Genomic DNA, 51,579 nt, shown 5'->3' with positions numbered 1-51,579 from the left:
TAAACAATTGATACCACAAGGTCAGGCTAAATAGAATATTAACTGAAGACAAGCTCTTTATCATGCGTAAAGAAAGTTCTCCTTTATGCATCACTTGTGGAATTATAAAGGATTTCGAGCATCTTTTAATAACGTTGCTACATTACTTAAGAAGCTGCATCCGTAACTTTAAAACATTATGGACTTCCAGTTTCCTAGGAATTTTCAAGGAGTAATTTTTGTTTTAAAGTGTATATTTAAGAATAAAATTCGTTGCATGAAAAAAAATTAAGTCTAGAATAAAATTCAGGGTACATAATGGACATAGATGGAACCTAAAAAATGCCCGAAAGAGAACATCTCTGGGGAACACAATATTTAAAAGCACAAATCGAGAAAATCTCGTAAACAAAGAGGTATTTAACACCATGTCTGTCTGGTATATTGCATGTAAAGAGCTATTTGTAATTTACTACCTTTGAGCTAAAAAGCAAATCTTTTCATTACCAACCTCTTTTCTTTTTGCATTTAAAAATAAGTTCCTTGCAACCCCAAAGCACGTGTGCCTGCATTTTTTTTTTTTTTTTTTTGCAAATTAGTGTGTTTATAATGCTGTTTTATTTGGGTTATTTTTCAGAAAATATAACTTTTGAAGCAAATATTTTTCAGTTTCGAAACATTTTTTTTTTTTTCATTCTTACATGAAAGTGTTACCTACTAGAAGAAACCATAAACAATGCCCCAGCTAAATTCCAATTATTTTACTCATAAATAAAAATGATTAAAAAAAATGCCTTGTTCACGGAAACAGTAAAAAAGAAAAAAAAATTAATGTTAAAAAATCAAGGCCAATTTAATACCCAAGTAGTAATTTTGTTAATTGTGTAAACAATCAGCTATTTTAATGATTAGTAGACATCTAATATTAAGCTCTCTTGATTAAAGTATGGCTTATTTAGTAGTTATCATTTTAGTTCAAATGTGTGTTAAAAAATATTTAATAAATTCGAAAAAATACTGGCAATTTATAATTTTGGTAAAATGCCTAATATTGATGTATTTCCTCTCCATCAGTTATTTTCACCTCAGAAATAATGATATTGATAAGGTTTGTCATGGAGGTGAAGGAATTTTCCATTAATATAAGCCTAATGGATACATTTTTCAGGGAAATATTTTTTTTTTTCTTCATTACTACAATCTGCACATGTTAAGCAAATGAAAAAAACGTTAACCTTTTTTTACATTAATTTACATACCTGAAATTCAAGTTCACGGAGGTGAGCAGTCAGAATAACCACACTAAATTTTTAAAGCAAAATTTATCTTCTTGTTTTTTGATAAAAATCTCACAACTTCTTTATGGCTGAAAATAAACAAGGTTGCTCCCTTGTATCATGGAAAATAATGTTTGATGTCATTACTGGCATGTGTTAATGAGGAATGGCATTTTGTGGTTAGGTAACGGAGGTGAGAATTTATTGTGTGACATGACTCCTTGTCCTACTAAAACGAACTAAAACACAATATTAAAAAATTAAATATAGTGAAACAATTAGTATTTGAGACACTTGCGAAAGGAATAATAAATAAATTTGTCTATACTTTTAATTAAACAAGTTATTAAGCAACATAAACAGTCACACCAGGTGTGTGACATGCCACGGAGGTGAGAATTCACATGTTGTGAACCAAAACGATACTAAAACAAAAATTGGTATTAAAAAATTATTGGCAGGTTTAAATAGATATATTTTTTGATGAAATTAAAAATCATTGTTAAATATATTCTTCTTTAAAATTTTTACTGTAAAAGGCGTTTGACAGAAAAGTTACACTTTCTGAAGAATGACCCAACAAGCAATGGTTTTGGTCTGTGGATGTTTGGAAGATTGCAGATAATATGAAACTAAAATTTTATTTAATGATAAATTGGTTCATTTGTACAGATCATTGGACACAGTAATGCAGACTTGTTGCAACGTCTGCATTACTGTTGCATTAAGAAGCTGAAGCATTTGCATATCTACGTAACGCCTTCACAAAGAATAATTTACCTACATATCTATTGTTTGGAATTTTTGTAAAACTCAACTGGAATCACCTGGATTACAACTAAAGAATATGACATGATATGAATAAATATCATGCACTCAATGATGAGACACAAAATTGCAGATTTTTGGATAGACTCAATTTAAAAGGTATAACTTGAAAACAATCATGCGGCTAATTTATCACCTAATCAAAATGATCAAGAGGTGAAAATGTTACAACTAGCTGAATCAGATATATCACTTAGTAGTTTAAATGGTAATTTTTCTGGAGTTCTCGGTCAAACTGAAAGTATTAATATTATTGAACCAAAAAAATATTTGCTTAAAGTACAGCAACGGAGTCACATCTTTCAGTATTTGAAAGTTTTTTTAAGTATACCAGAAGGCTGTGATATGTAAAATAAGTAATAACAATGTACAATAGCAAAGCCTTTTGCTTTTGTCAGATACCTTTTCATCCATAAACTCACTTGTTTCACATTGAAAAAAGAGTCCCTTTGTAACGCCGAAACATGTATCTGCGATAAGTGCTATTCTACCTTGTTATTTCTTATTTTACTTTTCATGCACAAAGGTATTTATTTAACTTTAGGCTGCAATATGTTTAATGTTCTGTACAAAAATCAAGTTCATTGTAATATTGTTGCCTCAGAGCGACAGTAAGATATCTTAGTGTTATTTCTGGGATTAGATATCTTAGTGTTATTTCTGGGATTAGATATCTTACTGTTGCTGTTACTGAGGCGACAATATGTCTGACATTTTAAATAGAACGAAAATCAAACAAGCTTTTGAAGATCTTTATAATATTTGGTTTGATGACAAAGGATCGAAAACAAAATATTTTTCAAAAAAAAAATATATATAGCTCACATGTATCCCAGGGTTACAACTCTCATCGGTTCCCGACCGGTGGTTTGCAAACCACCAGGGGTTCACGAAAATTATAGTCTAATGGCGTATTTTAAAATATTTTTCTAAAAAGTAACAAAATATTCAATTGATACCCATTGTTACTGCACTTTTTAGCCCACTTTCCCATAAAATTTTAAAAAAGAAGAAAAGAAACTGAAAGAAAGCTTAATGCATCTTAAAAATATCGCTAAAAGTAGTTAAATAAATAAAATAATCAAATAAATATCAAAAAATTAAATGCTAGAAAGTAGGTTTTAGAGATGGAGAAAATGTGTGTCTGTCAGTCCGACTGTCTGTCTCAACCAATAAGTTTTGAGTGAATAGTCTGATTTGAACAAACTTTTTTCTGTTTGATAGACCTCGGCGAGGAGACCTCATTCAATTACTTCACTTTTTGATTTGAAGAAATTTTTATTCAGTTTTGAACAGTTCAAAAAAAAAAACATTAACATTAGCTCCTTGCTTTACTTCACTCAAAAGCTTTTTAACAGAAAACTGAATTAAAGTTGAAGTATTAAAACATTAAAAGAATATAGGTGAACAGATGAAACAAGTTGAATTAACTTTCGATGAGTATTTTCGTAATAAGCGTATTGTCCTCCTCTCAAAGAACTGGATTTGCCCCTTCAACACTGGACCCTTTCAAGGAGATTCATGCTTAAAGAGCACCCTAACATTACAGGAAAAGGAAAAATTCATTCAGTTATCCGTAATTTTTCACTAAAAGGTAGTTTTAAAGATCACTCGTTAATTGAGTTATGGCTTCGTGCTACAAATGGATATACAGTCGACTCCCGCTATAATGCGATCCGACTTACGCGAAATGGCTATAACGAGATTTTTTCACCAGTAAAGAATTTTAGGCTTAACGCGAATTTCTCACCCGCAAAGCGAAAATTTTCGATGGGGAATCGTGGTGTGTAAGTATTGGCTTTGTAATTGGCTACTACAATTTTTTTTCGTGAATAGACTTTCATCACTTTCGCATCCCTGAGAGCGGAAGTTCCCACACCGTACTAGTCGAACATCGCTTATACAAATAACTACTCCTTATTTCTCTTTATTTTTTTCATTCTAAATGAGAAAGTTGATGAAATGTAATGACACCTAAGAGCGCTGTGTCATCTAAAGTTTGTGAGGATGGAAAGAAAAAGAGAAAGTTTATGGCAATTAAAAGAAAACTAAAGCTTCTTGATAAGCTGATGAGGATTCTTGAAAAGCTGAATCTCAACTAAAAAATGCGTCGAAGGTAGCACGACAATTAGGTATGAGTGAATCTTCTATATTCTGTACATACTATTAAAAGTCAAGAAAAGAAAAACCGTAAAAGTTTACCAAGTAATATCTTAGTAAAATGCAAAAATTTATGAAAATGGAAGCTGCTCTTGTATTGTGAATTAAAGAAACCAGGAAGAGGGGTGTTGCCATAGATGAAAACGTCATTAAAGAATTAGTGAAGCAACTGTTTAAATATATATATTAGAATAACGGCGTGATCACGCAGCATAAATCATTATCATCTCACTTTTTTTAAGTTACAAATATCATTACTGGATCTACTGTACAGTACAACTGCAATGCATTTGTTTTTCTTACTATACATTGTACATACCGTATACTGGTTTATTTTATGTCTTTCTTCCCCATTGATTTTATGCATCGTAGCAGCATTAATGTTGAATAAAGGGTTTTTTTTTAATATAAGTAACCATTCAGTTCTTTATGTAAGAAACAGTAATGTATAGTTAAAAAATTGATTTTTAACAGTTGAGGGGGTGTTTACGAGTGTCTAAAAAAATTTGGTACGTTTATAAAAATTTTTACATACCCATTTCCACAATGCGAAATTTCAACTTACGCGAGGGGTCTTGGAATGCATCCCTCGCGTAAGTCGGGACTTGACTGTACCATTTTATCAGAAAAAGCTATTTGAGCTTTATAGCAATTTTGCACAACACATCTGTGTGAAAAAGGATTTTTAAACTATAACTATCTGAAAGATTAATACAGAAATGGAATAAATACAGAGCCTGATCTTAGACTGAAACTGTCAGATATCGAGTCAAACTTTTAATTCCTTTGTTCCATTAAACAGCCACAAATATCCAATTACTGATTTTAAACTCTTATTGTTTATTTTTTTTCTTATAGCAGTAGTTTCACTTTTTATTAATGTTTGTTCTAACGAATGTTTTACGATTAAATTTTTGTTTTGTATAATCAAGGTATATCAAAAATGGAAAGCAAACATCCTGGTTTTCATTGTTTTTTGTCATGTTACTAATAAATATGTCCCCCTGGTTATTTCTGACATAATAACCAGGAGGTTCACAAATTTCTTTATGATGTTACAAGAGAAAAAGGTTGGGGACCGCTGATCTAGCCAGTATTAAATCAGAGTTAATGCTAAACAAGATAACCTCAGGCAAAGTTTTTTTTTTCTTTTTTGAAAAAAAAAGAAGGGAAAGAAGAAAAAAAAATGCATTTCTGGTCTGTGAATGTTTTCAAAAGCTCTGGCCGGTCCACGGGTCAAAAAAGGTTGAGAAACGCAGGTATATCTAATATCTAAGGTAAAGTAAGAGCTAAAGCTGAGGAAGCTTTTAAAGATCTGTATGAACTTTGGTTTGATGAAAATGGAGAAAAAACAAAATATTTACAAATTCTATGGGGGGGGGGGGAAGAAAATGTGTCCCTCATATCTAGTATTTTAGGTGGAATGAAAGTAAAAGACTTATATGAGGTAGTGAGAAGCAAAGGGATGCAAGTGACAAAATTAAAAATTTGGAGATAACCAGTACAAATGATAGGTGAACCCCTCCTCTGTCTTGGGGCAAGAGATAGTACTAGTAACCCTGGTAGGTGCTGCTGTATAGCATGATTTAGAAACAAATCAGTGAAAGCCTACTTAGGATGTAATCTTTATATGCGTTTTACTCAAAACTTGAAAATGTCCACTTACATCCTTTTGCTTCTCACTGCTCATATGATCTTTGGTTTGATGAAAAAATGAGAAAAGCAAAATACTTACTAACTCCAGAAAAAATGGAATAAATCTATCTATCATATCTAGAATTTCAGGTAAAACAGAACCTAAGGATGCTTTCAATGATTTGTATGACTTTTGGTTTAATAAAGATGGCAATCCAACAAAATATTTACAATCCTTAAAGGAAAAAAAGAATAGATATTTCTAATGTATCTGGAATTTTACATGAAACTGGATGTAAGCCAAGGCCTAACAAACTTTCGAGGATATTTATAATCATTGATTTGGTGACAATAGAAATCAATCAAAATACTTAAAGGATTTCATCGATGCAGGTTTTGAGGTAAGTAATTTATCCGGTAGTTGAAGCGGATCAAGAACTCGTTTGTTCTGCTTTTCAAGAGTTTCCTAAACTTTGCCAATGTGTTGAAAGTTTTTCTGCAAATGTCTGAAAAACTTGGTCATAAAGAGGAGCAGATCCCATGAGGTTTAATTTTGAAATCTTCACATTCAAAGAAGTATATTTTATAAAATATGCAAGTTAATATTTAAAAAAAAGAACCTTTCCCGAATGATTTTAATTTTTATGAGAAGAAAAAAAAATCATTAACGAATGTAATCGATAATATACTAATTAAGAAATGAAAATTGTTGTATTTGTTCATAAAAGTAGGAGAAAAATTGATATTTGTTAATATTAATGCCTCTTATTTTTATTTTCTTAAAATCTATTCACATTATTTGTTGGTACCATAATTGTTCGCAGAAAAACATTTTTTTCTTTTTTTTTTGGGGGGGGGGGGGGAGAAGAGTTTTAACTTTGAAAATAAACTTTTGATTTCTACTTTGATCTGTGTTAATATTTTGAACTACTGTTATCAGAATAATAGCTTTAGTATTTTAAGAGATATAAATTAAAGTGATTTTCATCGGGGAATTTCCTCTCGGTTGGCCTCTTTCTGGGTTGTGATGGAACCATTGACAAGCCTTTTTTTTCAGGGTTGATGCCTGAGCTCCCCTCCCCCTTTTTACATCACACTTAAGACAGCCAAAAATGTTCAAGACAGCCCAAATGTCCAAAAATGTTCTACAGACAAAACACTAATTGTACACATTTGTAAAATTTCCTGGAGTAAAGCTTTTAAACATCCTCCCTTTTACTCTTATGTTGATGAAAATAATTGATGAAACAAAAGAGTGAAAATTTGAAAGTGCATAAAGGCATACATTTTGACATGCAAACACACGCATTAAACTAACAAAATAAATGAAATTTAAGTAAACAAAAGTTTAGAGTATTTATTTATAATAAAAAAAACATGATGAGATAATGATATGACAGATAAAAAATGAAACATAAAATATCACACTCATTCAACAGTTAGTATTAAATGTGCAGCATAAGATTTGTTTGGTTCTAAGGCAACTGATCCATCAACAGTTCCTGCTTCAATGCAAATTGTATTCTCCTTTTCACAATCATTATAGCCTGTTTCAATCTCATCTCCATCAAGTCCACTTAATCCTTCTCCATAAGGGTTATACAAAACTGTAAAAATAAAAAAAAAATTGATTACAAAAAAAAAAAAGATTTCAGTATTAAATTTTCGAATGGCACCTAATCAGACAATATTCAAGCTAAAATCATCGAGATGATTTATTTTATAGAAGTTTAACATTAAACTGCTCCTAAAAGATTAATTAAATAAGGTTTTCAAACACATGAAATATACAATAAAAATGTACCTATATCAGGAAGGTTAAATTTTTCTAGTTTAACAGTACGATTTGATGGGAGTTTTTCAATCTTTTGACCGGAGGGTGTGTTTATATAAATTCTGAAAAGAAAAAGTATATATAAATATTTAAAAAACTAAATCTTTCTATTTTTTTTATCTATTTTCTTTTTAATTTCAAAAACATACCTATGAGAAAGCTCAGAAAGTTTTATCTTTTTATTGGTTTCCAGACACTGCTCCCTGGTCTTTTCCAGATCGTTACCACCTTCCTCCTGTATTAACAAAATTAAAATTCTCAAAAAATGTCTTTCTTTATTATTATTTTATTAATTTTAATTGGTTTATGAAGATTTTTTTTTCTAATGGGGCTGCAATAGAGCCTTTTGCCGACCTTGTGCGATTCCCCAGCATAGCAACCGCCCTTTTACATAGCACCACCATCAGTGTGATGCTGTTGCCACGAAAATTTTGATGCCCAATTTCTCCACTAGATAAAGGCAATTGTGCTCTGCAACGTTGCTGCATTATGCAATATTGTATATATGTACACATTTATTCAAAATAAAAAAAACTAAATGAGGAAAATATTACTTCAGTCATCATTTTGTAACAATAATAATATGTTAATACAATTTTTTTAAACATGAAATGATCTCTTTTTAGTAAATAAAAGTAAGGTTTCAAAGAAATTCTGGAAGGAAGTCTGTGGCGGTCGTGCATCCAGGAGAACCCATAGCATCTACAGTCTTGAAATTTTGTACAAAATTACTTCGAGCCCCGGGGGGTGTGCACCTGGGATTTTATTTCTTTAAAATTCAAATTAGTATTTTTGTAATTAATTTTTTAAGCTCTAATTTCGCATAAATTGCCTATTATTGTCTATTCAGGGGGTAAAACTGTTTGGAAAGTCAAAAATAATGACTTTACTGACCAAAATTTATAAAATACTGACCAATACTGACTAAATACTGACCAAATACTGACTAAAATTTAAAAACTTAACAAGCTTTGGCGTAACAAAAAAGTTAATAAGAAAAACATAAAATACCACTGCCGATATTTTTCTTAAAATGAATTCGTGGGCGAATTTGTAAAAAAATACTGACTTTACTGACTAAATTTTGAAAAAACTGACAAATACTGACCAAGATGAAGATTACCGACTTGTACTGACTTTTGCTGACCAGTTTTATACCCTGCTATTAAAGGGGTGAAAAATTACTTGCACATATTAATATTATATATCATAGGAAAGGGTAGAATTTTCCGCGTTTTTCGCAATTTGTTTCAATGCTCTAACTTAAATATGGTGGGAGTTATTTGCATTTTTAGCTCGAACTTTTTTAGGCTTAGCTACAATTTAGGCACTACTTTCTTCACTAAATCTATCAGTAAAAAGCAAAGGAACTCTCCTACAGTTTTCTTATTGACACCAATGAAAAGAACGGCTTTTTTTTACTCCGGATCTAACTCAACCTATGGTCGAAAAACTGAGCTTCTATCTCCAAAGGAAAAAAAGTTACAAGACGTTAAAAATCAAGTTCACAAACTTTGTGGATTTCGATTTTAACGGAAAATCTTAGGCTCAACTCGGTTCCAGCTTCAAACTAAAGAGCATAATTATATTACTGGGACCATGAATATACAAAACTGCAGTTTTGCAATGCTCAGAAGCAAGTTGGTACAAGTTATTTTGAAACCCGGGGAAGGGGTGCTTTTTGATCCAAAGGGAGCTCATAATGCGTTTTTAATCTGTTTCTTTCTAACTGATGATTTAACCATCCTGTAGATCACATATCGTTTTTACTAGAAGCAATGAAAAGCTCAGCAACTTTTTTAAATTTTTCTACTGAACATTCCTCAAATTTTTCAGTATGCTATATAAATATGTAAAGTACACATGAATAAAAATTTTAATATTAAGGACTATATTAAAACCACATTCTAGATTTCAACTACTGGGATCCTTAGCAATTTCCATATTGTTGACAATTTTTTTTTTATGTCAAATACAGAGTTTGTATATTTCGGCCAGGATGATATTGACAGAATAAAACAATTATTGTCCAAAACTTATTGATCTTGGCAAAATTCCAATCACCAAAATATCCCCATTCATAAAATCATATTTTTGCCATCTAGTAAAAGAGAAAGTAGCTTCTGATTTTTTGAAGTTTTCCATGTGAATAGATATTGCTTACATTAATATTTAATTTGTGATTCACAGCTGCCATTCAGATTTTTGAAGTGATCCAAAAGAAGTTAAATAAGCAGTTCAGGGGGCTGGCAAGCAACAGTGAACAGGGTGTGTTAGCCCTATAGTTTAAAAAATAGCTTTACTAATCAAAGCATCTGATTTCTACAAATTAAAAAAAAAAAATGTGAACCAAAAAATTACCTTATGAATGTATGTGCAACCATTTAAACCAGAAATTTTATCATCTAAGACATCTGAGACAATAAAATATGAATAAAATGAGCATGAAAATGAGAACTTTTCACTTCCTGAAAAGAAAAATAATAATAAAACAAAGGAATTTTAGCGATCTTTTGGCATAGTTACAATAATTTGTTAGTGACTAGAGATGTAAAATTTCCAGAAATTTTGAAATGGTTTAAAAAACCGTTTTTTCTTTGGGGGTTTTCTGGAAAAATCGGAAAAAATGGAAAATATGACTTTTTATGAATAAAAATAGGGTTTCTTAATTTTTCTGGGAACAGAAAAGGGTTAATCATTAAAAAACATATGCACTCCAGGCATCTTCTTTTTCTGCTTGACAGAAATCCACATGAAGGTAAGTTTTATTACAAAAAGATAGCCTTTTTGTTTTATAACCGAGAGCTTTCTTGGTAAAACATGAGAAATAAGTCAAATCGTTGGTTCAACTAATAATATTGCGCAAGGTGTGTCTACTCATAACAATTAGGTTTTCTATTTTAGAATGCCTTAGAAACTTGAAATAATAATAGCAATCATTGGCATTCAAACATGATTGATATTGTTAGAAAGAAAAAATAAGTATGATTTCCCTCCCTTGCAATGTAACTTTATTGTCTGAAAATGAAAGCTTTTGAGTTTTGATTTTTTCCAATCCAGTCTAAGTCCAAATCAAAACTAAATTGGTTTTTCTTTATCTTTTTGACAGTAACACCAAACCAAAACTGTGTAATAGTTTTTAAAGCTGATCCAAAACTCACACTGGAGTTTCAGTTAACTATCCAGTCGTGGTAAGCACAGTAGTAAAAGTAGTCATCCTGCACTTTTGAACAAAATTGAGATATTGTAACCAAGTTGTTCTCTGTTTCGCATTGTGCTTAGTAAATGAAATGTTTTAGGGCCATTTTATTGAAAACTATTTTTTAAGAAAAATTCTGAAAATAAAAAAGACATCAGAATCAAATATATGGAAGAGCCAAACTTTAAAATGCACTATCTCAGTTTGTGCTCAACTGCAGATTCCACTTCTGTTCTTACGGGACCACCGTGACAAAAATGCGCGCTTTCTTCGGTCCTTCCGGGCCTGGAACAACTAAGAAAAACCTAGGTGGCGCTACAGTCTAAGCGATTGAGATTCAAATCAACAATCCTATGTTTTGCTTTACGTTTTCCAACGACCGTTACTGAAAATGTTTGACCTTTCACCTTTCTGTAAGCAATGAATTAGTGATTAACTGAAATAAAGGTAAGTGATCTAAAATGTTACTTCAAATGATTTAGTAACCTTTATTAAGGTTATGTTTTAATGTTTGCGTAAGACAGTTGTTTCACACTTCTTACAGGTTGAATTTGTTGTTAGTCTCTCTATTGCTTTTTTAAAGGAATCCTTCCGATCTTTTAAATTCAGCTTTGCTCTTGCATTAAAGATTAGTAAAAACGTTCAGATTATCATTGTTTTTATTAAGTTAAAAAATCTGTGCAACGATTTAAAAGGAAAGTTAAGAATTCGATTGCAGAATCTCAGACAGCATATCGCAAGTTAGTGTCTTCAATTTACAATCTAGTGCTATACCTACAACATCAAATATCTTTCAGTTTTACATCAATAACTTTAATGTTAATTACTTTCTAAAATGCCATCTTTCTAGAATGGATAAACAAGTGAATAAAAGTAATTTCATAAGTTTAAAATATTGAATTGGTATTTTGGAAGTAAAAATGTAATACCAATCCAAATATCAACTGAATATTCGGTGCATCTGCAATTGATTAGCAATGTTTAATGAATATTTAGAAAAAAATATTTTTTTAAACTTTAGCTGCACATTTGGTTTAAATTATAGGAGAATGAATTTAAAGTGCTAAATTTTTCTCTTATTTCCTTAGTAAAATATTCAATTATTTAATTTATTTATTTTGGTTATATGCATGAGTATATAACGTTTTCTATGTTTTTCTCTTTTTAACCTACTATTTTTACTTTTTGAACTAATGGTGGTTATTTTACAATAATAATTGTTCTGATAAGTACTGTGTGATAGAGAAAGAGATATGAGAACCTTTCATGTGTCTTTCAAAAGGAAGTCTTAACTGTAAATTTGACCTATCTATTGAATTTATAAATATGCTTTAGTATATATATTCTTGAAAAACCATTCAACTCAATCTTGCTTAGTTGGGATATGTTTTCAGTGCAAAATAATTGTACACAGAAATATTTTTATCTTAAGACCTATCAAAAAATGACATCATTTTCAACCTTTCTTTATTTCTTTTTTTAATTTTATATTACATATTTTTAATGAAATTAAGAGTTACCACTAAAAGGCTCGAAAACGTATCGATATTATTTTAAACGTTTGATGGAATGTATATTGATTTTTAAATTACAAGATAATAATGATAACAATAAAAATAATACCTTGTCTATTTATTGGTAAACACATTTTCATAGTATTGTCATGTATGATATGCAATTAATAATTTGTTTCTGTTGAAACATCTTTTTTTTTTTTGGATGATCAGGCTTTTAGCAACGTTTTCAAGAAAATTTATTTTGAAGATTTTCACCGTTTTACTTTTTGTTGAGAAAATATTTTGCTTCAAAATTATTTGTTGTTATTTTTTTTCTTTTTACTTTAATCTGTGGAAAACAATTCATGGGTAAACACATTTTGAGAAAATTTAATTTGCTCTTTCAATGAAAAAAAGCTTGCAATCGAGTATATTGTCAGCGAACGAAGCAAAACGTTCGATCGCTTAGCGTGACTCACTCAACTGTGTTCCGGGCCCGGGTAGAAAGAACGCGCGGCGACGAGTGGAGCGCGCGCTTTGTCACGGTGGTCCCGGTTCTTAGCATTGCAGAGTATGCAGAATTTTTTTTAAAGTGGTGTTTAATTTACTGCTTTGTAAATTTATAACAATTAAATTCTAATTTTCCCAAAACTTTTTATTCAAGTTTAAGTTTTGTTCTGTGTTATGTAAAAGTTAATTGAGTTTTGTTCAATGGAATGTAAAAGTTAGTAATAAAATAGATATTAGGGTGTCTGCCCCTCCCCCCCCCCCAAAAAAAAAAAAAAAAAACGAAAGTTGGTTTTTGAAGTTACACACCCTTTTATATTTTTCCTTTTTGATCCAAAACAAAAATTTAAAAAAAGTTTCATACAATCAGAACAATGGCAACTCGTGCCGACATGCGCCTGAAAGTGTGAACCAACACTGTATACTAGACCAAATCAAAAAAAAAAAATTTTTTTTTGGAAGTTTGAAACTTCACGTTTATAAAATGCTGCTTCTAGCTGCACATGTACCACAAAAATATGTATCCAAAGGGCCTAAAATTTGTAATTTTCTTCAAAAAATGTATTTAATTTCTCTATATATTTTTTTAAAATGTAAGGTAAATTTTAAGAAGTTATCAAGACAAAAAATATAAACAATAGAGTCGATAATAGCATTAAATCGCAATTTTTGCTCTCTTGCAATATTTAAGTCTCCAACATGTACTCAAAATATGGATCTTTTCAATTTTAAGTTAAATTTTTAATTTTAAATATATATATATATATATTATTCATTTACAAATGTTAATAGGAAAATGTGTTCGCTAATAATTTTTGAACTTTATATTTTATTTTTTGAATGTATGTGTAATTTTTTAAAAAGTAAATTGAAAATAATAGAGTTTTTTAAAAAATACTAAGCACTTTTCATAACGCACTCAAAAGGACAAAATAATCTTTCTGGGTTAGAAAGGACAATTTAAGCATTCCAGTCGTTTTCAAAAATTCCAAGAAAATGACACCACAAACAAAAAAAAGTGCAACTCAAGTCATGAAGAGAATTACTCTCTCTCTCTCTCTCTCATCATTATTATTTAGCTTTCAATCATAACTTTGAGTGTTCAAACATACATATTTTTCTTATTGGGAAAGTTTGGTTTGAAATGACTAGAACCGCACTTTTCTTCGTTTGTGGTGTCATTTTTTTTGGAATTTTCGAAAACTACAGGAATTGTCCTTTCTGACCCAGAAAAGTTATTTTGTCCTTTTGAGTGCATAATGAAAAAGGTTTAGTATTTAAAAAAAAAATCTGTTATTTTATTCTTTTTAGTGTAAATGTATTTCAGAAATAGATTAATTTTACCATAACAAAACTTCACCTTATTTTTTCATATAAATGCTCGGTACTTAAAGGGAAAAAAACTATATACCTGTCTAAAACTTTAAGCAGTTGGCACTAAAATTTAATCCTTGTTCCTTTGTAGGATTTGTGCTTGCTAATTTCATCATTGCTTCAGAGAAGCCTTGATTCAAGATTTTCAATATGATTGCTTTTAACATTACTGTTGCAAGGCAACAAAATTTGTAACAATTTTTTTTAAATTTGAACATTTAATGGAGAAATTACATGAAATTTGCTATTTTCCATCCTAACCGAAAAAATAATTTTATTTCAGAATTTGAATTTTTCAGCACTAAGTTGTATCTTAAGATTAAGCAAATCATTTAGTGAAATCCTGAAGTCTCTAAATGGTCTAGTTGCAGAGATATAAGCAAAACTAGGCCTCAGATTTCTCTGTGACAATCAGGCCAAGTATAATAAAAGTGCTTAAAAATCAATTTTTTGAAGAAAATAATAAATTGTTTAAATTATAATTTTTTTTTTTTTTAGTTGTTTTGATCTAAAAGGAAAAATATAAGAGGATGTGCGACTTGAAAAACTGACTTTCATTTTTTTAGGACACTCTAATAAATAAATAAATATATAACTGATATTATTGAGATAATTTTATGGAAAACATTTCATTTTCTGTGCAAAAAGTATTAAATGTTTTTTGATCTACAAATGCAAATTTTATTATCATAGAACAACTTGCATTATCAAAGTTAGACAGTATTTTAACATACAAGGAGGGGGTGGGAGGGAGAACGAAATAGCATCAGAATTTAAGTATGAGATCTACTAATTTTATCAGTTCTTGCTAAAATGTCAGTTAAAACTTCCTGAAAAGTTCAAAAAATTCAATTTTTCCAAATCAGAAATAAACCGCTACGGAAAAACTTTTTTTTTCCCGAAATTTTTCGTTTTTTTTTTGCAGACTGTTTTTATTTCTATTAGTGACATAATTCAATTAGCCGTGGTTCAGTGCATCAGCATATGAGAAATTTCAAAAATTATCATTGGTTTTACTTTACTTAACAGATATGTATTTACTGCACTCTGGCTACCATTTATTCAATTTCCTTAAAAACTGGGTTCATGTTACCAATGCCCTTGCTGGATCAAGCTGTAGAGCACAAAACACCATAGCCAGAGGGGGGATGTGTAGGAATTTATTTCGGGAGGAACCCAATCAAAATATTAGAACTTTTCAAATTTAAGTTTCAAAATATTAATGAGTGCTTGAATAGTTTACTTACGTAAAAAGGGGTCCGGCCCCTTTGGTGCCTTTCCCCTTTAAATACACCCTTGCCTTGCCAAATGATGGAATTTGAATCTGATGAGATCTGAATGTGTGGCAGTGTGTAAATTCTTCTAATTATGAGGGATTTTGGAACCTTATGTTATGATTGGAGGGATTGTTTTAATCTTATAGAAATGCACTGTTTGTTTGTTTACTATCGTAAAACTCGAGAAGTAATCGATGGATATACTTGAAATTTTTACAAAACGTTCCTTTCGTGTAGAAGAGTGACCATAAAAATTTTTTATCCTCAAAATTCAAAGCATTTCACAAGAATTAATTAAAAACATTAATGTCTGAATAATGATTTATATGTAATATTGCAAATTGTTAAGCAAGAACTGAAGTAAATATTTCACCAGTTGCCAAACGAAAATAAGAAATTTAGCCCCTTCACTAATCTAATATCGGAAAATGCTGCTTCCGATTTGATTTTTTCGAGGTTTTAATGAAAACACTTATATCTGAGAAATGAACTTATGCATTTTATCCCACTGTTGAGAGAGAACTGAAATAACTATTAAGCCTGTTGCCTAGTGACGATAAGAAACTCAGCCCTTTTTATTATTTAATGTAAAATATGTCAAATACTTTCAGATTTTAAGAGCAAACCTATAGTTAGAAAAGTAATACATTTTTAACAGGGCGATTCAACACATGACCAGCAGCTCCGTTCAATTTTTTATTTGGATACTTTTTGTTTTCAAAAATTTTTCTTACTATAATGAACTATTAACACATATCATCGTCGAGCAGGCACAGTTAGTCGGATATGTAATCAAACACATAAACTCTGCAACAAAGTGTGTCAGTAATAAATCCTGAAAGTAACCCCCTATCGATTATAGCCCCCCCCCCCTTTTTCGTGAAGAGGGTTAATCATTTTATAATCCCGAATTTACCTCCCCCCTCCACCTAAAAATTTTCAGATCATCTTCATTTGCCACTCCCTCCAAAAAAAAAAAAAGATAACATTTTCTGCTTTACTTAGAAAGCCTTTACCAGAGGTTTAGTTTCCCCCTCCATGTGCAGGTTTTCTTTTCTAAAAGAAAAAGAAAACACAATGATTTAACCAAAAAAAAAAAGATCTCCACGGTGTATTCCTTAGAAAATGTCTAGCCTCCTTTTCATGCAAGGGCGCCTTTTTTTTCCTTTTTTTTTCGTTCATATGTATCACAAAAGAAATGCATGCAATTGTACTGCTCTTTATTCATTTTGGAAGGAGCATTTTTGTTCTGACTTGTGAAAATAAACAATCTTCAACCCGATACCATTTTGAAAGCACGACGCCATTTTGAAACGCATTGCTTAAAAAGTAGCGCAACATTTAAAAATAACCCTTTTTAGAGCAGAAATGAAGTACTTGAATGAAAGGATCATCAGAAATGTATATTTTACTAAATCGAGCAAGAGATTTGTGTGTTTTTACATTCGCAAAATTTGTAAAGTGCAGTTTTCGAAATTACGATTTTCGTAATGAATTTGCGGTCATGATTATGATTTTCACATCTATTTTCATTTTGAAACAAGAACATTAAGATTTTGCTTCTTTTACTGTAACCTTAGTACATTCAGCACATGATGAATTTTTAAGCAAGAAATTATAGGTCTTTTGCCTACTTCAAGTGAAAATCCTTTCTTTCAAAAAAAAAGGCACCCACATGCAATTTATTACAAGAAAATTATGAAAAGATTTAATTAATTAATTTCTCACTCTTCATTAATATTAACTGTTATTTACTTATTATTTCTTTTCTGTACTCTACAATTAATACTACTAAAAACAATTATTTTGGCTAATTTTACAAAAAAATCTCGATTATAATCCTCCTCCAAAAATGAATAAGTTTTGTTTTGAAAATAGAGGTGTTACTTTCAGGATTTTACGTACATATATCCCACAGTTCAAAAGAAGTAGCAGAAGTAATAAAATACTTCACCTGTATTTGTTATCACAGCATCTAGTTTGAGCTGTGTTTCGTTTAATAACATAATTGTGAGCTCTATCTTGAATCTAAATAAGGAGAAAAAACAAGAAAAGAATGTTAAAGAAATTACTATTACTTAGTGTAATTAAGAAAAAAGGAGTAATTTTAAAACCAACATAGACTGTAGTAATACTTTAAAAACTAATACATGCAGCACTATATTACAAAAACTACACAAACAAAGGGCAAAACCATTGCCTCTGAACAATTCATGTATACTTTCTTTACCAAAATTAAAATTGGAGTAAGATATAATTTCTATGTTAGAGGATTATAGATTCGAGCATCAACTGTATTATCTTTGTTTGTTTTTTTTAAATTAATATTATTATTTTATTTTATTTTTTTATTTATTTTTTGTATTTCCAAAGACAGAACACAAAAAAAGTAAGAGAAACGAACTCTAGAAAAGGCAATTACAGTAGAGGACCTTTATAACGCATACCTTCGAACCAGAGCTTTTGTGTTATACAGGATTTTGCGTTATATGGAGCATTTCAAATTTTGCCACTAATATTCAGAATATAGCTATATATTAGCACTTCAGAATGAGTTTTATCTGCAATGAGTATTAAAGTACTAATATTACATTTAGTCATTCACAAATAAATATGTTTCACAAGTGAATTATCCTGCACTTCTGCTAGCTTCATGGTTTGCATAACAGCTGCATTTTCAAGAGCTATCTAGTATTTTCTGTTCACTGTGAGTATTAATTTTCATTTAAAAGCTTTGAATTAAGATGGGAAGATGAAAAACTTTCAAAATTTAATTTTCCTATTAATTTTTATGATTGCAAAGCAAAACAGAGGGATTTTTTAGACTTCAAAACCTATAGTGTATGTCTGAAAAGTTGTGCGGTTTATAGGGAATTGCGTTATATAGGTCGGCATTATAAAGGTATTCTACTGTATAAAAATTACCAGAGCCGATCCTAGGGTGTCCGCTGCCCGTGTGTGAAAACCAAATGTGCCGCCTCCAGTATCGTCATTTGGAGGGGGGATTATTCCCCCCCAACCCACCGGATTAAAAAAATTAATGTTTTTACATATAAGTAGGCGTGGTTTCGGTTATTTTCCTTTGAATTGACTGTGCACCGTTTTCTCCTTTTCCCTCGAAGAATTCGAATCGACGGGTTTGCTGCCGCTAGATATTTTTTCGTATTTTGATGAAAATAATGTTGACATTTATCCCCAGATACCTGTATCAGATTAAGAAGTAAAACATAAATAAAAATGCACACAAAATTTAAAGAACAAAACTTTATTTGTTGACCACTTAATAGGTTATAATGGCGACAAAATAATTCAGCAAAGTAATAAACAAACAAAAATATTAAATTTGAAATTAAAATAGATATTTTATAATTCCAAAAAGCTAAACAACAGTATTTACCTATACTTAGAAGATATAAAGCAATTTTCTTTGTAAAAAGTGATAAGGCATAAATCTTGTGAATCAAAAAATACATAAAACAGTCTTTTTGCAAAGACGACCTATTAATTATTTACAAAATAACTTTTCTGGCTTTCTGGGATGCAAATTTTTCAATAATTTCAGTGAAGTCAATTTTTTCTGAGATTTCGGATTCAATTGAGATAATGGCCAAATCTGAAAGCCTTTCTTGTGTCATACTATTTCTCAAGTAGTTTTTAGATATTCAATTTACTGAAGCTTCTTTCACCCGAAGCTACAGAAACAGGTAAAGTTAAAAAAATTCTTTTTGCCAAAGCTAAATTTGGGAAACAGGGAATGAGATCATTTTTTATTATAATTTCCAATATATCAGTTGGCTGCTTTCTACCTGGAAAAATATCTTTAAATCATGTTATTTCATTAAAGAGTTGTATGCCGTCTATGTCTTTAACAATATTTCCATCCTCCTGTACCTGTAATTTTATATCTAGGTCCATGCAGGTTTTCCTGAGATCATCATTGGAAATGTTGAATTCATACAAAAAGTAGAACGCTGAATAACACTCAGATAATAAGACAAACCTGTCATTTACCGATGTGATCGTATGATCCAGAATTTCAAAATAAAAAGCAGTCTTGAATTGCTGGATGGGATTTGAAATTGGTTCATCACTGCCCTCGTATTCAAATAAATGGGCCTTTTTCCTGAACTTCAAGGTAGGAAACTCGGGATCAATATCTAAATCTCTAGCAAGTGTTGTTGCTGAATCGACAAATATTTTAAAATTATTGTCAGATCTTAGAGAGACTAAATATTTTTTCAGATTATCTAAGTTTTCAATGCATTCTGCGATATTTAATTTAGGGTTTTGAAGCATTTTACTCAAAACATCAATTTTTGATAACAAATCATGCCAAATTAAAACTGAACACAAAAATTTAAATGTTTCAAGACTTTCAAGTATTGATACCGTCCCCAATTTTCGTCTTTGCATCTCTGGAAGTATCTTCAATTAAGGCATTCAATGCGGCAATAACGCTTTTTAGGTCTTGTTTTAGAGGTTTAATAGCATTGATACGACTTTTATACCTTGTTTCACTTAGCGGTTTGAAAGTTAGATTTTTCAATTGTTTTTTTAGTAAATCCCATCGATATGGGGAAGAAGAATAGTAATTATATAACTCTTGTACTAAATTAAAAAACCTAGAAATTTCACCACTGGAGCTGGCAGCATCACTGACGACGAGATTCAATGTGTGAGCAAAACATGGGACATATAATGCTCTAGGCTTGATATCGAGATTCAATTTCTGAAGCCCCATATGTTTTCCTTTCATATTCGATCCATTGTCATAGCCCTGTCCCCATACGTCTTTAACTTCAAGCTGCAGACTTGGCAGTAGCTTCTCTAATAGAAAATTACACATATTTTCTCCAGTATTATGAGTTACTGGAAAGAATCCTAGAAAAAATTCTAAAATATCTACCTTACCATAAGTAATATTCACACATCTAATTACAAACGTTATTTGTTCTGTGTGACTAATATCTCGTGTGGAGTCGAGAATTATAGCGTAATATTAATGCTCGTTATCTTATTACGAATAGATTCGGCTAAAATATGAATTATTTCATTTTGAAAATGCTGCCCTAAGTAGTGTGGAATACGTGTTTTTTTATCTTTGCATTTACTGACGTTATTAAGGTGTTATGAAATAATGGGATCGAATTTAGCCAACATCTCCACAGCCAATAAATAAATTACCATTACCTCTATCATACAACTTTTCGCTAGTTCCTCTGAATGCCAAATTTTGACCGGCTAAAAATTGTACGACAGCACTCACTCTTTCAATAATGGCGCACCATTGCATTTTCCCTCTATTATAAATATTTTGCAGTTCCGCGTCAACAGTACAATTGTTTGCCAGCCTCATCTTTAATTCGCACCATGATCGTATAGAATTTACATGTTTTAGAGTATTTTTGTGCTTATTCAGATATTCCAAACAATGGCTCCAATTAGAAAAGCCAGTACCTAGCAGTTGCGTTGAACAATCGTTAGTAAACAATTTGCATGCAAAACAAAAAATGCAATTTAGTTTTATGGAATAGCATAGCCAAGCGCGATTTATTTTCTCCATATTCACTAAAGTTTTTGTAAAATAAGAAGTGCTAAATTTTCTGCCATTCTCATCGACTCGGAATTTAAAATTTTCAACTTGTTTCAGACCATGTTCTACGAAAAAATCAATATCATTTTTCAATAAGTTCCTGGGTCATCTAGTGCTCTTGGAGCAAAACCCTCTTCGTCTTCGCTCTCATCTTCACATTCAGTTTCACTGGAAATGGGACTGATAGATGATGCTGAAGCTGTTCTTATTACTGTTTCACCGCCTTCAGCAAATGTGACAGAACAGGTAGATGTGGATGGTTGAGAAGAATCGAACGCAGCATCTTGATTCAAATCATTGTTCAGGCTCCGTTTTTTCTGGATGTCGGAAATATTTTTCCAATGTTCCCGCCTGTTTGGAGATTTCTTCTATTCTTCGATTCTTCTCCTTCCTATAGAAGGCACCCAATTGTCTTTTTCTCTTTCTGGAAGACATCTAGAAGAGGTAAGAAGAAATAGTAAGTATACCACGACCCACTACAGAGCATTTGGATTTTTAAAGATTTTTCACTGGGCATCAAAGTTTAACATTATTAAAGACTGTCTGTAACCAGGGATGCCTACCTGGGGGGGCGGGGTTGAGGGGCATGGTGCAGACTTCGCCATTAAAATTTTTAGGGGGAGAGATTGTTTTGAGGGGTATTTTTCTCATTTGGTGGGAGGGCTCTTGCTTTGAAGGGGTTGTGCCCTTACCCTTAGAGGGGCACCCCTGCTGTAACCTTCCTAGTAATTTTCCTCTTTTCTTTTACAAACAAATATATATCCTTTTTTTTTTTTTCACTTTTGAATAGTACTGAAAATATTACTTAAATGCGTAAAGTTGACGGGGGAGGGGGAAACGCAGCAGAGGATAAAAATTACCTCAATACACACTTATGCATAAAACAAATACTTTAATAATCATTTAAAGTTTTATAACTGATGAAAAAATAATACAATTTTCAGAGACTCTTTTGTTCTTCAGTAAATAGTTTGCCAAATATTTATTTCTTTTACATGACTTTTTTTCTCACTCATTTTTCTTAGTTTTTGTGTTTTAATTTTCAAAAATACAATTCTATGCATAACTTAAATGATTGTGGTTCACGATATAAAAAAGATATTGATTCCATAATTATATTTCATGTATTTTTCCGAATCAAACAAAAAAAGGGCAACTTGTGCAACATTACAAATTTACAACTGAAAATATGGCAAATAAATTATATTTCGAGTCAGCTTTCCTTTGCAAAAACATTTTAGCGAACTGCTGATAAGTTTTGTTGAACCTCCGTTGTTTTTCTGCAGAAATGCTGCAACAACCGGTCTAAGATAAATATGTATATAAACAAATAAGGGCAGGGGTTGGGGGGGGGGGACATGTTTATTATGTATTTTAATTTTTCAAAAAGTTTCATCAATGTCTCAGAATTAAAGTGTCCCCAAGATTGAATAGTCTTTTCTTTACATCATGGAATTTTTTGAGATTAAAAAATATATATTTTTAATTTATGAAATTTCGAAAAACTGTCTTCAGTAGCTCACATGAGCCCCTATAGGGAGAACAAGTGAACAAGCCAAGGGCACATCTGAGCAAGGTTTGAAAAACAGGATAATAATAGTATTAAAAAAAAAAATCTCTTTTGAATGAAACATTACACGTATACATCAAAATGTGTCAATAAGAAAATATATTTTCCGAAATATGTAACCCTGCATGATGTCAAATTTGAAGTTTCGTTACATGTTCTGTTCACTGGATAGATAAGAAAAAATTTATTATGTAAAGATTATTCTTGTTACATATTACTGATTTCAAGCTTTATCCAGGGTATGATAATGCATTTGAAGCAATTAAAGTTAACTATTTTGGGGAAAAAGTTTGAATTTCTATTTCCTGTAACATTCTATAACACTAAATTCGTCATTAACTATATAGTAACAAAAAAATAATTCAATAAATAAATAAAAAAAATACAATGATTTTATGATTTGACTACAGAAAAATAACAATTATAAATGTTTACACTTTTGCTAATGCTTATAATATCTTACACAAATATTCATATTATAGAGAAGATATGAGTGTCCCAGATGTTATATTAACAGGGTCACTTCATCTACTCTAGGACTAACTTGCAAAAATACAATGGTTTGTAATATTTAATTGTGTGTGTGTTTTGTTTTTATAAAGATCAGAAATGCAAAATGAATCATTGCTCTAAAAGTTTTGCCAAGAGGCAAGATTGGTACTGCCATGAATGGAGAATTTTCATGATTTTTTTTTTTTTTTCAAATTATCACAGTAAAACATACAATGTTAACGGATATCCCATGCTCACGCCCTTTGAGCAATATATTTTGATTCTAGTACCAACATTTAAACAAAGAAAAACTGCAGTCTTATTAACATTAGCAATTCATATTTAGTTATAATGAAAAATGCTGGATGCAAAATTTTCTCCAGCAATCAAGTTTCACAATAAAGATCATCAGTTGTTTATCAATGATAATTAACTTTAAATACTGAAAAAAAAAATCTCATTTTATAACAGAAACAACATGTTGACTAAATTACAACCCACTCTAGATGGAGCATCTTTATAGGTTTACAATTTAACAAGCGATGAGCATGTTTTGCAGTTTTACAAGCGACAATAGGGCTATTCATACACTTAAAATTTGAAGGAAAAATTTCTCGAATTAATTAGTAGTGATGGGTTATTTTCTTAGCATGATTATGCATTATTATAGCGTATAAAATACTTTCAAAATTTTTACTTATCATCCCAATTTCAGTACGGACTTTTAAGGTCCTTATCAGTCATGTTCTGGATACAGCATAAAAAGATATTAAAATAAAAAACACCAAACAAAAACTGTTGAAGGAATGCAAATTCCAAAACCCCGTTATAGTGAGTTAAAAAGGAGTTGGATTCTTTACATTCTATTTATCACGAGGAGAAAAAAAAATATTTGCAATAAATGCAGATTTTACTCAAATTTGAGAATTTACCAACTAAAAAAAAATAGGTGGTAAGTCTGTGTCATCAGTTTCACTGTTGTGAGGTTCAATTTCAAATCAGTATAAAAACTTTAAATACAAAAACAGTAGACATATTTCCCTTCTTTTTTTATTAAAGCACATGAGCTTTCTGAACAGTATATAGATTTGATGCTAAAAATGAAATTTAAACACATAAATTAAGCAGAAATTTCAAAAATATTGCATTTACTTGTTTTGGGGTTTATAAGAACCTTTTTCTTGTAAGAATTTACGATTAATGGATAAAAATTCTATCACAAATTTTCATTTAATGTTAGCAGTTAGAAAAAAGGACATATGCAAATTTAAAAAATATTTAGTCCCATTTATTCTAAATAGTAGTCGTATATCATTCAGGGGTGCCTACGAGGAGGGTTATGGTGCAGACTTTAATATTGATATTTTTAGGAGGGAGGGTGGGGGGTAATTTTAGCGGAATTTTGATTTTATATGGCGCATCATCGCCTTTTGGGGGTGGGAGCTGAGCTTCCTTGTGTATGTTATAGGGTAATGTGGGGCAATGTGAAATGGTTAAGATGACTGCCCTTTTTAAAAATTAGCAAATAGGACATTTGTTTTGAAAATTACAGTACACAAAGAAACAACATTGTATTTTCAATAAAACTTACATTGAAACATTATTTTTATGTTCACTTATTTTATCCATGGGGCAAAGTGAAAAATAAAACATTTTTCACTTATTTTTTTCCTGACTGGAATTGACTACATATGGCACAACCTAGCTAAAATAATCCCAGATAGGTAGAGCTAAAAGCAGAGTAAATATTTCACCATTTCACTTGCCCACCCATATCCCCCTACTTCCATCCGCTTCGATTTGGAAGATTAAATCGAAACTTATTATTTTTACTGAATTCATTGAACATAACAACTAAAGAGAAAGATGGGGATAAGCAAAATACCATTATTTCATTTTTTCAACTTTTATGCACATTAACAAAATATAAATTGATAAAAACTTACCAATATATGAGTACTTTCTTCGAAATAAATGCATGAAATTGAGGGAAAATATTGTGCTTTGGTGGAGGACCACTGTTTTTGAGAGAAAAAGAGCAGAACAAATAATTAATTTCAATTCATATCACTTCTATGGATATTAAAATGTATATGGAATCTGAATCTGGAATGAGTAAAACTTACAGAAAAACTTGTTGTTCCTAAGGCTAGATTCGTGATATAAAGAAAAGAACAGCGCCTGAAATGACGAAGGATCACTAAATCTGCTCTGTATGCAGACTTCATTCTTTATAACGAATGGTTTCTAACAAGAGCCCATGAGGGACCATATCGCCGTCACTATAGAGTCTTCAGAAATTTCTCAGAAAAAGTACTCTGGGAACATATGACTTCACACATTGGGACAGTGCGGGTGATCAGTCAGATGTTGGCTACTATTCTTCGTTGGTTAGAAAAAATCTTCTTTCCTCGTAAATTGACGTCATAAATTAACGCCCTATCCATTGTTCGTACGGGAAGAGGAATATTTGACCACAGAAACTTTTATTACTGAAACGAAGTTGGATAACGGATTTTACCAATTTACATCAAGGTGATAGAATCAGCCTCCCTTCTCTTCGAAGCGGAAGGACAATTACGTGCCTTTCCATTACGATAAAAAAACAAACAAACAAGCTTATAACACTATATGAATCTTTTTTTTTTATCCTATTGATCATTTTCTATCCTAAGAATACATCTTGGGGGTAGTTATGGCTAGATAGAGTAAGATTTTTAATCGATCATAAGTACATAGTACGAAAATCGCTGATCAGTTTCGGTGACAAGCTGATTCATCACATTTTTTTTCAATTATTGCAATCAACTAGTTACAATAAAGTCATTGAGTTTAAAGTCCCTTATCAAGGACATATCCAGCTAAAAATGGTAGGAGGGAGCAGCCATTTAGGAAATGAGGGGAGGAGTCAACTGCCTTACGTTGGAAATTGGAAACAATGTAAATACGCATTTGTATATGTATTTTGTTGCTTTTCCCTACAAAATGTATTGAGAATTTATGCCCTTTTCCTCTCCCTCCTCCGCAGAAAAAATTCTGAGATGATAGGTCTAAATTTAAACTTTTCAGGAAGTATGGTGAGAGGGCCGTGTGTAATAATAGTTATTTTTTTTTTGTGAGGAGTTTGGAAAAGGGAAGCGTTTTTGGTGCTGTTGCGTTATCTTGTGTTACCCTCATACAGGGGCGGCAAATAGGGGGAGCGAGAAGGGGCAGTTGCACCCCCAAATTTTTGGCTCAGAATGATAAGAAACGGGCAAATGTAATTCATGTAAATCGCAAATCACTGATCATATGCAAAAGGAAATTACAACCAAAAAAGAAAAAACGCCAGCTGATTCTCCATAATCAGGGCCCAATACAGGCTGATTTTGCTACCGTTTTTCGGTACCTTCACAAAAATCTTATTTTGAAATCGGTACTTTCACAAAAATCAAGTAATAAAATCAGTAGCTTCACAAAAACATCGGAAATTTCACAAAAATTCACATTTTAAAATATGAAATTTGTTTCTCTGTTTAAAACAAAATTATACTCATAAAATAGAATTATAAGCAGGTTTATATGAACAATAGCTTAAATAGAAACCTTTTTGTAGTATTTCAACTAATTTTTAGCTGTTTCACACCAAAGTGTATTAATGCAATATTATCACAATCTTTAAACATCTGTTTTGAGGAACCGTTTTTCTCATAATTTCCTATATTGTACACAGTACATAGACCATTAAGCTGAAATTACGATGGTATTTTTCCTACTTCTTAGGTTTTCAGCTCCCCCCCCCCCAAAAAAAAAAAAACGAAACCTGTTAAAAATACGAGATGACATTTACACTTTTCGAACTAAAATTTCACTTGTTCCACTACTTCTTTTACAAAAATTAGGATGTGGCTAAAATTTCACAAAAACAATGCTGATAAAAAAAACTTTCACAAAAATAGAATGATGCAATACTTTCAGAAAAATAGGTAGCAAGAAAAAAATCCTGGATTGGCCCCTGATAATAGTTGATCAATCTTGAAACATTTCCAGACGCAAGCTAGTATTATTCACTATTTGAATGATAACTTGGAAAATCTTGAATCATTTGTAGTATTTTTCGAAAAACTGGTGGAGGATCCAAGTTTTTTTCAACTAAAGAGGTACTCTCCTCATGCAGGCAGAATATTTCATACTTGTGTACCCAGTGCTATGATAACGCATCCAGAGAGGGCTGCACGATTTTACTGGAATTTTGCATAAGTTGTTACGTTCATATTTCAAATGTATGTCAAGTTAATGAGTGAACACCAATTTCTTCTATTAGAAACACATTTCACCAACTCAATACGTTGTATACCTTCATAGAAAACTCTTACAAAAGACATGCTTTTTTTTTGAAAAAAGTCGCACATCAACAAATTCATTTTCTGGGTGCTCTTTAACTTGGTCATTTCTGAGTGACACAAGATGGTCTCTAAGAGTTAAAGCTGTAAAAGCCCTCCTTGTTAAATCTGAACATTTGAAAGCGGCTCTTTCAATGGTGGTAAAGCTGATGCCCTTTAACATGTATATGTATGACTTTGTTTGAATTTTTATTCACTTTGTTTGTACTGTGAAGATTTTTTGAAAAATGCTTTACTCTATCAAAACATCTTTAATCCACTAGCCTGAATTTTCGGACTGTCCAAGCTTCAGCTTAATCTAAAATTGAAACAATTTGGAATTTTTTTGCTGATGTATATTTTAACCAAGAGTGAAATGAAAAAAAAATCTTACTGAAGACCAATCTTTAAAAAAAATCCAAATGAATTTAGAAGAGGTGTCAAAAATCTACATGATCATATAAAGTCATAAAATTGAATTAATATTTTGTATAAGATAATAGATTCAGTTTCTGACGAAATTAAAACAATATCTTATGATAATTTTTTTATCTGTGTTGCTGTCCAATAAGTTCAATATTTATATTAATATTTTATTGAAAAAGAGAAATAAAATATTACAATTATAAGTAAAAGTTGTAGCACAAAAGCAAGAGGAATTGTTTTGCAAATAGCGACTATACTATTCAATGATGAAAAACGAAGACTAGCACAATTTTCAAAGTGGCTGGGGTTGGGAGAAAAATCTTGGCGATGTGTTTTCTACCATAACTTTGTTGCTTGAACTGTTTTTGAATTATTCCAATTAGCTCAGCTAGTTGTGAAAGTTTTTTGTGTGTTAGGAGGTTAGAAAATTACCTTCCGAGCACATGGGATAAAAAAAACTTTCATCTTCAATTGTATTGGCAAAAAAGTACCACACTGCACATTAATGGAATCAAGTAACAAGATTTCCGGATTCTGAAAACCATACATTAATAACATTTAATTAAAATAAATTAATCATACATTAGTGCCATTCTGAAAACCATACATAACAAAATTTAGATGTTCTAAATGTATGAATGTCGTCTTTTGTGATATAATTTATTACAAAATAAGTTAAAACTGTAGTAATTAAAATTTGAATTCTTTGAATAACCTTCTATTTTATCCTGTACACCAATATGCATTTTATTTCATTCTCAAGAGAACTCAGATTCAAAAAACTCGACCCCCACAATGAAATGTTGAAATGCCGCCCCTGCCCTCATAGTGGGATTGAGAAGGTAACCCAATTCAATTAATAATTTTCCTTCTTGCAAAATCCTGCATAAAGTTACCGAAGATGAACTCATTGATTTAGTTTCGAAATTGAAGCAAACGTTAAAAAATCAATCTTTTAAAATGCCCTTTTTTTGGTTTAAATATTTTCTATTGCATACCTGCCAACCTCCGAGAAAAAAAAATCCGGAAGATTTTTTTATTTTTATCCACAAGATTTTAACGCAAAATAAAATCAAACAGGACACCTACCCTCTTTACATTTAACAATATATTAGTTATGAATTGCATATCAATTGAAATTACTTTCGTTTAGTAAATATTACTTTTATTGCTTTCTTTAAAAGTTTGGAAATAACATTTGTTACTCATCTTAAAAAAAGAACGAAGCAAAAACAGGTCAAATTGAGAGAATGAGAAGATAATTGGCGCCGAAATTGTGCCCCTAGTTGCCCGCCGCGATGCTTGCTTTGATTGGATCCCGATGAAGTCATGCGCTGTATCACTCATTGACGTCATAATCTTGCCTCGCTTCTTCTCGTGCCATTCTCTTACAGCAACCTTTCCTTGGCTACTTGGCCTAAAACGCGGTGCCGCGTTCCACAAAAGTATCGTTAGCGCCAAAATTGGCGAGATAATTAGTTTTCCTACAAAACGTGAAAAATCCGGAAGATTTTGCTCATAACCGGAAAAACGGAAAAGGACATAAAAATCCATAAAACTTCCGGGAAATCCGGAAGGGTTGGCAGGTATGCTATAGGGAGGGAGATATGGAATGGGAGAAGACAGCTGCTCTCCCTTGCTTCCCTTCGGATAAGCCCATATCAGTAAAAATATATTATCAAGAATTGAAACATGAAGCTGATTTTATTCTCGCCGTACATTTTGATCGTCACTGTGTGCCAAATTTAGGTAAGCCTCGTACTTTGTTTTCAGAAAACCGTTTTTTACATCGCCTTACGGTATACCAGTTGAAAAAGTACTTTCCCTTCCACGCTAATGGAGAAAAAAGACTTAAAGACATGTTTATTGCATTTCTTATTTTCGTACTTTTAATGAAATAAAAAAGATTTTTTTTTCAATTTTTAAAAAAAGCCAATGAAAAAATTGTGTTTTTAAAACACTTAAAGGAAGTTAGCTTGAAAAAATGAAATTCATTCAATATCATCAAAGAAGGAAGTCATGAAGGACCAAACTGCACAATAGCATGAGCAGAATATCTCAAGAAATGGAACAACTTTTCAGAATATTTAGGATAAGAGTATGAGGGAAAAAAAACGTGCAAAAAGAAAAAAAAAAAAAAGGAAAGAAGTTACTGTTTTTTCTTTAAAGAAAAATAGACGAAGAAAGACAAAATAGATGAAGAAAGACGAAATATATGAAAAAAGAAGAAATATATGGAGAAAAAAGACAAAGATGAAAAAATTGTGAAGAGAAAATTTTTTTGAAGACATAGAACATAAAAAAAAGGTGAATTTTAGACGACGCACGAAGACAAAAAAATTTAAAACCGTCAAAGATGAAAAAAAGAAAAAAATAATAAGATCAGAAAATTGGAAACATGAACAATTTGAGGACTTAGTGACTGACAAACTAATTATCCCCCCCCCCAACTAGGTGGCAAATATTAATTTTTGTTTGAACTGTTTTGTTGTTTTCCTGTTTACTCTATTTTCATGCTCGTCTAGAGGGTAGTGCCTCCTCACATCTTTTATTATCATTATGGCCTATGTGGACCACATCGTACGTAATTGTAAATCAGTTCTCAACTGCGTTAAAACACCTGCCCAGCATACAAAATATTTTGCATAGCCAAGAGAGAAAGAGACTTTAGATATTTAGATCCATTATGGCAAACGCTTAAGGCATAATCATTATAACAAATATGCAGCATGTATTTTGTTTAATTAAATGTTAGTAAAGATATATACAAGACTGTTTAATTGTTTTCTGACTGTATACACATATGCTGTCTGACCATGGATTGTGGGGAACAGCAAGTATTCAGTTTACGGTCAGAAATGGACGTATCTATTCGTTTTCAGGGATGGCAGTTTTTGCAGATGTTAGCATCTGAATAAAGCAGAGTCACTTCAAATGAGCAGAACACGTGCATAAAATTTTTACTTTACTCCCTCATTCAGGTAGACTCGTCTAAACTGGAGGTTTACCAACTCCTTACAATTCGTGGTCAAAAAGAATACAATCAGAAAACAATTTAATAATATTGAATTTTTTAAAACATATCATTATACAACTGAGAAATTTTTTACTTTACTTGTAATTCCACGTATTTCTAATTTCCTCATTTTCCCGCTGAATAAGAGTAATTGAATCAGAATTCTAGAAGAGAAAACAATGAAAAAATAATCTAATTATTTGTAACTTATTTACGGAAGTCTAAAATCAGTTTTGAAGAAGTTGATAAAAATGAGCAATGGATTGGATGAGCAAATTGCCTCCAAGCTTTCAATTTCAATCCAAAGTGTCCATAATTTAATAGGTTCTGAATTTAAAAAATTATCTGTTTTGACAACTTGATAAACTGCATTGTATAAGTGATACAGAAATGAGCTGATTGATTTTTTTATTATTATTAATTGTAGTTACACATTTAGGTCTGCAATCGATGAGTTAAAAGATAAAAATGAAGTTGAAATAAATGTAATTTTAGAAAGTTAACTTCTTCACTGACACTATATCCTTTTGCTGGCCAAGACCATCTCTCTAAGTTTTTTCTACAATATCCTGTGCAATGGCCCTCCATTTGTTCACTCCTATTACTTTCAAGTCCTTTTTTGCCCCATCCAGCCACCTGACTGCTACTCGAAACTGCCTAAGGGCTAGTGTTGGACACAATCGAGTTCTCATAATCAAACCACTCTATTATCAAGAACTCGATTATCTTGAGTTCTTGATTATTGTATTTCGAGTTCTCGATTATCACATCCTGTGTTGCTGATTATTACATCTTGAGTTCTTGATTATTTCATCTTGAGTTTTCAATTATTACAGCTTGAGTTCTCAATTTCAAAAGACCTCGATTATCAATCGCTCAAGTTCTCGACTTGGAAAGATCTCTATTATCAGCTGTGTTCGATTCCCGAGATCTCGATCATCAAAAGTTCTCGATAATGCCCATCACTACTAAAGGCGCACTGTTGAAAGCACAACCACAGTAGAAAACCACACAACAACACAAACAAGGATTTTTCTTTTCGCATTGCTCCGAGCAATGAATAAAATACAAACTCAAAACTAAAGCATGATCCTTTAAAATGCACCTGGTATGCATTAAATTGGCATTTTGAGACAAAGCATCGTAAAAAAAAGGATTAAAAAAGCCAACAAAACAAGAAGTCTGTTACAACTACAAGCCTTCAGATGTTCACCAAGGTAAACAAAACTTGAAATTTCACTTTTCAAAAACTGTTTGAGTTTCTTAAATGTGTAATTACGAAAAGGGATAAGCACGTTTTGAAGAGCATTTCGTCATGAGGGGGGATAAAACTTGATCTGATTTTTTTTTCTTAAATGGAACCAAATTATAGATGAAAAAATCGTATTTTTATACTTTAGAAATAAGTTCCACCCGACCTCTCACTTGCTTTAAAATTTAATATGAAGGATATTCCAATATTTCCAGCACATTGATTGAAAATGAAATATAGGCAAATATGTTTACAAATTGGGAAAGTAAACATTCAGATTTAACCCTTCAAGCGGCAGTGATGTAAAATTCCTTCACCCATCGATGTATTGAAGAGCGGCCGTGTCGAAAAATTTGGCCTTGAATATTCTGCTTCGAGAACGGCTGCGGCGTAAAATTTTATGGAAGAATATTCATGGCAAAATTTTTCGACACGGCCACTCTTCGATACATCGCTGGGTGAAGGAATTTTACGTCACGGCCGCTTGAAGGGTTAAAAAAAGAAAAACATGAAGGACTATTAATTGTTATTCAAATTAGATTGCAAGCACTAATGACTGTCCACTACAGTAATTTCTGGAAGAACAGCTGAGCAGTTTACATGTTCAAAAGTTGAGCCTTTTCGGTTTATTGCCCCAATTTTAGTCCAGCTCTTTAAACAAAATAATAAAGAAATAGTTACTAACTCATTCTGATACAATTTACATATTATATACCCAATAATAAAAGCTTTAATTAGTTAATGGCCGACTGTTCGAAAAGTGTAGGAAAAGCTGAATTCCCTATTCCCAAATTTTTTGATTACATGTGAAATAGAGCTAGTTTTTTAAACAAAAAGGTAATATAAAACCTTAAAAGAAATATAGGGAAGCAAAAAAGGAAACATCTGTACGTATTTTATTGATGTTAGTAGAATAAAAGTAACAGATAATAGAAATTCGTAAAAACAAACCATTTTTTAAAACCGCGAAACCAAACTTTTTTTACCAGAAATATAGTTATTGTTCATTCTAGATCATAAAAATGACTATAAAATTTCATTTTCTTTCTTTGCAAAATAAAAGTGGCAAAACATTCTTGATTTTTCTTCATTGATCAAAAATCAATTTAAACACGGGGATTCCAATTTTCTCTTGATTTTTCGATTAAAAGCTGGGGAACAGAGCCACACGCAAGTAGATTCTCTATTTTTTTCCCCATTTTAATTTACTTTTTAATGAGTACTTTTAGCTCTGATATACCATGGATGAGTTAATCATGGTTTTCAAGTGCGGCATTTATGGCAATACAGCGTTTTCTAAGCATCTTTTTTTTTGACACACTTTTTTCAGAGTGTGGAAATTATCCGGATGCGGCGTTTCTTTCGAAAATTACTCTATTTGTTATTGTTATCTCATGAATAAAAGTAGAAGGCAAAATGCTTGATATAACTAGCTAAAATCCAAATCAATCAGAAAAAAAAAATTAATAGTAGAATGCACATAAAATATATTCATCATTTTTCATAAAAAGTTTAAAAAGAGCATTTTGGCAAGATTATACATAAATATATACACTTTTGAACTGCAAACTTACTGGATGAAAGCCTTCTTTTACTTCCCACGAATGTATTTTCATCACCCATTTTTGAAAGGGACCACTATCGTAAGGTGCTAAATTTGCTAAACATCAAAATTATTAATAAATATGCATAAATAAATCCACACACACATACATACATATTAAAATCAATAATACATTGTTCAATAGTGAAGCTCTAGATTAGCCATTCAACAGACTACCATTTCATTGAAAATAGCAACTAAAAATGAAGTCAAAATCTCCAAAAGGGACAATCATGTTCATGGGCGTAGGGAGTTCCTGTTAGGGAGGGGCAAGCATAGGCACAGCAAAATAGTGGTTTATTGCTGTGACTACAACTCCCCCCCCCCCCAAAAAAAAAAAGTTGAAATCCTCCTCTCCTTCGTCAGGAGAAAAAAAATTAAGCTAGTACAGTGGCATAGCCACAGGAGGGGTTTTAGGGTAAAAACCGCTCCCAGAGTTCAAACATATTCATTTCTCCCATACAATTGAATAAAAAACCAGTATTTAAAATTTTCCAAGCGGGATTAATTTTTACAAAACATTTTACTGCTTTTAAATGAATCATTTTCCAATTCTTAACCCTTAGTAGCCTGATTTACGAAAGTGATTTATTTTTAATATTACTGTATTTGCTTGAGGGTCTAGATGAAGGGAAAAATAGCTAAAAAAAATCACAATATTTATTTTACAATATTTTGTATTCAACAAAACTTTTAGTAAAATGTGTTTACTTGTTCACTTTGCCACGCGAGAAATATGTCATAGATAAAATAAAACAGTAATGACATTTGACTTTTTTTTAATTTCGTTGGAAAGAATATTATACAACAGTAAAATACGTACAGCCAACCTATAAAAAAAACTAATAGTAATGTGAACATTCGGTTTAAAAGATTGGTATCAAAATTGAATCTCTAGGTTAGTAAGAGCTAAATATACAATTAATACTTCATGATGAGCCCCCCTGGGGGTATAAGAGAGCTAAAATGGTCTCAAAGCGTACTAGGCTGTCATGGTCACTCAGCCCTTCCAGCACTGCACAAATAATTTTTCTGGAGAACTAGAGAGAGCCTCTACCACGCCGGATTTTCTGAGGTTCCTTCCCAGTTTTCATCGAAAGATCTTAACCATTATTAGCTATCATTTGATATTCATAAAGACTGATGTATTTTAAATGATCTAGAGGAAAAATTCCCCTAAAACAAATATAAGATTAAAGTAAAACTAATGATGAATATATTGCAATTTCTGTCACTTTCTTCGTTTGAAAGTCTTAGTGATATCAATATAAATCATTGTTTCTTCAAGCGAGTCTTGTATATGAAATATTACTCATGCATAGAAACTCTTTGATTAAATATATTGAATATTTTGGCATCATAAATGAATGCAAAAGAAAGTAACAATTTTCGATTTTGAAAACTACTGCCAGACACTTTTTCTGGCTGCGCTACTGAGCAAGTACGTAAATAATAGCCCAGATATCAAGTCTGTTGTAAATTTTTAATTTTTTTATTACTTTCTCAAAGAGTCTATAGAATACAGGAATGTGATCATAAAATTAAATTGTCTTTGGAGAAACAGCAATGTCTAGGGAAAATTCCTATATTGTCTCAGAAATTAAAAAAACCCCTTTGTGAAGGCTACATATATTTCACCGTGTTATAAAATAATTGTGTGTTGTCCCTCTGTCCATAAAATATAAGGTTTTGTCGAGAAATATCACAAGAATTATATTTTGTCACAGCAGACACATCACTGTAAAATAACATTTTTAGCTCAAAATATTAAGGATGCATCGATAAGCAAATAGAATGATTGCTGATTAATCTGCTGATCAGGCCTGTCATTTAGGGGTGATACATAGACGGATGATGGTGGGTTCAAGTAAAATTTTCTGAAGACGGGGAAATTTTTGGAAATTATGCGAAGTTCGACCCATATTTGATTAAATTTATCAAAATGAAAGATGTTAATGGGTTAAATTTGTGTATGGAAAGCAGGACAAGGAGTTATTGTTTTAAGCTATTAGAATTTCAGGTTACTCAGGATAAGGTTGTGAGCACTTGGGACAGCTTACCAGAAGAGGCTGTAATGAGCAAGGGGGCAGAGAGCTTGAAGAGGGTCATTGATCTTCATTGAAGAACTAATAAATTGACTAGGACTAGGCTGCTGGGTGGTCATTCCAAGCTCATCAGCTTGCGAGATCGAGATTCTCGCTCACATGATCAGTTGTGACGTAGAAGTATCAGTTGTGATGTCCCAAAGAAGCATTCTAATATACTCGAACTTATCTTGCGGCCAGGTTCGAGTAGATTAGAATGCTACTTTGCGACATTTCTACGTCACAACCGATCACGTGAGCGAGAATCTCGATCTCACAAGCTGATGACCTTGGAATGACCTCCCTGGTCGTCACATTTGTATTTGTATTGTATTTATACTTTATCTGTAGAATTATAAAACCAGGGCTAAAGGCTGGGTACGGAAAATAGTATTGACACATTAGATGTGTGCAACATTGTAAAATTTATAGATGTGCAGATCGTCATAAAAAAGAAAAAATAAATGAAGTGAAGTAAATTTTAAAATTTTCACTTCAAGTGGTTGCAAAATTTTAAAAACTCAAACATGTTTAATTAGTTGAACCCGTGCAAATCATTCAAAAACCCGTTTTTGTACAGCAACTTTTTGAATAACAGCAGAAATGTGACTTGTAGTTATTTATTTTTTGCTGATAGTGGTGAAATTATTTTAAAAATGATGTCTTACTTTTGAATTTCGATGAAGTATTATGGAGAACTTACAAATAACACCTAAGAGCCAAAAGGGTCATTTTAGTCCCCACGTGACCATTGCCTGATTACCCAAAATGCTCGGGAAGCTTGAACTTCTCTGCAGAATTTTTAGGGTGCTCAAATATCACTGTATAACCTTGCTTAACAACTCCAATTTCTGCTCTTAACTGCGATTTTTAAAGAGATTGCATACATTTGAACTTGCGAAGCAAAAATGTTTGAAATAATTAAATTATTGAAAGTGACAACACATTTGATAAAAATATAGCTGCAAGCTAAGCTAGATTTCCAAATGTTGGATTTGATTCAACTCTGCTACAATATATTTTTGTGACATTTAATTTCCTTTGTGAAGTGCCAAATATGATTCAAAATGTTACTACCCAAATTTGCTGAGAATTCAAGTGCAACATGTGTAATAAGCAAAATTTCTGTCAGTTGGTAAAATGAAATAAACTTAACTCTGAATTCTGCTGGGCCAAGTAGCATTAATCAGTATTGAATCAATGCAATGTGCATAGAATCTTTGTAAAAATTTCTCCAAACAAAAAGTGGGGGACCCCAAAATGAGGCTGAGTTTCCACTAATTTCAGAGGTTAATTGGACCCGCTACTTGTTAATTGTTGGCCCCGTTAATTGGTGACGCTACATATATTTCATTAAAAATAATACTTTTAAATATTAATGAACATTTTTTTTTCTGTTAAACAAATTGTTAACGTATATATAATTTCTTCAGCAAAAAAATTTTGACATTACCCTTTAATTATATTACTTTTTATTGAGATATATGAACTGTCACATGCAAGACAAAGGATTGACTTTTTCGAGAAATGGCACCTTACAGAAATAACATATGCTATAAGGTACCAAAAGTTATAAGTCCTTAAAAGTTTTAGTTTAGACTGTCTTTGAATCAGAAGAGGGACGGAAGTGAGCTAATTGAGTGATATCTCCTGGGAAAATTTCTGAATTGAAGTCTTAGAAACGCAGTTTTAGTCGATCTTTGCTGGTGTTTGAGATGGTCGGAGGACAGGTTTCAGATTTCACCTAAAAAGGAATTTTCAAAATTCATTTTTAGGCAATTTTTTTGAAATAAAGGGAAACAGGGGTTGCCATCCCCACCCCTAATTATTTTTAAAAAATGAAATCAACTTCAGGTTATTTTTGGAGGCATCAAAGGCTTGTCCTATTGCAATTAGTTTTAAAAATGCAATTTTAGACTATCTTTGGTGATCTGTGAAGGAAATGAAAAATCAGATGCTCTCTTTGGAAACTTTTTGGGAAAGAAGTCCTAGAATCATATTTCAGGACATCTTTATTGATGTTATAAAAAAAGTCAGAATTTAGGCGTTGTCCAGGAAATTTTTTGATATTGAAGTTTCAAAAACACAATTTTGAGCCATGTTGAGACATTCTGGAAGGGATTGGGGGCTATTCCCTGAAATTGTTTGGTATTCATCCAGAAATTTTTTAAAAATAATTCCCAGAAATGCAATTTTGAACTATCTTTGGTGACCGTAGGTTGGAGATCCCTACTGTATGAGTAATTTAATAACCATCTACTTTTAAAAAATATTCTTAAATATCTTACGCAATTCAATTGGAACTCCTCCTCTTACATCAGTTTTTCCTCCAAAAAGTATCTTTGGTCTATAAAACAAAATAAAATTAAGTAAAACAAAATTTTAAACTTAATACCGTATTTTCCTGCATATTATCCAGGGTTGGCAAAAACCCGGGTTTTTTTAAAAAAAGCCCATGGACCCAGGGTTTTTTGGGTTTTTTTAAATAAAACCCAACTAAAGCTGGGTTTTTTAAAAGAAATGTGGGTTTTTTGGTCTTTTTTTTTAGGGGAAAGGTGGGGCACTCGTAGCATATTGTAGCATAAGTATATGGACAAAGCACAAAAATTGTCTTGATAAAAAAAGCTGGAAAATTCAGTGTTTTCTGAAGAAAGGTATAAATGACGACAAAATTTAAGAATGGTGAAGTTTCAGATTTTTTTATTTTCCATGATTACTAACAGTTAAGGCAAAGTTACTTCTTGAGTGATAAAACCTATTGTTTATTTGTTCATTTTTAATTTCGACATTTTTTTTTTTTTTTTTTTGTATTTTACTTTATTGTATTTCATTTTGTTATGCAAAACTACTGTAGAACCTCAAGTAGTTTAAATCCCTTTTTACTGAATTCCAGCTTAATCAAGACATTTCTTTGAATTTTACTTATGTTGTTTGGTTTGACTTTACTATTCAGCACAAAGGTATTTATTTATCTTACTGTACATGCTATTCCGTTTTCTGTCCGACCATTTGTAAAACCTGTTAATTTCTAAAAAATATACCTTGTTTATTCGAGTTTTGTGACGTGTTGGTTTGCAGAAAATAATTCACATAAGAGCCTTTTAGCTAAAGTAGTATCCTTTGTACAATCTGCAAATATTGAGAAAATCTGACGTGACAGGACTTAGTCAAGATAATTTGAGTACCTTATTGACCAGTTGAAGGAAAAAAGCTAAATATATTCATTTAAAATCTTTGAAGCATTTTTTAATGCCCTTAAGAGTTAAGAAATACTATTAAAGTTCAAAATTCATTTTTTATGTCCATTGCCTATTGTGAAGAAGAAATAAAAAAGAAGTTTAAATTGTAAAAGTATTTAAATTAATTATTTTTTAAAAAAAAGTTCTCAGAAAATTTTTAAAAACCCAAAGTGGGCTAAATAATGGGGTTTTTTTAAATAGTTTTTTTCAAAAAAACCCATTGGGTCCAACCCAATTGGGTCCAATCCGGCCAACCCTGGTATTATCCGCAGGCGGCCTATAATCTGCAGGTCCAAAATTGGCCCTGAAGAAAAAAAAGCTTCATATAATCCGCGAATAATAGGATATAAAAAAAATTTTGAATTTAATATACCATTTGAGCAACTAAACTAAAAACGTGAAAAAGTAATTACTTTGAAGGCATAATCAAAATTAATCTGAAATATAATCTAAATATAATGATTTCTTCTTGAAATCATGATTATAGTACGCTAATTACTTGAGAAACAGAGTCAAGACAAAGGAGCAAATGGTCTAATCTTGTGGAAATGACTTCCTAATTCACTCACTGTATTCTTGTTTATTTTACATAACCTGAATAGCGCAAGAGGAATGCAAAAATAACCAACATAGAGGCAGGCAGGGAGAAGGAACATGCAAGCTTTGTAAAATAAACAATATTCAGTTGGCTTACGGTCTTTATCAGTGAATCCTACTCAGGGGTCTGTCCAGGATTTTTCACAGGGTCCGTTTTTTGTGAAAAATCAAATAATTTTGTGAAAAATCAAATACTTTTGTGAAAAATCAAATAATTTTGAAAAAAAAAATATATATATATATTTTTTTTTTTTTGCAAAAACGAAAGTTTCGACTCTTGAGCTGGTGGAAACTGCATCATTGACACTTAAAGTTGAGTGTTTTCCCTCTTTTCTGTTGAGAATATCATTCTTTAGTACTTTTCTAGTATTTGAGGGGGGGGAGAGGCATTGCTCACTGGGAGATGAGCACTAGGGTGGGCCGAAAAAAGCCGAAAAATTTTTTTTTTCGAAATCAATTTTTGGATAGCGCGCAAAAGTTGCGTAGTGAGCTAGTTAGCTCTCACAAAAAATTTCTTGGATATTAAAAAATATCTAGCCGGCGCTATTTGACACTGAAAAACCGAAAAAAAAAGAGAAAAATGAATTTTTGTCGAAATTTTTTTTAAAAAACTAAATTCCAAATATTTTGCTGGAATGCACCGAAAATGTTATATAATGAGCCAGTTCGAACCCATAAAATGTTTCATTGATTTTAATGAGCATTTAACCGCTTCTTTCCGACATCAAAAATTAGAGAAAAATGAAAAAATATTGAATTTCTTTAAAAAACCAATGTGAAAATTATTTTTCAAAATTAAATCATATATTAATTAATTAAATAGCGCCATTAATCATAGTAATTATTATCACGCAATAGTATCATACATTTTCGAGAACTACATATGTAGATAATAAAATTTTAAAAAAGAAATCTTCAAATTTGATTTATAATACCTCATGCATAATGAATATTATTTTTTGGAATAATATTGTCCCTTGTTATCAAAGATGGAAGTTCTTTCCTAGCTTGAAGTTTAGCACGAATGTATCCATCTCGTGCAGTTTCACCACGAACTTTTATTGCAGCTTCGGGTATTAGTTTCACACAACGTTTCACATCTTGTGTGTGACAGGGAAATTTCTCGAAAGTAAACTCTGTAGAATGTTCTTTGCACATTTCTTTCCATTGTTGGTCTTTTAGATGCATTGTAAGAGGTTGCTCTGTTACAACACAGTTTGCCCAATCAACTAAATCAACATAATCAACGGCTTTAAAATTGAGTTTATGACGCTCAAGAATCGTACACCATCCGAGCTCTTCGTCTTCTTATTTCTAGAGTTCAGAATGCGCCTAACAGCTAATTCCCGAATGTATTTTCTTGAGTCAAACAACATTGTCAACAGTAGCTGTTCAGAATGAGCGAAATATGCATTACTTAACCGAGAACTTTGAAAATTATCTCCTTAACGTTGTCTGGAAACTGCCTTGCAAGAGAAATCATTTTCCAAAAATGTTGGTCGCGGTACTGGCAGTTCTGTCTCATTTTCATTTCAAACCACATTTGAGCATAAACTTAAATTACATACTTTACAAGCATTGTAAGGTTTTCTGATGGAGTTGGAGTGTCTATATAGAAGCGTAACAAACGGTTTGTAGTTGTCAGCCATCGCGCATGACTGACTGAGTTTGCCTGCGCTACTGTCAGCCTCGCTTGAAGGACAACTACCATCTTTTACGGCAAGACAGATTCTATACAAATATTGTTGTTCAGTACTTAAATTTTTTTATATCTTCCATATCCAAAACCAGAAGATTGCAGTCAATTTTATCAAATTTGACCACCGGATTTTTTTCACAATCTCTAAGAAGTTGTTCGATAGCTCCAGAATATGAATGTGGCCACTTAGTGCAACCGTCCAATTCCAGTATAAGATGCCTAAGTGGCATCTCATTGTGGACATTGGACAATAGAGAGGACCCCTTTAATTGCTTAATTCCCAGCTGTGGAGGTGTAGAAATACAGCATTTCTTGTTGGGGGGTTTTGTCTCTTAAGTGGGTTATAAAGTCGAGAGGAAGAAATGGCTTGAGAAAAAGAATACTTGCGTTCAATTCATTAATCAGTTTAAAGAACTTCAGAGGGTTCACATTTTTTTAATACTCAAGGGCTCTATTTGTCAAATATATATAAAATAGTTATAAAATAATCTTAGGAATAATAAAAGTAGTTGAGCGCCGTTTATTATCCAGGAGAAACAATTGGAACCGAAGATTAAAAAATTAGCATCTTATGTAACTATTTTTTATTTGAGTGTGTGCATTTTTTAAAATTGGCGTACAAATGTCGCATAAAATTGATTGAATTTTCACTGATTTTTTCTAAGTAACGTGTTGCGTAACATTTCAGTACTTACTTATTTCAAAACTACTTTTAATTTTTTTTTTTTTCATTTTTCCAATGTTTCAGTCTTAAAGGAGCGTAGCTAAATATTCTACGAAATGTATAAAAGTCTTTGAGGATTTCAACTAATTCACTGACAGATACTTCTAATGTTTGCTGAAAATAGCTTTAAACTTTTATTTTCGACCCCCCCCCCCTTTTTTTTTTTTTTTTGAAAAAAGTGCATTTTTGCCCTTTTTTTCAGTTTTTCGAGGTCAAATAGCGTCGGCTAAATATTAAACAAATTTAGCGAAATTTTTTATGGGTAATAACGGGCTCATATAGCAACTTTTCCGCACTATCCAAAAACAGATTTCCAAAAAAAGTTTTTTCGGCCCACCCTAATGAGCACCCCTCAAGTATCAATATTTATCTACCATTCTACATCATGTTAAATTATACTAGAAATGTTATTTGTATAGTATTTAAAACAACTGTAAGAAAAAAAAATTCAGTCAGGGGTTCAGCATTTAAATTTTTAACGCAAGACACTGTTTAAGAGCACAGAGTTTCGTTTAAAATTTATAAATTCCGTGATTTTTACAAAAATAAAAAAAGTATTTTATTTGTTTACTTCTTAACTAAGCGTACTAAACATCGAAAATGCGAAAAATCAGATTCCCATAGCGGATGCAAAGAGATTGCAATCCTCAAAGTGAAGGCATCAAAAGTATAAAAACGGCTTGTAAAATAAGTATTTTGGATAAAATTATTTTAGAATTGCATTTTAGAGCCCTATGATAAACATATCATTAATATCTGGACACAGTTGAAGCAAAAATAATAATAATAATAAATAATTAAAATAAAAAATAAACGATCGATTCAGCATTTTAATTATTGACTCATAAAAGAAAATGGAATTCCGCTTTAAAAACCTGAAATAAGCTTTGTTACAAAAATAAAGAACCCTTTTCATTTATTTGCATCCAAATAAAGCGAAGCTAGAAAAAGAATGAAATATGATTCTCATATCGAATGTAAAAAGATTTCGTTTTTCAAAATGTAGGCATCTATAGAAAAAAAACGGTAAATAAAAGAGTTTATTTTAAGTTAATTATACTTTTTAGCATCGAAAAATCAAACCCATATAACTTTCTCCCAAAATAACAGTTAAACATCGCACCGCTAGACGCTGACGCTAAGTGGTGATTAGTTTGAATTTGGTAACCCTATGTGAAGCGATCACATCCCCCCCCCTACTACCCTTTGCAATTTTAAGTTCATTTCGCTGTATATTATTGATTATTAAATCATGAGTGGGGAGAAAAGTGCTTACTACGCCTATTCAGAGAATGTTGACGCTTTTTCAAAGAAGTTTTCAACAACAAAGTTTTCAACAACACCGCTGCATAAAACAAACAAGCAAAATTATAAACCAAACTGACTTTCAGCTGTTAATTTCTTTCAAAGAAACCAACAGGCATTATATTTATTTGGCCGTAGTAATTATTTATGGCTTGCAGGAGCATCACAAGAGTGCCGATTTTTTTTTTCTTTCTTTTGCAAAATTAGCTGATTTTGTATAAGTTGATTCCTCTAATTTAACTTTAAAAAAGGTTCCAACCATTATCGTTTTTATACAGGAAATATGCTGTATTATTTTAATTTGAGATTTGCTCTTTCAATAAACAATTTGTGAAAGATCCGTTTTTGTTTATCAGAATTTTGTGAAGGGTCCGTTTTGGTTGATCGGGATTTTGTGAAAGGTCCGTTTTGGTTGATTGGATTTTTGTGAAAGGTCCGTTTTGGTTGATCGGATTTTTGTGAAGGGTCCGTTAACGGACCCAAATTTGCTCTGGCCAGACCCCTGCTACTGTAAATGTAGTTCAATGAGTTGGGTGTTAAAAAAAAAAAAATCAGATAATCCGTACCTCATAATCTTTGACGTTTTAAACAGATAATCTGCAGATTATACGCAGGAAAATACGGTATTAGTAACAAATTTGGAAAAATCATAAATTTTGAGGGAAATGCAGATAGAAGTTAAAAATTACACTGAATGCTCACATCAGAATAACTGATTCTTCGCCACTAGGTACCCATGCTATAGCTATTGCACCTGAAAAAATAAACAAATTAATAACGTAAATAAATAATCTGATGTGGACACCACAATACTTTCACTTACTTCTATTAAACAATGCATGTTATTTGAATTACTGAAAAAAAAAAATATTTGCTTTATAGTTTGTCGCGAACCAATGCAAAAGAAGCGTTTTACAGATAGTAATTTTCCCAATATCAATAATTTTCATGTGATTCAATAACTTCCTAAATATCACCAAATTAACACCAGATTAAAAATAAAAAATATATATTTTGGCAAATTTATCGCCAACTTGGCGAGACATTGCCAAGTGTTCACCAAAATATATTTGCACTGATTTTCCCTAAAACGGTGTAAAAGACCCTTTTTGAACATTGGAATGCAACCAAGAGGGGTGGTGTACAACTAGACACCACCCAGAGTCTACATACCAAATTTCAATGCCATACCCTTTTTGCGTTACCGTGAGATACATACAACATTATTTCCTACATGTTAAACACTTTGAATGAGGAATCAAATTTGAACAATATTTACATGCACTTTTCATTGGCCAGGATTTTTTTAAGTATTTTTTGGTTTTAATCTTGTAAAAATCCTCACAAGCTAATCTGATCTTAATTTCATCAGTAAATACAGCAAAGTAATTGCATCAAACAATCCTTCAGAGTTAACTATTTTTTGACATTTTAAGTCATCTAAAATCAAATTTATTTTTTACCTGGATGTGAAGTAAACCAGCCATTTCACTGGGGTTTTGTCTGAAAACTGGGACATCTGGGAAGCCTATTCTTAGGCATATTGTGGTTGGGTCGAAAAATCACTCAAAATTCATTCCGGGATGAAAAATGGAAATTTTATACAAAAACTTGAGGGGAAAAGTTTTTGTGAATACTATACCTCCTTTACCATGTACAAGGAAGTAAAAAACGTGTATCATACAAAGGGGGCAAAATTTCAAGACTGGGAAAAAAGGCAAATGGCCAGAGCACCAAGAGAGACAGACCTAGATTTTATGATTAAATATCTATCCAATTACTCTAAATTAATAATTTCTTTTATATCTTTTTTTTCTCTCCAAATATTAACTGTTGTGCCACATTATGATGTGCCATATTAGGTGACAAGCAAACATGAACACATTGCAGCTCAAGATTGTTGGTGTGCTGCCTTGGACAAGTTCAAGTCAATATCAGTGGGAAAACAAGAGAAGCATTGGCTGTTGTAAAATTAAAGGTCAGCAAAGCAAGTTTTACTTTTTTTGTGAAGCAACATTTTTTTTAATAGTTCGAAATAAATTTCAATAGAAAACTGGTGCCAAACTCCCGGATAAGGTGCACATTGTGGAAGTCTTGATTTGCTTATTGCATTTACTGCCCTCTACATTTCCTAGAAATTCGATGTTTCTGTCTCTTGCGCTGAGCACAAACATGCAGCCGCAGCCATGTTTTTGTTTTACCTTTTTCTCACAAAAAATACTGCTGTTAACATGAGAGAAACTGGTAGTCACCACCATGAGAATTTTATTTATGATGCATGACAGAATTAAATCATAATTCAGAAATTAGAAACATAAGAATAAGAAAAAAGTTAAAATTAGCCAAGTCTGAAATTTGAGAAATAACTCAGCTACAAATGTAAAACAATTAGAGTTAGCCAAACAAGTATCATTTTAATCTTTTAACAACACTGGTAAACAAAGGTTTTGTAACATGAAATATTTATAGTGTTCTTATGGCCACAATGAAAATGTGGTTCCATCAAGAATTGATAAATATCGAATTCAACATCGTGGAAATGGCTGCTTAGAACTACTACCTACGTAGCATTAATTTCTAACGTTTAGTAATGCTTCTTGGATTCTCATTTCTTTCTAGGTGGGCCAGCATATCCACAAGACTTTAAAAATTAATTTGAAAAGAATAAAACAAAAATGTCATGCACACAAATAAAAATTACTAGGCTTATTCGCATTTTCTACGCGAAGGCGTGCGTTTGTTTTAACTTTTTCATAAGCCATTAGACGGTGGCTGTAGTGCTTCCTATAGTTTGTTGGAGTTGCGAATAGGCGAGTACCGCTAGTAATTATAAATAATCTTTACTTACCAGATATAGTAATAGTGAGATGACTCTTTCCTTTGACAAGACTGAATTCATCATAACCCCCACTTTGAGTGTCATCATCTTCCATGCCTTTAAATCCGCAATCCTTTAGAAATGACCTCGTTTAAATTCCCTTTGTTTTCCCGGCTGAAGCGAATGCGAAATACAGAATCTTTGCAGCGATCAGCGAAATAAACCGAGCATTGGCAACCTTTTCTCTGCGCATGCATTAGCACCATGATAGAGCTGTTTTGCGCAGCAATTACCATACGGAATCGTGTGGGGTATCCATATTTGGCCTATGCTTGCTTATTTGGCATAAAAAGACAAAATCGAGTACGCGCGTGAAAGACCAACTATCCTTTTCCGGGTCGATAAATGTTTATTTTCATTTCCCAAGGAAGATTTGCGTCAAACACACAAAAATTTTAAATATTTTCATCAATGGCATTACTTATATTTCGGTTACTTAAAGTTTCTAGTCTCTGAGGCTGCGTTCGGAAACGATCCACCGGTTACACCGCGTGGTTAGTCCGGTGTGGTTATGACGTGTTTGGAATTTCTCTAGGAATTCCGGTAGAACAGCTGTGTTTCCGAACGCTCGTGGTTAAACCGCGGTAGTTCTAGTTCAGCAGCAAACGACACTCCAATCAACGCGTAACTTTCATAGTAGGCAAGTCACGTGCGTTACGATCAAAACATGAAACACGACCGGATTGGCCAACACAGACTTTGTGACGTTTGTGATCTCGCTAACCGCTTCCAGACAGCGGTGCCACAGGTTGCTACTAGAGTCCCTATGGCTGCGTTCGGAAACGATCCACCGGTTACACCGCGTGGTTAGTCCGGTGTGGTTATGACGTGTTTGGAATTTCTCTAGGAATTCCGGTAGAACAGCTGTGTTTCCGAACGCTCGTGGTTAAACCGCGGTAGTTCTAATTCAGCAGCAAACGACACTCCAATCAACGCGTAACTTTCATAGTAGGCAAGTCACGTGCGTTACGATCAAAACATGAAACACGACCGGATTGGCCAACACAGACTTTGTGACGTTTGTGATCTCGCTAACCGCTTCCAAACAGCGGTGCCACAGGTTGCTACCAAGTCGACCGCCAGAAAACAACCGCAGTGTTTCCGAACGCGGTTAAGTGACGTCACCGGTTCCACCGCAAGCGTTTCCGAACGCTTGCGGTTGCACCGAGGCGACCGATCCGCGTTTCCGAATGCACCCTATATGAAAACGTAGTTTTCAGAGTTGCGACAACAGCTACGCTCGGAAAGCGCTACCGGTTACAGGGGGAAAATAGGGTTGCCGCCGAGCTGCAAGATTGGCTCCTTGTTCGCTTTCGAGTTTCATTTTAAAAAATAGTCGCAAACGGGAGCGGAAAGAGTGGCTGAAACGGGTTCTGAAGGATGTAAGCACGCGGATTCGAAAATGCATGCTGTTCAATAAGTGAAACGCTCGATTTTGATTCAAACATTAAAAAAAGACAAAATGGCCCTGTGTTAGCAGAATTAAGAGCAGATTTTTCTAAAATCTTATTTTCTTTAATACGATCAATTTTAAACTAATCAAAAGATTCCGAGACTACGAAAATTATATAATAATTTTAATTGATTCAAAAGGAATGAAAGAATAAAGACTGATTAAGAAAATGAAAATAAATAAATAAGCAACAAATAACGAACATAAAAAAATTGCTTGTTTTTGATACATTAAATTAAGCCTTATAAAGATTTTTGAACATAGAAATATTTCTTATATTGATATCAAAAGCATTACTTATTTTTTTTTCTAAAAAAGGAAAAATATACAATTTTCTGATTTAAATGGAACAAAGTTTAGCATTAGGTTAAAAATTCCGAAAGGAAATATATGCCTGGGATGCCCACATACGGGGGGGGGGAGTACTGTTAGGGGTGTGGCACCCATGTATATGCAAAGGAAAGTTTGAAAGAGTAATACTAGAAATATGTAGAAGTTTAAAACAAGGTATCCTATCCAGGCCAGGATCTATACATTTTAGGCCTCCTGCAACAAAATCTGTATAGCCCCTCCCCAGAGGCCATCAGTGTATATTTGTAACGTTAAATAAGTCTTAGTGCTAGGTTTTTTCAATTTTTTTCTTTAATATCAGAGGCCATTGAACCCCTTAAGACGTGGGGCACCCCACACTGCGGGGATCCAATCTCGCCCCAACCCACTCCAAAAAAAGAGATTAAGAACCTCTGAATATTTTAATGGTTTAGTGGGTACACAGTTAATAGATTAATTTGTATAAAGTTGAAAACTGAAATTATATTAATCAGAGGTCATTTTTATTTGAAACTAGATGCAGATAGAAATATTCAGAAATAAATTGGGAAGTAATGGAGGGGGGGGGGTGTATTTTGACACATTATATTTTATCAACATTCTTATATGCATAAGAAACAGATGTCTCCATTATTTTATATTTATTTCTTGAAAGTACACTATCTATTATTTAAAATTTTCAACAACATTTTTATACCAAAACAATACTAGAATGAAAGGTAGTTAGATTGTAGACATTTTTTTAATGAAACAAAATTAAAACAATTCAGAGCACCAAAAAAGGACTTGTACTTATTTTGAATTTTTATGACAAAGCAAAAACTAAAAATTGAAAACAATTTAGCATGAGGAAAACTCATTTATTTCATGCTAAGTTTTCAGATCAATAGCATGATCTTATTGTTGTAATCTTGTTGTTGTTGTAAACAACACATATCTCTGTTGTTCAATTTACTTTTTGGTGTTATTGTATCTATAAATTTTATTTAAAACACAAAATTTTCAGCATTTTCATCCAAAAAAGAAAACATTAGTTTAATTAAAAACTTCAGTCACTAATGGGCTAATCTTCAAAAAGTGCAACTTTGCTGTCACATGCCTTTTACAGTTAAAACTAAGTGATAATTTATTATTTTTTAATTTCAGCAAAAATATATCCATATAAATCTGCCGACAGTTTTTTTTTTTTTTTTTGTAATAATTTTTTTTTTTTGGTTAGCAGCATGTGAATTCTCACCTCCATGTGTTAGAATTTAATTGATTCAAAATAAATAAAGAGATAAAAAAAGGTAAGAAAATGAAAATAAATCTAAAAATTTAAATCTAAAAATATATCCTGTAACCATCTAAAAAGCTATATCACTAATTAAAATGGTTTTCTATTTTAAAAAAATGCTAATTAAAATCGTATGTTTAAGTTTACCCTGTACAATTTTCTGATTTAAATGTGATTAAGTTAAACATTAAATTAAAAATTTGAAAGATAAATATGCAAAAGAAAATTTGAAAGTTCAAAACTAGAAATAGGTAGATGGTCAAAATGAGGTAACCCCCCCCCCCCCAAAAAAAAAGAATGAAAGAATACCAAGAACCTCTAAATATTTTAGTGGTTCAGTAGGCACTCTTGGTTAAAATATTAATTTGAATAAAGTTGAATATTATTACTTTAATTTGATGTAGATAGAAATATTCAGAAATAAATTGAGGAGTTGAGGGGGTGTAATTTTAAACATTACTTATTTTCAACTCATATGAATAAGAAACAAATGTATCTATTGGTATTTATTTATTTATCTGCATCATACATCTATTACTTAAATTTTGAACAATATTTTCACATCAAAACAATATTACAAAGAAAAAATCATTCACAGCAAAAGTAGAGGACTAGTACTTATTTTCTATTTTCGTGGAAAAGCAATGTTTACATTTAATTTTGACAGATATTTTAAATACAACTTAGCATGAAGAAAACTCATTAATTCCATACTAAGTCTTCAGGTCATTACCACATAAAAATTACAACCAAAGTCTCTAATGTTCAATTTATTTTTTGGTGTTGTTACATCTGTAAACTTTATTTCAAACACAGAATTTCCAACATTTTTACACGAGGAAAAAACGAGGAAACAAAGACATTTTTCTCAACTAGGCAATCAAACTCAAACTCAGGGTACCGAAACAGGATTTGTAGTTTTTATAGATTTTGGGACAAACTATTATTATTAATAACTGCTTAAGTAACAAAATAGGCAAAGATTAATCTTTATGTTTTCTGAAATGCAACGTAATGTCAAAATATTTAGATGTTCAAAATGTAGTTATTATTACCAAATTTTTAAAAATTCCTTACTCCAAAGTATCATTTCCTAAAATTAATAATTATGGACAAAACATTAGTTTAATCAAAATTTTCAGTCACTTATAAACATAAAGAAAATAAATTTTGTTATAGGCTTTATTCCCATTTACTCAATCAGGGAGTTTCGATTAGACAGGGCAAAATATACTGATGCTTGTAATTTATTTTCTCTTATACTATTCGTGAAGTGAATTTTTATGAAAAAAAACTCCCTTGATTGAAATAAATTGAATTTTTTGTTCAGATTTTTTCATATAGATTGTTATTCCATTCACTACTCCATATCATGGATGGATGAACACGACGTATGTTCTAATACACTGAAAAATGCTTCCAGAACTCAGTCAGAAACAGAACAGGTGCATTGACAGTCAGAAGTGGACTATGATAACAGTTGCTACCAATCCCTTCCAAAATTGGAGCTATTTGCAGTTATTCAAATTCTGTCCTGTAGTTTAAGTGGGGAGAAAAATCTCTTTTTGAGAGGGGAGGGGGTGTTTTGGATAATTACAGGAACAGAATAAGCAGAAATGAACTGTTCATTTAATGCTGAAATAAGGTATAACAATAAACAAACCTAAATACATGTTTCATAATTTCATGTATACCTAAATTTTTTAGCCTTGCCTTAAATACCAAAAAATTTATTATAAATCTGAATTGAAAACAATATTTTTACATGACAAACAAGCATAAACCTAAAGAAAGCACTTGATTTACAAAACAAATTCAAAACTCTAAATTTAGAGAATCAAAACAGAATTCCAGCAAAATTTCTGTTGCAAAAGTATTGTTTGTTTAACCTCTTTACATTTCAATTATTATACAAATGAATGATAATAAATTTGACAATAAGCGTAACAAATCAGAAATACAGCATTGTCTGTATGAAGATCAAAATTTCATTTAATTACACTATTTAGCATTTAAACACAAAATTTTCGTTGGTTTGTATGTCGTTGTTGTAAGTCCAAAGACCATTTCGGCAACAAATTTCCTGAAGTTTTCAACATAACAAACATGAATGGC

At 31.7% G+C, this 51,579-nt stretch overlaps 1 protein-coding gene across 2 annotated transcripts; it reads right to left on the bottom strand.

Moving 5' to 3' along the window:
• Positions 1-7,244: 7,244 nt before the first annotated feature.
• LOC129224060 (uncharacterized) lies at positions 7,245-46,531 on the bottom strand. Of its 2 annotated transcripts, XM_054858459.1 has the most exons (10): positions 46,376-46,531; positions 44,230-44,281; positions 38,252-38,310; positions 33,851-33,936; positions 31,124-31,188; positions 17,521-17,594; positions 10,075-10,181; positions 7,863-7,948; positions 7,684-7,775; positions 7,245-7,486 (listed from the first exon to the last, which is right to left on the bottom strand). In XM_054858459.1, the coding sequence occupies exons 1-10, from the start codon at positions 46,458-46,460 to the stop codon at positions 7,308-7,310; spliced, it is 885 nt and encodes a 294-aa protein (XP_054714434.1). In that variant the 5' UTR covers positions 46,461-46,531; the 3' UTR covers positions 7,245-7,307. The 2 variants fall into 2 exon arrangements, with proteins under 2 accessions (XP_054714434.1, XP_054714435.1); XM_054858460.1 differs by lacking the exons at positions 38,252-38,310; positions 44,230-44,281.
• Between the last annotated feature and the right edge of the window lie 5,048 nt (positions 46,532-51,579).

The sequence above is a fragment of the Uloborus diversus genome, chromosome 6 (genome assembly GCF_026930045.1).
Source record: "Uloborus diversus isolate 005 chromosome 6, Udiv.v.3.1, whole genome shotgun sequence".
NCBI lineage: Eukaryota > Metazoa > Arthropoda > Arachnida > Araneae > Uloboridae > Uloborus > Uloborus diversus.
This window is presented reverse-complemented; position numbering and strand designations above follow the sequence as displayed.

Excerpts from the sequence above, each read along its gene's own strand:
- LOC129224060 (XM_054858459.1), bottom strand. The coding sequence starts at position 46,460 with ATGGAAGATGATGACACTCAAAGTGGGGGTTATGATGAATTCAGTCTT. Across the intron at positions 17,595-31,123 it reads AGAAATACGTGGAATTACAA|ATTCAAGATAGAGCTCACAA; the intron begins GTAAAGTAAAAA and ends CTCCTTATTTAG. Across the intron at positions 7,487-7,683 it reads ATTTAACCTTCCTGATATAG|TTTTGTATAACCCTTATGGA; the intron begins GTACATTTTTAT and ends TTATTTTTACAG.